The 61,053-nt window shown below is 45.5% G+C and overlaps 1 protein-coding gene across 1 annotated transcript; it reads left to right on the plus strand.

The window, feature by feature from the left end:
* Positions 1 to 11,968: 11,968 nt before the first annotated feature.
* SORD (sorbitol dehydrogenase) lies at positions 11,969 to 49,786 on the plus strand. The gene is made up of 9 exons (XM_074965954.1): positions 11,969 to 12,182; positions 18,449 to 18,482; positions 21,173 to 21,337; positions 23,548 to 23,707; positions 28,819 to 28,937; positions 29,439 to 29,504; positions 33,344 to 33,519; positions 44,782 to 44,903; positions 49,484 to 49,786. The coding sequence occupies exons 1-9, from the start codon at positions 12,120 to 12,122 to the stop codon at positions 49,647 to 49,649; spliced, it is 1,071 nt and encodes a 356-aa protein (XP_074822055.1). The 5' UTR covers positions 11,969 to 12,119; the 3' UTR covers positions 49,650 to 49,786.
* Positions 49,787 to 61,053: the final 11,267 nt, after the last annotated feature.

Below are 61,053 nucleotides of genomic sequence, written 5' to 3' on the forward strand. Positions count from 1 at the left end.
TAAAAATGATTAGGGGTATTTTTAATCTCTTGTCAGATTCCATATGAGGAGAGATTTAAAAGACTGGGACTTTTCAGCTTGGAAAAGAGACGACTAAGAGGGGATATGATAGAGGCCTATAAAATCTTGACTGGTGTGGAAAAAATAAATAAGGAAGTGTTATTTACCTTCTCCACTTAACGCAAGAACCAGGGGTCACCCAATGAAATTAATAGGCAGGAAGTTTAAAACAAACAAAAGGAAGTATTTCTTCACACAACGTACTGTCACCCGTGGAACTTTTTGCCAGGGATGTTGTGAAGGCCAAAATTATAACACGGAGGTTAGGTCCATCAATGACTATTAGCTAGGATGGGCAGGGATGCAACACCATGCTGAGTGTCCCTAGCCTCTGTTTGCCAGAAGCTGGGAGTGGACGACAGGGGATTGATCATGCAATGATTCCTTGTTCTGTTCATTCCCTCTGAAACACCTGTAATAGTTATGGTTGGAAGACAAGATACTGGGCTAGATGGACCATTGGTCTGACCCAATATGGCCATTCTTACATAAAAAATAATTATAATAATAAAAAAGGTTAGTACAGAAACTCCCCAAGATAGTGACCTCTTGAGATAGTGATGATATGGGATAATGACCTTGACAAATAATGCATTTTTAAAATCTTGGCCTACTAGGAAATGTATATTTATATAAGTTTCCCAATCACAAATCTAGCATTCTGGAGTCCCTAAAACATAGTCCAATGCTCTGGCCACTTTGTTTGTTGGGCCAATGTTCACTCTACTGCTCCGTCCCTAATCGCCCTGTGCTGTCACCTTCTGCTACCACCTGCCACTGTGACCTCTGTGAGTCGGTCTCTCAAAGGTCCACCCAGCTCTCAGTGGGGGAACCTTGCTGCTAGTGCAGGCTGGGCTGTCTCTTCCACAGAAACACTGTCCTGCAGCAGGTCTAAGCACTTAAACCTGATTATCAGTGATTTCAGCTCTAGTGGTCACTTATGAAGCCTAATCAACTCTCTCTCTAAACAGGAGAGAGGGGCAGGTCAACTAGTGCCTGTGACTCTTAGGCAGAGCCCACACCACCAAGCAAAACCCCTGTGCCCCACCCTCTCTCTCTTCACTGGGGTATGGCATCCAAACCTCCTGCTTAGGGAGTGCAGTTCAGTTGAGTGTAACCAGTGCTTAATTTGTAATGAAAGAGGTGCCGGGGCTCAAGCAAGTTTGTTACTTTCATAACTGATGTGAGAAGCCCAGAGGTCCCAGGGCTGCAAAATGTCAAGCCTAGAGGTGCTGGGGCTCAGCTCTGCCAAGCCTTAGCACAAATTAAGCACAGAGGGAAATCCCCTCATTCAGCCAGGCTAAGTACAGTTCTGCTCCCCTTTCCTCATACAATATGGAGAACAACATTTCATGACCCCCCACATTTAATACTTAAGTGATTTGTAACCCAACACCGGCCAGAATTGTTCACTTGGGCAGCACAGTTCTGTCTGCTGGATACTTAGGCCGAGTAGGTGAGTTCATGTAAATACAGTCTGGTCCTGAAGTCTTTCACTAGCTGTCAGGGGAGAGCTCATTCAGACCTTGCTTATATATAACAATTTGAAATTATTAGGTAGGCCAATATAGCCAAAACAAATGTGCTGACATTGTCATAAATAACAGCTGTGTGAGGAGGCTAGTCTTTGTTCATACTTTTCAAACCCATTATATTTCATTTTCTCATATACTGTATATGCTTTTAAAGTGTGTATTAATGTTTCAATTTCAATTCAAATTTCCAACCAATGACTAAACTGTCAACACTGCATGTAACTATGTGTGTGTGTGTGTGGGGGGGTGTTGGGGAAATTTATGGGGGGGGGAGGTCTAGGGAAATCCCTGCTCTGGGCTCCCCTTCCCCCAAGATGTACTTGGCTGAAAGTCACTGATTTCTGTGCTAACAAGTTCTATCCTACACTATGTTCCTATCGACTAATAAACCTTCTGTTTTACTGTCTGGCTGAGAGTCACATCTGACTGCAGAGTTGGGATGCAGGGCCCTCTGGCTTCCCCAGGAGCCTCACCCGGGTGGACTCGCTGCGGGGAGCACACTGTGTGGAAGAGGATGCTGAATGCTCCAAAGTCAGACCCAGGAAGGTTGAAGCTGTGTAAACTTCTTGCCCTGGAAACAGTATGCTCAGAGAGAGGAGACATGCTCCACCAGAGTCCTGACTGGCTTCATAGGGAGTAGTTCCAGAGCATCACCCCAGTGACACCCTGTTTTACAGACAGCATAGCCCTGTACTTAGATTTGGCTGAGAGACAGTAGGGCTAGGTGGATGAGAGCTTGGGTTGCCATATTAGAAGCCAAGGCTCTGTATCTTGTGTAATTGCTTTATGGGTTATGAACACTTGCTCAATGATAAAGGTGATATTAAGACCAATTGTAGGAGTGAAACTTGAATGTATGATCTTCTGAGATGGAAGATCTATTTTGTCTCTGTGTTGCATACTAACAAGAGGTGCCTGCACAAGGCTAATAAACGTTTGCTCAGGGAGCAAGCAAACTGTAGTGAGCACAATGCAAATGAGAAATGATGTGGTTCATAATTCAGCCAAATCTACAGGAATTTACATGGGACCTGTAAACCACACACCTCTCTGATCTAAGTACTAGCCCACCCTAGCAAATGACACAGTCCTGCTTCAGATCATGGAGGTGCTAGAGATCTTCAGATAAAGGCCTGAAGTATGTTTACAAAGAAAAGTGTTAGGCAACCTATATATAGGGGTTACTGCTGCTCCCCCACGGCTCTCCCTCAATGACTCTCAGCTCCCCTCCACTCAATCAGTGCTAATCATGGCCCCCCTCCCTCAGGGACCCTCACCCTCCTTCTCCCCCGGCAGTGAGAGGGACAGTGAGCGTTCCATGGGATGAATACTTGCTTTCTTGCTAAACTAAATCTTTTCACCTCAATTCCCCTCAGTGCAGAACCCTGACATTCCCCCCTGCACACAGCTCTCAACTAATGTTGAGAAGGAGTGGAGCTGCTTACAAGGTGTGGAAATTTCCTGCGCATACAATTATATATTACAGAATCATAGAAGATTAGGGTTGGAAGAGACCTCAGGAGGTCATCGAGTCCAAGCCCCTGCTCAAAGCAGGACCAACACCAACTAAATCATCCCAGCCAGGGCTTTGTCAAGCCGGGCCTTAAAAATCTCTAAGGATGGAGATTCCACCACCTCCCTAGGTAACACGTTCCAGTGCTTCACCACCCTCGTAGTGAAATAGTTTTTCCTAATATCCAACCTAGACCTCCCACACTGCAACTTGAGACCGTTGCCAGGGCCGTCCTTACCCATATGCAAAGTACGCAGCTGTGTAGGGCACCAGGAAATTTGGGGCACCAAATTTCCTGGTGTCCTGCACAGGCCCTGCTCTGGCTCTTCCCCAGGGCCCCCGTCCCTGCTCTGCCCCAGCCCTGCCGCCACTCCCCATAGCTCTGCAGTAGGGCCAGGGCTGCACTCGCCGGCAGAGGGAAGTGCAGTGACCCGGCCCCAGCCTGCTCTGCGCCGCCAGTGAGTGCTGGGGGGTGGTTCCCCACTGCCCCCCAAGCCATCCCCCCCAACAGAGGCTTGGGGTCAGGCCCCCCCCCGCTCCCTCCAACAGAGGCCTGGGTCTCCCAGGGGGGCGCTGTGTAGGGCCCCAGAATAACTAGGGATGGCCCTGACCATTGCTTCTTGTTCTGTCATCTGCCACCACTGAGAACAGCCGAGCGCCACCCTCTTTGGAACTCCCCTTCAGGTAGTTGAAGGCTGCTATCAAATCCCCCCTCACTCTTCTCTTCTGCAGACTAAACAAGTCCAGTTCCCTCAGCCTCTCCTCGTAAGTTATGTGCCCCAGCCCCCTGATCATTGTTGTTGCCCTCTGCTGGACTTTCTCCAATTTGTCCACCTCCTTTCTGTAATGGGGGGGCCCAAAACTGACACAATAATCCAGATGTGGCCTCACCAGTGCCAAGCAGAGGGGATAATCACTTTCCTCAATCTGCTGGCAATGCTCCTACTAATGCAGCCCAATATGACATTAGCCTTCTTGGCAACAAGGGCACACTGCTGACTCTTATCCAGTTTCTCATCCACTGCAATCGTCAGGTCCTTTTCTGCAGAACTGTTGCTTAGCTAGTCGGTCCACAGGCTGTAGGGGTGCATGGGATTCTTCCATCCTAAGTGCAGGACTCTGCACTTGTCCTTGCTGAACCTCATCAGATTTCTTTTGGCCCAATCCTCCAATTTATCTAGGTCACTCTGGACCCTATCCGTAGCCTCCAGCATATTTACCTCTCCCTCCAGCTTAGTGTCATTTGTGAACTTGCTGGGGGTGCAATCCATACCATCATCCAGATCATTAATAAAGATGTTGAACAAAACCCCTGGGGCACTCTGCTTGATACCGGCTGCTAATTAGACATCGAGCCATTGATCGCTACCTGTTGAGTCTGACAAACTAGCCAGCTTTCTATCCACCTTATAATCCATTCATCCAATCCATACTTTTTTAACTTGCTCCCAAAATACTGTGGGAGACCGTATCAAAAGCTTTGCTAAAATCAAGATATATCATATCCACTGCTTTCCCCATATCCACAGAGCCAGTTATCTCATCATAGAAGGCAATCAGGTTGGTCAGGCATGATTTCCACTTTTTGAATCCCTGTTGACTGTTTCTGACCACCTTCCTCTCCTCCAAGTGCTTCAAAATGGTTTCCTTGAGGACCTGCTCCATGATTTTTCCAGGGACTGAGGTGAGGCTGACCTGTCTGTAGTTCCACGAGTTCTCCTTCCCATTTTTAAAGATGGGCACTATATTTGCCTTTTTCCAATCATCCGGGACCTCCCCTGATTGCCAAGAGTTTTCAAAGCTAATGGCCAATAGCTCTGCAATCACGTGAGCCAATTTCCTCTGCACCCTTGGATGCATTAGATCTGGACCCATTGAATTGTGCATATCCAACTTTTCTAAACAGTCCTTAACCTGTTCTTTCACCACTGAGGGCTGCTCACCTCCTCTCCATACTGTGTTGCCCAGGACAGGAGTGTGGGAGCTGCCCTTGTCTGTGAAGACTGAGGCAAAAAAAGCATTGAGTACTTCAGCTTTTTCCACATCATCTGTCACTAGGTTGCCTCCCCCATTCATTAAGGGTCCCACACTTCCCCTGACCTTTTTCTTGTTGCTAACATACCTGTAGAAACCCTTCTTGTTACCCTTCACATCCCTTGCTAGCTGCAACTCCAGTTGTGTTTTGGCCTTCCTGATTACACCCCTGCATGCTTGAGCAATATTTTTATACTCCTCCCTATTGTGTAAGTAGGTTGAGAATAGGCCCCTAAATTTCTAGCTATTGTTGCCAGTTGTTGAGCTGGAACTGAGTGTTGCTTAAATGCAAGAAATTATTCTACTTCAGTCTTCCTACTCTGGTCACATGCCTGTTGAAAACTGTAAAGCATGATTTGTGCAAAGTTTGAGGAAGGTTTAATAAAACCTTCAAGAATATAATAGATTGTTCAGTCTTTTATTGTCTCCACTAAGTGTAGTTTAGTTTACAGTGGTGCTCAACCAGTGGTACCCTGGAGTACACAGAGGTCTTTCAACTCATCTAGATATTTACCTAGTTTTACAACAGGCTACATAAAAAGCACTAGCAACGTCAGTACAAAGTAAAATTTCATACAATGACTTTTTTAATCTGTTCTATATACTATACACTGAAAGGGGCACAGTAGTCTGGAAAGGTTGAGAACTACAGGCTTATTTATGTGAATAAATTGGGACCACTTTCACCATAAGAAGCACTGGATATTTTAAGAAATCCTATAAAAGAAAAAATATTAACTCTCCCAGCTTCTAAACCAAAAAATGTACAGCTGTTCATAGATATTGATGAAGGACAAAGAATAAAAAAGATGACTGGAGGTGCAATCAATACAAATGGATCCACAAAGGGAAATACCTTTTGCCAAGTGTGGGGATCCTCTGGTAAAGAAGACATATTTTTGAAGACTGATCAATACAGATGAAGTTATGTTTCACCAATACCGATATGAAATTCTTGATGGAAGTATGGAAACACAAAGTATGCATGCCCCATGGGTATATGAGAAAATATTCCTTGAGATATTATGCTTGTACAATGCCTCTGTACTGTTGAAAGCTAGAGTAGAAACATGCCTGTCTAATTTACCGGTGACAAATAACACAAGCTGATGCTTCATCTGCCCATATGACAGTGATGCCGCCCCAAAATACACAACAAAAATCAGTCCCAAATTTTTTACATGGTGTATATGAGACTTGAGCTTCATGATAGCCAGGAAGGATGTGTGTGTCAGTACTCGCTGGACCCTGCAATCTCTATAACTTTGGCTCGTCCAGGAATTATTGGGCTTTTTGAGGAGGTTGAAGCCAACTACGCTTCTTTCACATGAGACAAAATTTCAGATAAGGGACTTTTATGTCTCCCCCTCAACATTTCAACATGCCTTTTTTGAAGAACATCCAGCAATTCCTATGACTGCACTGATTCATGACAAGCTGACAACACATGTGCATGAGAAGTTCTTTTCATTTCTAGCAAAATGCATATCCCATGTCAGCAACAGGTAATGGTAAGAGACAGAGAAGCAGCTACTGTATAAGCTCTAGGGAATGCTGTGTGGAGTTATACACACACGATTTACTGCAATCATATAATCAAAGATGTGAAATTCTGGGTTTAGCTCAGAAAGGAGGGAAAGTTGACAGGAAAGTTTATGACAACAGTGTTCTTCAGCTACTAAACTATGAGAATGAAGAGGAACTTGGGGAGATGTTGGGAAAACTAAAGGTAAAATGGCGTGCATCCTCTCTCGATCATTTTGATCAGAAACTCAGAAAGGTCATTGTGTCAAAGACTGGCAGATGGCTACTGGAAGAAAGAGACATGTAAACCAGTGGAATTACAAAAAACAATCAAAGTCTGAATTCTGCTGAATAGGCTAACTAAGCGGAAGGAAGCGAACACAGACAAAATGGTGTTGGCTTTCTACCTCCTGCAAACATTCTATCTACAAAATTTTAAGAGGATGGTGTGGCATGGGAAATTATCATCTTACCCAAGCATGCAAACAGTTAAATCCAGATTATATTGAATTCTCAGTTGATTACATGCCCATAGACAAGATTGTGTCCTTTATAAAGGGGTAGCGTAACAGAACGTGTGTTTGGCTCAAAAGAGATGATCACAAATCAAAGACCATGGAAGGTCTAGCTCAGTGGGTCTCAAACTTTTTTTGCCCCACAGACCGCTTGAAAATTGCTGAGGGTCTTGGCAGACCACTTAATGATCTTTCCAAATGTTGTTAGTACCATTAGCTCACTATTGTAAAGTGCTTTGGATAAAAGTGCTATATAAAAAAAACTGAATTAACTTTTTTTGTTCTATAAATAAAAGCACACAACTCATTTTAATATCAGTAGTCTTACCTTTCTAATGTGATGGATGTGCCCTCTCCCCCCCACCGCAGCAGCCCGAGCTGCGGCTGGGAAGGAGGGCTGTCTTTCCCTGGCCACTGCAGCTCTGCACTTCCCAAATTCCCCCCACCACCTCTACTCACCCCACTGCTCCCTCCCCGCTATTCCCCCCAAGGCCACCATCTCACCTTACATATGTGTCTTCTCCAGGGTCCAATCACCTACTTGGAGCCATGCCTGCGTGGCTCCACTAATTAGGTGGGTGACCCTTCATTCTCTTGTGTGCAGCCGCCTAGGTGCACACCTAACAGGGAACTATCCGTGGACCACCTGAATGGAGCTCGTGGACCACTGGTGGTCCACGGACCAGTTTGAGAACCTCTGGTCTACCTGACCTGATAGCGAAGCAAAACTGTGTATTTCTACAATCACAGTCCAGCTGCTTCTGAATCAGAGGATTATGCACAAAGGAGTATGTGGTGAAATTATTCCCAGTTGAAACATGTTCCTGCAACACTTCTCAAACATGTTGCCACATATCGGCAGCACAAAAGTCCAGAGGTACAAGTCTAAACGCAAAAAAGGCAGAGTATGCTCTGAAAAAACTCATGATGAATGCAAGAAAAAGCAAACCCGGAAGGAAAAAAACATGACAAAAGGATGAACTCCACACACTGGCAGCATTGGATTCTCCTCTGATGAGTGAAATCAGAATTGATGCTGCAAAGAAAAACATCAAAGCAGGGGGAAAACATGAAAAGGGGACAAGTTGAGGTAAACCTGTTCCCAAGGGGAAAAGGTATGTCTTCCTTTGCACTGGACAAGTTTAATTCTGGAGCACCACCGTCTTCATGGTCTCCCGAAAGAACTAAAAACTATATAACTTCTGTGAAAATCCTCAACAGGTTATCCATCTATGAAGAGTGTTCATGTACAGAACATTTACAGTAATGTTGAAGACATGAAGTATCTCTTGAACAACTAGCTAGCTGATACTATAATCAAGGGCTTCCTGCTTACTAGTTTCCCTAGAGAATGTTACTGAAACTGATGTTAACAGTTTTCAGCCCATTTATCATTCACTCAGTTGTTACCTGGATACACTTTAAATGTGCACAAGTTTGGCATAAAACCAGACGTTACGGTGAAGGATCCCACAAATGTATACAGTTTTCACTGCATCTTAGTACTTGTTTTTCTGAAATGGGAAATTATTCTGTAACTAGATTCCAATCAAGGCCTCTCCACCAACTACATTCACATGCTACAAACAATTATAGAACCATAGATGGCTTCTAAGATCGACTGATCTGTGTGGATCATTCATGTACTGCTTGATGTTCCAGTTTGGCATGATTCACTGTGCAAATGAATTTCCATTTTCATAGCAGAATATTTACTGTTTTGCTTACCTTTGCACTTTTATTGTATTTTATTTGTTTCAGAAATGTGTAAATATCTGAATATATTAAATACATTTAAAAAACTTAATATACAGGTGCGCTTTAGATGTGTCTTATTATCAGAGTTACTGGTTCAGGTTTTTGCCCACTGATGGTGTCAAGGCCGATTCCTCACTCTGGCACTTTGAGTGCAGGAGGTGGGGGCCTGCAAGGATTCTAAAAGTTAATACTGACCACTCCAGGCTTGTATTAAACTCCCAAGGTTACAGCTTCTCTCTGACCTTGGATGGGTAGATGCTGCCACCACCCAAGTGCAAAACCCCCTTTTGGAACCTAGGAAGGCGCACTTGGGAATTCCTTCCTGTGGAGTACCCTTAAGCCCTTTCACGCCCCCCTCCCTCCGCCCCCACCCTTTCCAGGGAAGAGCTGAGAAAGAAAACAAAGAAAATCAGCTGTTGCCACCAGCTAATTAAACATCATGTGCACAAACCTCTTAGGACACAAAAATCTAATTCTGTTCTTAAAAAAAGGTAAATTTTATTAAAAACAAAAAAGAAAGAAAATACATTTGGAATTTAGGCTTTTTGCTCGATTTAAAAAAAAATTACAAGGATTAAGCATCAAGATAGCTCTCTTGAGGTCCAGCTTAAAGGTTACAAGCAAAACAAAAGCACCTGGGGTTAGCATAGAGAAGTCCACAAGCCATAAAGAAATAAAAGAGATAAACCTAATTGTGTTTTCCTAGACATTTCCTGATCTACTTACATATCTGGGGTTTCAAATGAGTAGATTCTAAGTATGATTTGATGATTTTTCATAACTGGCACAAAGCTTTTTACAGCATAGCTGCTCTGTTCCCCCTCTCCAGAGAGCAACAACAGACAGATAAAGGGGAAGTTTTTTTCCCCCCCAATTTTAAAAAGTTCTGGCCTTCCCATTGGCTCTTTTGGTCAGGTGCCCACTCCCCTCGTTTTTATCTAACGACTTTGTAATCCTTTACAGATAAAGTAAGTAGAGAACAGCTACTAACAGGGATTTTATAGCTAACTGCCTGGCTAGGTGTCCATAAAAGGTGGCTACCCCTCCCCCTGCCCTACCTTCATTTATCACAGATGGTTTAACAGATGTCAACATAAACGCTGTAAGAAACTCACCACGAATGATCTTATGTGTTTGTTCCACATGCAGACCTATTTACTTAACCCATTTCAACTTGAAAACGTACTCTTCTCAGACATGCAACCCAATATCCACCTCTCCACTGGCAGCTGCTGACACCAGTTATCTAAATTATCTAAGAAAAAATAGTTCTTGATAGCATGCATGAGGTTCTTCATGGTTCTTTGTTAAGCCATTGAGATTTCAATAGTTCTTTATAGCCATTTACCATTTCAGCTGGTTCACTGCTAGTTCTGGACAGCAATTTTTGGGATTGCAAGGGAAAAAAATCTGTTATTAAACTAAACGAGGAAGTAAGCATGTGCCAACAAAAATGTTGTTCAACTTTTGTAGCTCTACGTTTGTGTTAATGATACGGTGTTTAAAAAACAGCAACTGTTTGATCTTAACAGGCAACCAGCAATTCCAGGCCTGTGCAATAAAGATGTACGTGTGGTGATGAAGCTCCTTTATCACTTCCTTTTGTAACAAGTAGAAATAGGGCCTTGCTATATGTTTCTTGGTAAAGAAAAGGGGAAATGATGTTAAAAATCCATTCTGATTTTTAAAAAATTAGATTGCAACACAGAACCTATGAAATAAGGTTCCCTATCAAAACAAAACAAAACCCGATTTGAACTGTTTCCCGCACTAAAATATTTCATCTCTCTACCATGACACAAGACAGACATTTTTAGTCTCATTTTTTTTCAGACTATATGGAAATACTATATATACTCCTACTACAATAATAACAACAACAATAGGCTAATAATAATACATAACATTTTACTGCACAGGTGGCACAGTATTAAAAGTTAGTCTGGATTATGTTTTTACAACTATTACATTTTTCTGACACGGCTTTATATTATATAGGCCGACGCACTATCCTGGAAGAGGCTGTTACAGCGCAGTTCGGCCAGGTTTTTCAGTAGCCTTGTGTAGCTCTCACCTATTTGCATTACACGTATACTTTCCATCATCTGTGCAACTTCGGAACGGATGGTGGTTCCGGAGCCTTCCTGGTGTTCAGTGGTTCGGGGTGGGGGGAACGTATGACAGCATGCTGTTACCTGGTGGCCTCCTTACCAGGCTACTGCCCTCCACCTGGTGCTACTCGTTTTCACCCAGTTTTGGTTATTAAAATGTATTCCCATCCACGTGCCAGGGGCACTCAGATTCTTCCTCCACAATAAGAACAGGAGTACTTGTGGCACCTTAGAGACTAACAAATTTATTAGAGCATAAATTTTCGTGAGCTATAGCTCACTTGAAGTGAGCTGTAGCTCACGAAAGCTTATGCTCAAATAAAGCTCAGTGGTTTGAGCATTGGCCTGCTAAACCCAGGGTTGTGAGTTCAATCCTTGAGGGGACCATTTGGGGTCTGGGGTAAAAATTGGGGATTGGGCCTGCTTTGAGCAGGGGGTTGGACTAGATGACCGCCTGAGGTCCCTTCCAACCCTATGATTCTATGTATTGTAAATGTGTTAGTCTCTAAGGTGCCACAAGCCCTCCTGTTCCTTTTGCGGATACAGACTAACACAGCTGCGACTCTGATTCCTCCACAATGTGCCCGGGGTATGTCACACTGTGGTACAAGGAAGAGAAGCTTGACTAGCTGCCCTCTCCCCAAGAGGCCCCAGGCCTGCCCGCCCTTCGAGGCCCTGCGCTGGGTCCCAGCCACCCCCAGGCCTGCCCCGCCCCCCTTCAACGGCTGTGTCACCCTCTGGCCTTGCGCGGCTCCCTGGGGGCGGGGCAGGGGTCCTCTCTCGTGCCCCCCCCGCCCCCGGCAGTGCTGACTCCCGCCAGGCTGCCTGCGGTTTGGACTATGAGACCCGGCCGCTCCCCACCCCCCACCGGGTCCTGCCAGCCGCCGGCCCTTGGACCCAGCTAAAGTCCCTCGTGCCGCGGCTGCAGCGCACAGCGGCCGAGGCGCCGACTGTCGCTCACCCCCCGGACCCTGGGCCGCCGGGCGGCTTGTGCACCTGCGCGCGGGGAGCGGCCGTTGCTGAGGGCGGAAGCGCGGCGAGCGGCCCCGGCCCGGCTGGCTCAGGGAGGATGGCGGAGCAAGGCGCCGAGAACCTGTCGGTGGTGGTGCATCGCGCCGGGGACCTGCGCCTGGTACGGCCGCCCCGCCCCGCCCTGCGCCGCGAGAGGCGGCTGGGGGAGGGGGTCCCAGCCCTCGGGCGAGGTCACAGCCCTGAGGGGATTTTGGGGGATCACAGCCCTCAAGGGTCAAGGGATTGTGGGGGGGGTCACAGCTCTTGGGGTTCAGGGGATTGTGCGGGGGGTTACAGCTCTTGGGGGTATTCCACCCCTTGGGGTTCAGGGGAGCCTTTGGGCTTCAGGGGATTTGTGGGGGGATCACAGCTCTGGGGTTCAGGGAGTTTGTGTGAGTTTGCAGCCCCCGGTTCAGGCAGCCCAGGGCACTGCCTGGATCATAGACGTTTCAGGTGTAAAACCTAAAATTGGATATCCCCAGTCCATCCTCTCGGGGCCAGGGCAGGGTTATTCCCTAGAGGGCATTTCTGGGTTTTTGCCAGTCTGGATTTCTATGTTCCACGTGGTGAGGCTCCCAACTCTTACCTATGGAAATGTTTTCACATCTAATACATCTTTCTGGCAAGAAGCTTCTGGTATTTGGCTTAAATTCATCTTTAGTTAATTTTGTCCCATTCTTCCTACTTAGACCCCCCTGTGGCACACTAAATAATTCCTTTCCCTCAAATGTCAGCATACTCTTAGCATGTCTCCCTTACCCCTCTTCCCAGTCATTGCTTAGCTAAGCAGTTAACTCTTTTTATTTTTCCTCCAGCTCCCCGATTGTTCATATTGCTTTCTTCAGGGTTTCTGCATATTTCACCTAATGAGGTGTCAGCTCATTGATGATGCTGTTTAATAAGATTCAGCCTAACCCAGATCTACTCCAGCTATGTCCATTGCTATTAATTATTGCCTGTTGTTACTGTCCTTCAACCTGTTTTCAATGCACATGACTATTCCTGTCCAGGCCAGTTGGCATTAATATACACAGTGAATTCACGTGACACAATATCAAATGACCTACTAGAATTAAATGGAGGAAGGTTTGAAATCTTTCTGGTCCTTGACAAGGCTGTTTTGTACCTCCTCAGAAGTCAGAGGACTCAGGGCCCTCCCAGGCCAGGAGTGGAATGGAAGCTCCTTTTGCCCCTGAGTTTGGCGGGAGTGAGGATCGTAGGGCTCAGTGGGTTAGCTGGGGAGACAGGGGTTGGCACTGCTGAAGCTCTATTTGGCAGGGTAGGGGCACTCCCAAAGGAGGGCAAGAGATTGGAGAAGAGATGGCAGGGAAATGACGCTGGAGAAGTTTCACCACACTAGACTGCAGAGTGACAAACTAACCCTGCAGTCTTCTCTGTTTTACCCAGATTCTGCACAGTCCTCATGATCCAGCAAATTGCTAGCATGAGCCTCCGCTGGCAAAGTGTGGGCATCCCTGTCATACAGGTTCTGGGAAAGAAGAACATTGCTAACATCCTGTTTGTATTGCATTTGATGGTGTGTGGTGGGGAGGGCTTTGGAAGCCATACAGTTCAGTACATATTCCTGCACCAGAAGGTGCTGCTGGGACACAAGAGAAAAGATAAACAACATTTCATGGTGTACATTGAACATAGCTAACAGGTTGGAATGACAGAGTGCCAAAAATGACCCAATGAGGAATTGCATTGTGTTAAACTTGCACACTATGGGCCTGATTTTCATAAGTGCTTCAATTTGGAATCGAACTTTCTGGCTGCAGTCAGGTAAATAGACATCTGTTGTGTGTACAGGTATTTGCATTTGCAAATTTGGAAGATGTCAAATAAAGAGGCCACTTCTGAAAATCAAGGCCTGTGTCTTAATGAACTTTGATAAGCTCATTGTGAGCTTAGTCACAGAAAATAGTTTTGATCTGGCAGGTGCTTGATATTAAATACAGACTTTGGTCACCTGTTGTGGCTCAGTTTATTTTTATTGCTCCTGTGCAGCTCAAACAAAGTGAGCAGTGTTATATACAATGTGTGGCTCACAGCCATATTTGAGATAGCGGTAACATCTGCCAAAACAGTATTAAAAAGCAACACTTATAATAATGTGCATCTCATACACATATAATGTACAGTTTTCTAAATAGAAACATAGGAATTGCAGTACTAGATTACACCCAAGGTCCATCTAGTCCAGTATCCTGACTCTGACAAAGGCAGAGGAGGTGCCCACTTTGGATCACCTCATGATTTCTAATAGTTAGAGATTGGCTTAAGCCCTGAAACCTAAAAAGGTTTAATATTCCTTTCTAAATATTTGTTAGCATTAACTGTAATAAGTGGATATTCTTATTATTCATATAAATGTCCAATCGCTTTTTGAATCTCAATACATTCTTGACTTTAATGACTTCCTGTGGCAGTGAGTTCCAGAGTCTATTTTTTCTTTCTTTGTACAATCTCTTGCACAATGGGGTCCTGATCCACAACTGGGGCTCCTAGTTGCTATGGTAATACAAATAAATAATATTTATATGTTGTATTTGTATAGTATTTACATGCTTTTATCAATTTTACATTTGCCGGTTTTTAATTTAATTGAAAATCCCCTCTATCACAATCATTATCATGTCCCCTCTTATTTGTCTCCTCTCTGAGGTAACAGTCCCAATCTCTTCAGTCTTTCTCCATATGAGAGTTTTTCCAGGCCCATGGCCATGCTCTTCGTTCTTCTTTGAGCTCCCTAGTGAACAAATGGGTGCATGTTTTTTAGGATGCTCTTAGATACTCCACTTTCAGTATTGTGAGCTTCATTATCTTTTCTACATATTGCAAACTCCTATTTTCACACACAACTTTTTAAAAAAAAATAGCTGAGGTTGTAAAAATTGTGTTTCACCAGTTCACACGTTTGTTAGATGCTTTCTGTGCATGTGAATAACTCAAAAAAGGCTTTCTTTAAAAACTTCTGATTCACTTTGGCTGTGTCCTGAATGGGACAAAGTGCCTTGGACTGAAGAAATCTGGGTCAGAAATAAAGTTCTGGGCACTAAAAATTACATAGAGCAGGTTGTGCCCAGATGCATACCCCGTTGAGCTTCATTAATATCAACAGGCAGAATTTGGCCACATACTGTCCATATGCAGTGTTGATCATTTACTGCTTATTTTAACAATGAATGCCAGTGCAATGCTTGTGAGATATGCACAGGCAGGCAAGCATTTTAGTCTGGGAACACTGATGTAGTAAAATCCAATTCCATGGGCAAGTTAGTGATAGAAAGGTAAGTGAGGCATCATTTAATTCATAAAAATCTGACAGAATCATAATTTCAGTGTTGTCACGTTGTGCAGTGTAGCAGGGAGGACTCACTGCCCCGTCCCCTGGCTCCCAGCTTCAGGTCCTCTGGTTGGTGGAAATTTTGATAATGCAGGGTTGTCGGAAAAGGATTCAGTTGGGTTTCATTTGAAAGCCCTTTTTCCCCCAAACACAATGGTACCAAACATGACAAACCTAGAACACTTATGAAGATATATATTCAAAAAAATGTTTAAAAATCAATTTTTTTTAAATTACACTGTAACACAAGGATGCATTGCTTGCATAAAAAAAGACACAGATTTTTGGTAATCCTATGGAAGTTAGTCTTGACATATAGGATTGAAAAAAATTATTCATTAAGGTCATCATCAGTGTCTTTTCTGTCTAGGGCACCACTCTGCTAGACACATTGTCATACTGATCCTCCCCTGCACCACACTCACACATCACCATACAAGGCAGGCTGCTGGCCAACCATTTGCATGGTGGTGAGCATCTGGCTTTTGCACATGACCATTTGATTAGGATTGATTTAAGAATGCATTGTATTTCATGCGTAACTGGAAAAACCCATTCATGCTTGAAAGGAGAGGGTAGTTTGGGATGTGCTCAGTAATACTGGAGCCATTCCTTTGCTTGATGAGTTTATGTTCTCGATAGCAGGTAAAAAATGCACCCCTTCGTGGCAATTTTTCTCCATTTGTCTGATCCTTGGAAAACAGCCACCAATGTAGCTCTGCAAATGTTGTAATGTTGATCTCAAATAGTAAACTTGACATATGAATGCCTCCAGGGCATTTATGATCTCATCAATGACTGTCTCAGCCATTCCAAGCACCTTCAGTCCAAGGAGAGAGTCTTCGGAGGCTGAATCAAATGCCTTCCAGAAAGAAAATTTTGTCTTCCATCCTGAAAGGGTGTGAAAACCTGGAAGTGTGGCAGCTTTTAATGGTCTGGGAGATAGGAACACATCTCTGAGGGATATACGGTGATTCTGTTCCCCAGCAGCAGGCACAGAAACAGAATTTGCAGAAGTCTTGGGAATTACAAAGAAACCACTGAAAAGTGAGAGGCAGAAGTTTCATTACGCCATGTGACAATGAAATTCTTCGAGCAATTCTTTGCATGCTGTAGTGTTTTTCCTGCAATGTGTGGTTACTCATGATTTGTGCAAGTATGAGACAGTAGCTTCTTCACTGTGAGATTGGAAATGTTTATGGAGTCAATGATTTTGTATTGGACAGGTGCAATACCAACCATAACCCCGCCCCACCCACTTCTCTGTCCCCTCGCACACTGGACCTGATTCACATTTACACTTATTCACTTTTAAATCACTCTGACTGTGTTGAGGGATCTCGGTGTAAATGAGCATCAGGCCCACCATGTTTATTTGACTTTACAGTCATTAAATCACACTAATCAAATCTCATGCTTCCCCAAGCTTTATGCCCTACACTACTAAAGAGTCAAGGAAAGCAAAGACAGCAGGGTGGGTTCAAAAGCACTGCTGGGATTGAGAATCTATATTGAAGTGCAGTGCAGTGGCTCCACTAAAAAGTCAGCATTTGCCTCACAGAGATATCAGAGATACTACAATATTTCCCTAAAATGGGTGGTAAATCTGGTGTTTCTGGTGCCCTGTTGTGGTAATCTGTACATGACTGTTGGAGCTGATGCTTTGTGGACAATCATAACAAGACCATCCACTTCTTCAATCCAAAGTAATATTTGCTTATTGACTAAACATTTAAATCATCTTTGGAGAAAGGTACAGCAAAAAATAAACATAGTGAGGTGAAATCAAACCAAACACAACACAATTCTCTTCACTTAAACTTTGCTTTCCTACTGTGATAGTGATGTCAAATATTGAGTTTAGTGTTTATGGAGTTTCTAAATTGGAAATTCTTTTAGGAAAGAATATCTGCGTTCAAAGGTCCAATGCCTGGGAGTAACTGGGTGTAGGACACAATGTATGCCTTTGATAATGAAATAACTTCTAAGCAAACAGATTATACAGCTCTTATGCTAGTCCCAGTGAAGGACCAATTCAGTTTCCATTGCAGTCAATGGGAGTCTTTCATCTGGGAGTTGGGCTGGTTCCAGTCAACTTGAAAATACAATGGCAACCACCCCACTTTCATTTTTAAAGTTAAGAAGAAACTTTGCAGCAAATCTACCGAGAACTCAGAAATCCACTTTTTCTCCCCATTATACACTAGCTTCCCAATCCTGTGAACAGAGTCAGTTATAGGGGTTTGAAAGCACCGTGTTTATTTTTGTACTTGGGCATTTTGTTTAACCTCCTTGTGTAGTGAAATCTTAAGGACTTATTCTTTTTTCTTTGAATACTTGGGAGGAGCTCAGATACCACAACATTTGGGAACCAGGTAAGTATGTAAATATAGAGAGAAGAGGTAAAAGTCCTGCAAACATATAGGTTACCTTTTATTGGTGTGAAAAGTGACCCAGGGTTGTAGCTGAGCCCTTCTATATATGACAAAGTAGCTGTGTAATGCTCATTTTCCTGGGATCCTCAGGCTCCACACTGTTAAATAGCCACTGTATCCTGCTTCTTTCGTGCTCCCATTAGTTCCACTTGTGGGGGAAAAGATGGTGTTTTTGTCCTCAGCCACATGGAATTTTTGTTGTGTTTTCCCCGTGATTGGTCAATGATTCAAGTTTTATAATGCCTCATTCATATAACAATCTCAAGGGACAGCTATTTCAGCAATAATAGCATTACAAGAGAAGGGCGTGAGAATAGGCATTTAGAAAGGGACATTTAATCCTGACGGTCTTTAAAAGTTGTTGGTTTACTGTGAATATCTGGTTCAAAAGCCACTCTGGTTTCAGAAGATGAGTTTTTTGAATCATGGGGTAAGTTGCTCAACTGAAACCACAAGTCCTGTTCCATTCTAGGGAAGTTTGGTATATAAGACGTGATCCTATTACTGTAATTACTTATATACTGGAGAAAATTCTAGGGATTTCTCAGAAAGCAGCCCCAAATTTTCATGCAAACTGAATGCTTTTTGTTTGTTTCCCTATAGGAAAATCGCCCGGTCCCAGAACCAGGTCCCAATGGTAGGTCTCTAGAGTGACTGCCTGCCTTCTACCTTGTGGTTTTCTTTGAGTGTAATTTCTTCCTAAATTTTCTATTTGCCCTTCACTGATCTCCCCCTGTAAATCAACTATAGCGTCTATGATAATATATAACATTGTCCAAAAAAGGAGCATGTAGGTGGAGCAGGTCAAATCTTGCATCCATCTGAGAGGGGATGGTGGTGAAATCTGAAATGTATGTGGAGTTAGCTAAATCCCTCTCCCCATGTTTTCGGTTAACAAGATCTGGGAACAATAACAATTTATGAAAGACACAGTCCTGAGGGTCCTATTGAGAAATGATGCATAAGATTTGGAAAATTAGTTTTCTTCCTTTAGACCTACCTGAATCCACTCTGCTGAAGTGTAAGTGGATGGGACTTGCACTGGGAAGGAAGAAGGTGTAAATAAAGTTGGGCGAGAGACTAGGTCATTTTAATAACATCTGAATAACCAGCAGTGTTTGTGTGCTTCATATTACCTTCCCCTGAAAGAGAACGATATCAAAAAGGGGTGCTGAGCATTGACTTTGATGGGAGTTGGAAACGATCTGCACTTCTCAGGATTGGGCCCATAGAAACTAGAGAAGAAAAAAATAGCTAGAAACTCCATTCTGGCCTCATTCAGATAACAACCTTGTAAAATGGAAATTACATTGGGATTTTGATGACTCAGGCTACTTATCATGTGATCAGAAACACTAAACATAGTTTCCTTTTGATAATCTGATTATTTGTCTATTACCCTAACCCTGAAGTGTATGTGCTTTATTGCTGCGTTCAAATGCATAGTACCCCATTCTATCTGAATATTAGTCAAGTAGGTCGAAGTCCTGTGAATCATATTTAATCAAAGGTCTCATTTGGCACCCAGACTAGAGCTCTCCTCTTAGATTACATTTACCTTCATTTACAAGAGATGTCTTTTATTTTAAGCTCTTGGAAGTTTTAGGTCCTTATCTAGAGTGTTCAGATTTCAGTAAGTATCTCATAAATGTCGACTGTCCTATAGGATGTAATTGCAAATGTGTAACTTTTATGAAACATGTTAGTAAATGATGTGAACGGATTAGGAAGGTAAAGAAATAGAGGGAGGAAGAAGATGGAAAACCTATTGAAACCTGTCTAGTCCACCCCTGGGCTAGTGCAGGATTGTTCACTAGTGTCTTTTCTAGTTATAAACATTAGAATGAGATTTTCAAAAGCGTCTCAGCATTGGCCTAATTCTGTTCTCATTGAAATCAGTGGTAAAGATGCCGTTTACTGCACTGGGAGGAGAGTTAAGCCAATGCTGAGTGCTTTTCACAATCCTACCCTAGTAGTTTTTTTTCCTATGTTTAATAAAAACACTGCCAAAATATTTAACTTTTTTCTACAAATTATTGAAGAAAATGTTTCCTTGTCATGATTATTCTAAATTAAGCTCTACAAATCACCACGTAACCCTGAGCAACAGTGACTCCCAAGAGAGAGCAGAATTGTGACTGAAAATGTTACTTGGAGTGACATTGAGGGACTGCAGAATTGTAAGAGAGGCAAAGGAAAGGTTTAGCAGCACAGTTCTTAAGGGTGACCTGCTAAGATTTAAAAGAAATCAGGCTTGTGCTGTTTTATGCCTTTTTAATGGTATATAAAGAAAGTCTGAAAGTTGTTGTGGTTTATTTTCCTTAAAGGTTCTGTGGCAAGGGGGTTCTGTTTATTTTTTACATTAGAAGTTCAGCATGTGTGTGTGTGCTAGAAGATTCTGTGGGTAACTAGAGAGCTGATAGAATTGTGGAGTATAAAAATAAATGAGTTTTGGAAGCCCTGCTTCAGGGCTAAAGCCAACCTCTCACTGTTAAGGTTTCCCTAAAAACAGATTATCACATTACTTCCTGCTGCAGGTTTTCTGACACCTTCCTCTTAAGCGTCAAGGGGTTGGCTGCATATCAGAGATACACTTGATAGATCATGGGTCTGATTTGGTTTGGCAATTCCTGTGATATCACAAATGCCAGGGAAATGAAATTTGATTAATTGATAGGGGAAGGAATTTTTATTCAGATTGTTTAAATTCTGATTTTTCCTAACACAGCTTTAATTCAAACCCTTGCAAGCAAAGCGCTCAGTCCATATCCTGAGTCAGCCCAGGAGTCCTCCAACATAAAAGGGAATCAAAGACTTAACATGTTGCAGCTTTCTAATGAAAAACAAGTAGGGGGAAAAAACATTTTATTGAAAGAACTGAGCTCCTTTCCAGGCCTCCTGTACATATAAAGAGGCAAAAAAGGATATAGGCCCCCTTTAGTGTTCCTCTGTAGGAAACAGTAACAGCTGTGTTAGTCTGTATTCGCAAAAAGAAAAGGACTACTTGTGGCACCTTAGAGACTAACCAATTTATTTGAGCTTAAGCTTTCGTGAGCTACAGCTCACTTCATCGGATGCATACTGTGTGTATAAAAACATCTTCTGTATTTTCCACAGTATGCATGCGATGAAGTGAGCTGTAGCTCACGAAAGCTTGTGCTCAAATAAATTGGTTAGTCTCTAAGGTGCCACAAGTACTCCTTTTCTCCTCTCTGTAGGAAAGTTCCTTGTCATCTTTAAAGCCTTTGCCAAGCAGATGCCTCACCTTGCCTCAGAGGTCTTTCATGCAGTTGGTCTCTGGTTTATGACTCTTTCTTTCTTTGCCAGAGGTGCTGCTGAGGATGCATTCGGTTGGGATCTGTGGATCTGATGTCCACTACTGGCAGAACGGTAGAATTGGGGACTTTATTGTAAAGAAGCCCATGGTGCTAGGGCATGAGGCATCGGGAACCATCATCAAAGTGGGGTCATCAGTAACCCATCTGAAGCCAGGTGAGCAGTTTCCTTGAATCTTGTGGACGGTTGCCTGATATGTACTTTCTCTGTTGTGATGAGGTTGAGAGGCTGGCCTGCTAGGAAATATTAAATGTGCATTGATGAAACATTAGGAATCCTGCAAACCAGAGAAGGCTGAGCCAAAGCCTTCAGTTTGGAAGTGATAAAAAGAGGAGGAAGATGGTCCAGTGGTGTGAGTGCTAGCCTGGAACTCAGCACTCCTGGGCTCAGTCCCCTGCTATGCTAGGCTTCTTGGGCAACCTTGGGCAAGTCACTTAATCTCCTTCTGCCTCCGTTCCCCTTTTATAAAGTGGGGATAATAGCACCCACCTATCTCACAGGGGTGTTGGGAAGGTTAGTACGTTAAAGATTGTGAGATGCTGGGGTACTATGATAATGGGGGCCAGATAAGGGCTTTAGATGAAAATCTTAACTTGGATTTGAATTTCATAAATGACTCTGCCTTTATATTGGGTTAAAACTGGTGTTCAAATCCCAGTACCACCGGACTCGGGGTTCAGGAGCCAGAGCTGGGTCCCAGTGTTATGGTTTGCACCTATATCTACCTAAAATACAGCTGTTGTCCTTATCTGTTTGTTCACTGCCCTCCTCACCCCTTGCACAAATCCTCCTAACTAACCACCAGCCCTTTCAAGCCAAGTCTGGCTCTCTTTTATTTAAAATCAAACCTAGAGTAAGATGTTACAATAAAAGGAGCTCCTCTTGGGTTTTGTCTCCTGTCCCTGCTTTACTGCACAGTACATTGGACAGATTGAGATCTGTTGTGAATTGGCCAACACTGTCTCCTCACAAATGACAAGGCTCACTGCCATCCATCACTCGCTTTGGACAGCTGACTTCATGGCACTTCTTAGGAATCACTTGGTTTGACCTTTTGAAGAGTGCTGATATGATCTGAATATTGCATATATCCTGTTGTGTATTTAATGGACGCGTATTGAACATGCAATCCAAGCAAGAACATAAAGCCTTTGTAGACCATGCATGTGAGTCACTCTTGCTGCTAGTGAGCCCTTTTATTAAGCCAGTTAACTCAATATTGTAACTTCCTTTTGCTGTGTGTACGTGCTCCAGAAGTTGGGGACACCTGGCATTGATGTTTAGGTGCTGGCCTAGTAAGAAACGTGGTACATTATTTCTCATTTACATCATGATAAATCTGGGGTGACTGTTGGCTTCAGTAGAGTGACTCCAGATTTAAATAGGTGTAACTCAGAGCAGAGTTTGGCCCCAGAATTAGATCTGTGGGGCAGGGACTAAATCTTTCTCTTGTGTTCTGTGCAGTGCTGAATGCTCTGCAATTAATAAACAATAGTAATGACCATCTGCCTGGACATCCTGAGCGGGACCCCTGAGCTAGAGAGATGACCACAGCCTCACTGAGGGATTTGCCCAGTGATTAGATTTCTGGTGCTGAGTGAAAAGGGCTGGAAGCATTTTGGATGTTTTATGAGTCTCTTATACTCCCTTGTGGAGCTCCAGAAAACCTGACTGTGGAGCAGGTGAACAACTGCCCTTTTTCCACCCTGAGCTGTCCAAGGATTGATCAGGCAATGTGGAGCTCTCCCACATGGGGGAAAGGGGATTTTGTGCTCTTTGGATTTTGGAGTCTGATCTCCTGACTCCTACATGCACTTCCAGGTCTTTACCAGAAGCTCAGCCTCCCTCCCCATCATAACTGTCAGTCTGGAGAGCAAGTACAGTGATTGCCATTAAAATCCAATGTTTGCCAACAGATCCTGCATGGTGTTTCCGTTTAGTTCCTAATTGCAGGAGATCTCAGATACCACTCAGTGGTACTCCGTGACAAATGCTGGCTTTTTGATGGGAATAGGAAATCAGCCAATTTACAGTGATTAGACGGAGGGGAAGATGTAGGTAGCTCTGCATGTGACTGAGCCTGCATCCTCTTAGTGTTTGTCTGCCTCTTGCATATTATATTTTCTTCTGTAATGCTGAACACTGTGTATGGCTGGGTCCCTGGGGCTGGGTGATGAGTCCTCCGTAGCATGGCATTAGGGAAAGAGATTGAAGTGTATCAAAGGAAGTCTTTGTCTTTCAGTGGGTGTTTACAGAACAGGGTAGATCTCTCCCTTCCTTGGCATCCCTCTTGATCATTCAGATCTCCACATGCTGCTGTGCCCACACACTCCTTGTCTCACCCCACCCTCCTTTCACTCACTCAGGCGATCGAGTGGCCATTGAGCCTGGTGCTCCGCGAGACATCGATGAATTCTGCAAAATCGGACGCTACAACCTGTCTCCGACTATCTTCTTCTGTGCGACACCTCCCGATGATGGAAACCTGTGCCGATATTATGCACACAATGCCAGCTTTTGCTACAAGTCAGTCACACACGCCCCCTGCCTACAAATAACTACTCCCTGTGTGGGGTTAGCCATATTGTTCCTCCCTCTCTCCCTCAGCCATCTGCACAATGGGGATAGTAATCTAGTTACATGAAGCGCTTTTTGTTATTTCCCTAGATGCCCCTGGCATAGGTAGGGTTCAGAGGCCTGGTTGCGAAGTGTTTGGGAATGTGATCTAGACCTTAATCTGATCTCCTTTATACTGACCTTCTGTGTAATGCACTTTGAGAGCTACAGATGCTAAGTACTGTAGAAGAGCTAGGGATTATTTATTTATTTGTTTGTTTGTCTTTGTTTTTATCTCCACTCTTGACCGTGGTATCTGAGAACTTTATGACAGGAACTAGTTAGACCTTTCTCTCCTGCAGATTTCCTATGACTTTATCACTGCTTTAACCCCAAAGGGTGTCCTTTTCTTAAACCCTCTCTCTTTTTGCTCTCATTTCTACAAGGCAAGGTAAGGCCTGATGTTTTTTTGGGTTCTGCTGTTGGAAACTCCAGGAAGGGCTTTCCCTCATTCGTCAAGGAGAGCCAGCCCCTTGCTGCCCTGTAGAAAGCACTGCAAGAACTGCTAAACCTGCAATATGATTTGCTCAGTTATTAACTGAGAAGACCTAGACTGGTTCTGATTGTCCCAGGCTGCCAGTACCCCCGCTAATCCAGCCTTCGTGCAACACTGAAGACAATTTTGACCCCACTGGTGCCAAAGGTCACATGCTGGTTGTCAGAGAAACTCATTTGGGCTCCGATTCAGCAAAACATTTAAGCATATGAGCATCCATATTGCTTGATTGCACTGGGACTTAAGCACAAGCTTAATGTTAAGAATGTGCTGAAGTACTTTGCTGAATTGGAGCATTAGAAAACCTAGCAGCCCAAATTCATCCCTGCATAACTGCTCTGACTTCAGTAGAGTCATGCCAGGGATGAACTGGGTCCAGCATATCCACCCCATCGAAATACTCTGTTGGCAGTGCCATGTAGATATTTAATCTATGGAGTTTGCACCCGTTTGGAGGCTTGTGTGGAACACGGAGTTCCATGTACACTGAAGAAAGAACAAGTCTGTAAATCCAGAAATTCACTAACGCTAGGGACTAACATTCTTCTTCCATTTGTGCCTGTGCATGCTCTAGAAGTAGCATCCCTGATGTTTGCTGGGTTGTCAAAAATGGACCTTCTGCATTGGGATCATTGTCTCATAGTGACAGGACTTTGTGCTCTTACTAGAGGGCCTTGGAGCATTTTGCAAACATTAATGAATGAAGCTTCTTTGCAAGGTAGCTAAGTATGATGATCCCTCTTTTTAAATGGATTAATTGAAGCACACATTCACCCTGTGGACCAGCGACAGAGCCCCAACAGACTCTCAATACCCTGCTCTGCGCAGGGAGGGGACTAGTATCTGGCTTGGTTCCTTTTTTCAGGTTATAATAAAAATCACACTTTGCCTTTCATTAGCACCTTCCATGTGAGTATATCCAGGCACTTTGAAAGCATTTATTAATGTAACTACATGGCTCATGGCAGGTGAGCCAGAATCATTCACCTAGAAGTTATGGGCTTGGTTTTCAAAATGTGAGACTGGATGATGGACTGATTGTGTGTGTACACATGTAACTGGTTGTCACCCTGGCAGCAGGCACACAGATACCCATGTGGTGCTAACTCTCCACAGAGGTATAATAACTAGGTAGTTCTTCATGTGTCACTATCATCACTCCATACCCTAAGCACAGCTCCCCCTGGAAAGGGCTGAAGACTCCAGGAAGGCCACTAGGGACCTTGTTTCATCAATCACATTTTCCTGGGAGTTGATTAAATACCCTGGTAATGAGCAGCAATATAGAATCCTTAAAAAGATAGATTAGTGAACTCCCTCCCCCACTAGTAACTGCTCAGACAAATTACTGACATGTACACCCTTGTGCACAGTCCTGGCCTGTTTCTGTTCTGAAACCCGGCCCACAAAGTATCACTTCAGTATGCAGCATAGCACCAGTGATTGCACTGATAAAGCCCTGGGGTAGTTTTATCAGAGACCCAAATCCTTACTCAGGCAAAATTCCCCCAAAAATCAGTTGCTCAAGGATCCTGCAGGATTAGGTCCATAAAGCAATAGAGTGTAGTCTGCTTTAGCACAGTGTGATGGGTTCGGTCACAGAGACCCCGTTGGGACTGTCACCTTACGTGCTGAGGCTACCTCTGAGCCCGTCTTCCCTGCCAGGTTGGGACTTCAGAACTCTGCCTTGTTGAGCCAGTTATGCTAATCTGCTGCAACACAGACCCACACCCCCAAAGCTGCAGACTTAACTGAAAATGGCTTAGCAAGTGCTCCTGTCCCTAGCACTCAGACACCCAGCTCCCAATGGGATCCAAACCCCAAATAAATCCGTTTTATTCTGTATAAAGCTTGTACAGGATAAACTCGTAAGTTGTCTGCCCTCTATAACACTGATAGAGAGATATGCACAGCTGTTTGCTCCCCCAGGTATTAATTACTTACTCTGGGTTAATTAATAAGCAAAACGGTATTTTACTAAGTATAAAAAGTAGGATTTAAGTGGTTCCAAGTAATAACAGACAGAACAAAGTAAGTTACCAAGCAAAATAAAACAAAACATGCAAGTCTAAGCCTAATATAGTATGAAACTGAATACAGGTAAATCTCACCCTCAGAGATGTCCCAATAAGCTTCTTTCACTGACTAGACTCCTTCCTAGTCTGGACCCAATCCTTTTCAGACCAATGTTGTGGTTTATGTCCTGGGTCCAGCAATCACTCACACCCCCGTAGTTACAGTCCTTTGTCCCAGTTTCTTTCAGGCAACTCTTTGGGGAGGAGAGGCCATCTCTTGAGCCAGCTGAAGACAAAATGGAGAGGCTTCCAGGGCCTTTTATATTCTCTCTCTTGTGGGCGGAAACTCCTTTGTTCTTCTGTACAAAATCACAGCAACAAGATGGAGTTTGTAGCCAGCTGGGCAAGTCACATGTCCATGAATGATTCAGCTTTTTGCAGGCCAATGCCATTGTTTACATGTTAGTTTGAATGTTCCCAGGAAAGCTTAGATGTGGATTGTTGTCTCCCAAAGTCCATTATCAGTTAAGTATTTCTTGATTGGGCACTTACTGAGAATAGTCCTTTCTCAAGAAGCTGACCAAATGCTTCACTGAGGTTACTTAGAATAAAACACATTGAGATACAAGTACATAGCCAATATTCATAACTTCAAATACAAAAATGATACACAGATACAGACAGCATAATCATGACCAGCAAATTACAACCTTTCCATAGGCACCTTACTTGACCTCCTTTGTACAAGATTTGGTGCAACTATAGGACCTTGGTTGCAACAATGATCTATACAGTCACAGTTCCTGTCAATAACATCACACACAGGTTTATTGATTTTCTTCAGAAATCTCTCCTGCGATAAACTAGACATTTTCCTGTTTACAAACAAACAGGCCGTTTCTCATCTGGGTTTGTATTTGGTACCTAATGAAATGTCAGCATTGGAATATGAAATACAATTAATCTGAAAAGGTTTGTCCCTCCTCCTGACTCTGTCCACTAGAGTGCACTGCTGCTGTCTGGCAGAGGAGGGCTTCTTCAAACTGGGGTCCTAAACAGCTTTTGGAGACACCGTGGTGGCTAGGACTAGACCGTGCTGTTTGGGGCCTATTCTTCACTGTCAGATGAGTGTAGCTGATTGTGACAGTATTTCTGCTCTGTTAGGAGAATTTCCTTTTATTTGATGTCAGTGTTTCCTGGAAAGTCACTGTTTTGATTCATGGGGCAGCTCTCCTCTTGCAGGGGAAGGGAACTTTCATTCGTACCTGAATGAAAGATACTTTGGCTAAAACTTTCAAGCTTAGGTGCCCAGAATTACCCCTCAGAATCTATATTTAGGTCTCCTAAGTAAAAGTGCCCTGATTTACAGAGCTGCTGTGGGAGTCAGCAGTTTCTCTGGCTTTACGCTGACCCAGTTGAGATCAGAATCTGGCCCTCTGACTTCGGGCTGCCCCTCTGCTGTCTCAAAGGAGAGGCCTTGTCAGCTGTCTCTGTCCTCCACTACCCCATTTTATGGAACACTTTCCTTTCAAATACAGTTTCCAGTGCCTGTTTTGTGAGAGGTTCGGTTTGCCTACTGATTTTCTGGATGGCTGCATTGAGCAGCAGGGGGCTGGGGCTCATCTCTCTTGCAGCAGCTCAGAAGTATCTGTCTTATAGCAGAATCATTGGGTTTGTCTCCCTCTGGCCATGTGCCTTTTGTCATCATTTACTCCTGTTCCAACTGCATACAAGACACTACCACTGTGGTTTGGGGGCATTTGACTCCCTCTTTGGACCAGGTGTTAGTTACTCCGCTGACTATGGAGAGTCAGTGCCTTCGATTCTTCTTGGGAGAGTGAGTGCTAGGACCTAGTTACCAAATGTTAAACTCTTTGTATATACCAAATATTTTTATGAATCTCAAGCCAACCCACTGGTTGAAACACTTCCCACATGTCAGTGGCCAGCAATAGGGTATGATGGGGTAGTGAATAAGGGGATGTCTGATCATATGTCCCTTTGCTTTGCTTTGTGAGATGAAGTGGCCAGCTCTGCAAGCTATAGCATTTCATGAGTCTGACAGGAGTCACTTAGGGAACACTTCCCTTATTAACCTGAAGAGTGGATGATCTGCAGCACATTCCCCCTCTCCTCCAGGAAAAGAACAATGATAGAAGTTGAAGGTGCAGAAGCCTTCTTCCCTATACCCATCCACAAAGGCAGGGCAGACCTCATCCCCACAGCACATTGCTGAACATCCTCACGACTCATTGCAGCAAACACCAAGCATCATGTTTTCTAGGGTGGGTGCCTAAATTGTGCCTGCCGAAAGAGAGATTGTAGAGGCTGATGGGTACTTCGCTGCATAGTAGCCTCTTATGCAGTGCACAGGTGTGTGTTTTATTCCAATTATAAGGGCATTTTGCCAGCACAGTTTGGACACTAACCTTTGCAGATGTGGTTAGCTTCACCCCACCACCATTAAAAGCCCCTATTGTGGCGGTTGCTTGTGTCTCTGGTTCTTGCAGGCTTCCAGATAACGTCACCTTTGAAGAAGGGGCCCTCATTGAACCTCTTTCTGTGGGAATCCATGCCTGCCGAAGAGGCGGAGTCACTCTGGGATCCAAAGTCTTAATCTGTGGGGCTGGTATGGAATAACCCGCCTTGTACTTCCCACCTGTCGTGAGTGCTCTGTCACAGAGAAACACAATAGAGTGACCAGCCTGGTTTCTAGGTTCAGGATGGAGCACTGTGTGCTGACAACTCGGTCTCCATGGCCCGCATCTCTGTATTGAGGCTGAGGGTGGCCTGGGGCAGCAGTGCACTCCTTGGCCACATTTTGGCCAGCCCTGCTCCAAAATGGATTTGAAGTGCGTGTTGTGGCTAAACCGGCAGTTTGGGTGGTAGCAAGATACCTAGGAATCTGGCAGTATTCTCCTCACTGCCAGCTCCAAACCTGGAACAATAACAGTCATGCCCGCTGCCATTCTCAATGCACTGCAGCGGATCATGACATCTGCCGTAATCCCAGTACCAGTCCTCCGTGGAGCACTGCTATACCCCCAACGCAGTGAGCTTTACACTCACTTCACAGTGATCATGATTTTCCTGTATTCTGACATCTTATTTTCCTTCCCTATTGCTCAAGGACCCATTGGGCTAGTTTGCTTGCTCGTTGCCAAGATGATGGGTGCCGCCCAGGTAGTAATCACTGGTAAGATCTTCTTTTAACCCTTAAAATGCTGCCTCATTCTCACATATCCAAAAAAGGCTGCTCTTTCTGTGTGGCAGGTCACTGTACAAATTAGCAGCAGAAGTGCCTGGTGGTAAGACAAAGCTATGCTAGGTACCTATGTGAAGATCATCACCTGGTGTATGTATGTAGGTGTCTTTAGCAGACCTGTTCTTTGTCCAGTTTTTCTTTCTGCATCTTAATGACCGGTAAAGGGAGATATAAATAGGACTGTGCTTAATTAGCACAGGTTTACTGAAAAGTTCCCCAGGCCAGAGCCCCCAAATGGAAACTACTAGGAGGATACAACTGCACCCTTCACAACTAGGAGTATGGATGTTCATCAGCATTGCAATTATTGTTTCAGTCTTCAGACTGAGGCATAAAACTGATGTTCCACCTGCTCATTAAAGACACATTCTTCAAGAGTAGTGGTGCTAACCTTGGAGTTTGTGCCAAATTCCAAGCCAGGTAATTGCATTCTCCTCTCTAAATCCTCCTGCATTTCATTTGGTATCGTATTCTTTCTGATCTGAATTATTATATTATTTTGCTGTGCTCTGCTGATCAGCTGCTGCATTCCCCTGCCCTCCAGAGGTGACTGTGTTTGGGGGATGCGCTGTTTGCTCTCTATATAATTTACAGAGTGCTTTGGCACCCTTGAGGTGCTATAGAAATAAAATTTGTGCGTAGTGTGACAAATTTTGATTAGTCATCCACTGAGTTCCTTCAGATTGTGAAGCTATCGCCGAGGCCTCTGTAATTGTCCGTGACATTTGGTCCTCCCCAAGCCACCTGCGTCACAGATGCTGTTACTCAGACAGCAAGAGGCTCAGAAATGCCCACTATGGGGCAGCCTTGTTCAAATGTTTCCCGTATTATATGTGGCAAGGAGCGAGATTACCCTTCTTTGAACTTTAGGAGGCTGGCTGCCTTCAGGAAAATATTTTCCATGTTGGCGCTAAGAGGAACGCCTCTCCAACCCATTATTTGCCTAGACATGTTTTACTGCACTTCCCAGAGAAATATTTTATTTTACTTATACTTGTAAAATATTTGCCTATAAAACTCTTTATCTGCACAGCACATTTCAAATTGATCTGTTTGTGGAGATATTTGCCTATTGCGTCTATAGCAGGACATAAATAGCTGAGAGGTAGAATAAATGACGCAGACCCACGCAATGCAGTTCTGCTTGCCCCATCTCAAAAAAGATGTATAAGAATTGGAAAAAGTACAGAGAAGGTAACAAAAATGACTAGGAGTATGGAACGGCTTCTGTATGAGGGGAGATGAAAAAGACTGGGACTGTTTGGCTTGGAAAAGAGACGGCTAAGGGGGAGTATGACAGAGGTCTATACAATCATGACTGGTGCGGAGAAAGTGACTAAGGAATTGTTATTTACCCCTTCACGTAACACAAGAATCAAGGCTCACACAATGAGATGAATAGCAGGTTTAAAACAAACAAAAGGAAGTGCTTCTTCAAACAATGCACAGTCAACCTGTTGAACTCATTGCCAGGGGTTGTTGTGAATGCCAAAAATATATCTGGGTCCAAAAAATAATTAGATGAGTTCATGGAGGATAGGTCCATCAGTGTCTGTTAGCCAGTTTGGTCAGGAATTCAACCCTACACTCTGGGTGTCCCTAGCCTGGGTGTCCCTAGCAGACTGCCAGAAGCTGCAGCTGGATGACTGGGGATGGATCAATCAATAATTGCCCTGTTCTGTTCATTCCCTCTTAAGCATCTGGCGCTGACCACTATTGGAAGACAGGATACTGGAGTAAATGGGTCATAGGTCTGACCCAGTATGGCCGTTCTTATGACTGGTACTTGCAGGTGGAGGGAGCCAGACACCCAGGCTTACTATGGAGGCAAGTCTCCTAGCTGCTCCCCATCAATAAGGAATGGACCTCTAAGTGCTGCCAGATCCTGCCCTGGTTATTAAATGGGTCATTGTCCCTCTGCTTCAGAGCCTTTCCCCAGCTCTCCTGCTCTTCGGATGAGGCCAAGGATTTTGATGGGGATATCCCCCAGGCCTGTCCTCTCCTTGATGGGGAGGTACACCTCCCCTTTCAAAGGGCTGAAAAGAGCAAACTTATTCTTCAGCAACTGTGCAATAGCCCAATAAAAATAATGCTAAAAAAGAGGAGGAGGCAATCTAGGGGATACAGGTGGCCTCTCCCCGATTTCCTTTCCACATCCTCGTAGGTGGATCTTTGGAATCCAACCATGAAACTGGTGTCACAGCAAAATCAGGAAGAGGGATTCCCTCCTTTCCTCCCCCCAGGCTTGGCTGCCTGACTTCATGTGCAGAGAGGATGTCCACGGTCATCTGCACCTTAGCAAATAGCCCGCAATGATTTATTACACACGGGAACAAAAAGGTTTCACCACTGTCCTGCATCTGGCAGCCATGCATGGATACTGTCCACCTTTTCAGAGCGGATTTCTTCCCCAAAGACCCAGAGAACACGAAGCTAAAGGAAACCCTTAGAAGAGATTTGGAAACTTTCCTAACAGTTCTGTGGACTTCCCTCCCCACCACCTGTTTCTCAACCATGTTACAGTGTGCTGGCCTCAAAGGGATAGACCCCCTCAGGTTAAGAAGAATTCCAATATGCCTTAATGCCAGGCTCCTAGCAATGCTCTGGTCTCCATGCATTTGCTGCCAAAGTGATGGTATTGAATTCACTAGCAAGTCAAGTTATGGTTAGGCAGCTGGTAGACTGTGATCACTGCGTATTACGCTTCTTCATAATTTTCTCGCTGTTACTTTGTGCTCCTTATGTAAATAAGGAAGTGTTATTTACTCCTTCTCATAACACACGAACTAGGAGTCATCAAATGAAATTAATAGGCAGCCAGTTTAAAACACACAAAAGGAAGTATTTCATGACACAACGCCCAGTCAATCTGTGGAACTCCTTGCCGGAGGATGTTGTGAAGCCCAAGACTATAAAGGGGTTAAAAAAAATCTAGATAAATTCATGGAGGATAGGTCCATCGATGGCTATTAGCCAGGATGAGCAGAGATGGTATCCCTAGCCTCTGTTTGCCAGAAGCTGAGAATGGGTGACAGGGAATGGATCACTTGATGATTACCTGTTCTGTTTATTCCCTCTGGGGCACCTGGCATTGGCCACTGTCAGAGGACAGGATACTGGGCTAGATGGACCTTTGATCTTACCCAGTATGGCCTTTCTTATGTTCTTACATTTTCTCCCATCTGCTTACCCTCTCCACCAACTGTCTCTTGTCTCACAGGTTGATTTTAAGCTCTTTGGGGCAAGGACCCCCTCTTTTATCCATAGTTGTACAGCACCCAGCACAGAGGGGCCAGGGCTTCTAGGCAGTCTGCTAATTCGGTACAAATCATGAATAACCATGGGGATAATGTTACATCTGTAGAGAACCCCATTGTTGTCAGGTGCCTGCAGCTGCACCTTTGCTACATGCCCTGGTCAGAATGACTTGTCTGTGGGCTTTAGAGTATTAAGACCTCAGCATCTTTGAAAGAGGCAACTTTATCTGTGGCCAGAGTCCCATTGGCATCTCTTGTGCCTTTAAGTTGCTTGTCACACGTCTTTCCCCACCAGCCCAGAGAGGAGAGCTGATCTCCTACCCGATCCGTGCGCCATCAGGCTGGGGGAGTTCTGAACCAGACTTTTCCACCCAATGTGCCTGCATTGTGTGCGTGCAATGTGTCCATGCCCCACTGGGCATGCTTGCTGCAGGGCCTCTCTGTGTGACATCTTTTCTTGCACGACGTTTGTCAGCCAGCTGCAGTTCTGTGATTTATTTCTTCCTTCCCCAGATTTATCTGCCTCCCGCCTGGAAAAAGCCAAAGAGATTGGGGCAGATTCCACCATTCAGATAAAGAAAGAGACCCCAAAGGACATGGCCTGCATGGTGCAAGATTTGCTTAACTGTATGCCTGACATAACCGTGGAGTGCTCCGGGGCAGAGGCCAGCATCCAAACTGGCATTTACGTGAGTTCCTCCTTCCCCTATCTAAGATCCAGGGTGGATAAAAATCAATGATTTTAAAAAAAATAAAATAAAAAAATCGGATTTTTTAAATTTAAATTGGATTTTTTTTATAAAATGCTTTTTGAGGAAAATCCTCTCTAAAGATAGTTTTAATTAAGATACATTATAGCTCAAAGATATCTCATCATGGTAGAGGGATTATAAATTCTAATTCTATAGCATGAGACAATATATTCATGTAATGTTTAAGAAAAATTTTGTAAATGAGTTCCAATAGTTCACCGATTAGAGACCCAATCTTATGGGGTTCCAGGGGCTTCTGTATAGATTATTTAGGTTAATCTTTCTATCTACCCAAAGGGACTCAGTGCTCAGTCTAGAAGATACCATCAGAGATGCTTAGTTTTGCAGTTCTTAAACTGTGGATTTGTGTCTCTAGAGATAACATGCTTGTTAACAGCAAAAATGTTTTTAAATAAATAAATAATATATAGAGGTGTGAAATAACAGATCTCAACCCTGTTGTCGCTCTGCAAATTTGTGTACACGGAGTCAATCCCTTACCTCTCTCTAAAAGTGCAAAGTTTCAAAAAGTTAAATGAATAGAAGATTGTTGGGGGTGGAATAGATCTGGACAAGGAGAAGAAGTCTGGAAATAAATGTGAGAAGGGAGGGACAGGCATAGAAACAAAAGTGAAACTGTTTGAGCAGCATATTCCAGAAGTCTAGAGGTCTTTCTGAGTGTAACCTTCATTGATTTGAGATCTACCATATCCAGTGATGAGCTGCCAAAATCTTAACAAACGGTTCCCTCCTCACCCCACGAGGGGGTTGTTGCCCACCCCCGCTCCCCGGGACTCCTGCCCCATCCAACCCCCCGTGTTCCTTGTTTCAGTCACATCATGTATGTCACATAACCACAGTATATCACCTGTAGCAAAAAAGGAAAAAAAAATCTCCATCATCCAGAAACAACTAGAGATAAGTTTGTAATAAGAACCAGCACATTACAAAAAGAGGTAATTGATTAAAAAATTGCCCCGTTTGTTTATGCAACAAACTCTTCTTTCTGTACGATTGAGAACCCACACTTCATTAACATGGTTCAGTCATTAAGACCAGGATACAGTCCACCCAACAGAGCAGATGCCGCAGGCAAATTGCTGGATAAAATGTATGAAAGAGAAATTGAGCAGTGTGCAAAAGGTCTAGAGGGTAAAATTGTTAACCTGAGTCTTGATGGGTGGAGCAGTGTCCACAATGATCCTGTTGTATGTGCTTGTGTGACAACAGAAGAAGGGAATGTCTTCCTTACAGAAACAATTAATACATCAGGAAATGCACACACAGCAGAATACTTACAAGAAGTAGCAGTAAAAGCTATAACAAACTGTGAAAAAAAATTCAAGTGTCTAGTACGCAGCTTGGTCACAGACAATGCTGCAAATGTATCCAAGATGAGAAGAAATTAGTTAGAAGAGAGTGAAGAGAGTCCCAAGCTAATAACATATGGTTGCAGTGCTCATTTGATGCACCACCTAGCCAAAGACTTCAGTGTTCCAGAAATAAAGGCTAATGTTGTTGAAATTGCAAAATACTTCTGTAACAACCACTTTCCAGCAGCTGCTCTGAAAAAAGTGGGAGGAACCAAGCTAACTCTCCCCCAAGGCGTTCGATGGAACTCAGGAGTGGACTGTTTTGAGCACTATATCAAGAACTGGCCTAAACTGATGACAGTTTGTGAACAAAATCATGAAAAAATAGATGGCACTGTCACAGCCAAAGTGCTCAACGTTGGGCTTAAGAGAAATGTTGAACACATGCTGAGTACCCTGAAGCCTATTTCTGTAGCCTTGAACAAAATGCAGGGAAACAGCTGTTTTATTGCTGATGCTGCTGAAATTTGAAATGGAACTGAGAGAGATCTTAAAAAGATGACAGAGTTAAATTACAAGCATTAAAAAAACAAATGGGACAAGCACTGTCTCCAGCTCATTTTCTTGCAAATATTCTCAATACTCAGTATCAGGGTCAAACCTTAACTGCTGAAGAGGAGGAGTTGGCTATGACACGGACATCCAGCAATCATCCCTCCATAATACCAACTATAATAAACTTCAGAGCTAAGGGTGAACCATTCAAGAAAGTTTGCTGATGATGTTTTAAAGAAAGTCACACCAGTGAACTGGTGGAAGTCACTTAAGCACTTGGATTCAGGGACTGTTGAAGTGATAATCTCACTTTTAACAGCAGTAGCTTCTTCTGTTGGCATAGAAAGAATATTTTCTTCCTTTGGACTAATTTATTCCAAATTGAGAAATCATTTGGGACCTGAAAAAGCAGGAAAGTTTGTTTTTCTTTTCCAGATTATGAACAAACAGGAAAACTAAGGTGAAGAGGACAGAGTTAGCTGCAGAAGCCAATATTTTAAGTTTCTCATGTTGACCTGGCTGACGTAGTCGATTTAATTTTGGGTTTTTTTTAAAAAATATATTTCATTTAACTATTTTAGTTAACAAAAACAAACCTGATTTTAAAAAACTTAATGTTTAACTACATTCACAAATTCATATGCTTGTTTTGTTAAAATATTATATGTTTGCTGTTGAAGAAAAAAATCCAGAATATACAACGTTGTTGTTTTAGTTAAATAAAACAATTTAAATGTCTGTCTGGTGAAGTTCTCCTCCTAATACAGCGTGGCAAGAAAATCCTCCAAATATTAATGATTAACCTGTTGAATTGGAGATAGTTCACCTCCCAATGACTTCATAAATATCTGCTTCAATTACCTTTGGTAAATGAAATAACCAAACAATTACTCATCTTATGATATAGCTGTAAAACGAATCTGAAAAGTTTCCAAAATAAATCACTTTAAAAATGTATAGTGTGTATCTTCTAAAAACGAAACCTGCATCTATCTCTGAGTTGTGAAGAATATGTATTAAGGTTATAACAACCAACAAGAATGCACTTTTATGTAGAAATCCATGATTAAATCGAGTCTTCCTGATGTGATTTAAATCAATTTGATTTAAATCAAATCCACCCTGCCAAGATCAATGCCAGCATTTGCTTCTCTCCTTTCAGGTTGATCATTGGAGTGACTAAAAATAAAATGAGAGGTGAAACTGTGTGAGAGACCCACTTTACTGGCCAGACTCCTCTACCAGCAGGGCAGAGTCAATGGATGACAATGGAGATTTCAGTCTTTTGCTGCCACACAGCCGCTTGTTCAGGCTGACAGCGGGCTGCACCCACCATAGTCTCCCTGAGGCCACATGGATAAATTTACCTTGTGGTGGATCTGTGTCAGAGCCAAGGCTTGCCAAGGAGCTGTCAGTCCTCTGTGCCACCTTAAGCAGAGTTAGTGGTAGATAGCATATGTGCATTTACTTTTCTCTAACTTCAGTGGGACTTGTGTGTGTGTGTGTATCTCAGGGCAGAACTTAGTTGAATGTGCATATGCAGAAATAATAATATTGCTCTGCTCCCCTGCAGGAGAAATGAGTTCTATGCTATGGGGTAGCCATGCCCTCCCCATGCTATCAGGGACTGGGAATGTTCTTCTCCTCTGTGCAGGGGAGATTGGCCTAAATATTCCAAACCCGCTATGATTTTTGAGTGCCTAACTTTAAAGAAGCCTGAATTTCACAGGGCAGGTGCTCAATAATTTCTGCAAATTGGGTCCTTTTAGAACTATACTTTCCCTAGACTATACTTTCTCTGACTACATAGGACCTGAGTTGTATTTCCAGGGATGGTCTCTGGCTTACTGTGCAGTACTCTGCTCTGAGGTGTGGCGTAGAGAGGCTGCTGAGTTCTTTATGCATTGTGTCCTCTCCTTGCTCCTTCACCTCTCCTGTTTGTAGATGTCAATGTTGGCCATTGATTGAGGCAAGCAGCTCCCCTTCCCTTGCAGCCTCACCTTTGGAGAAGGCAAGCAAAGAGTCAGCAGCATACAGCGTGCAAGAGAGAGAGGGTTGTGTAAGCCCAAGGGAATGTGTTGTGTTGGCTCCTAATTGGCCATGGTCTCCTGTGGGTAATGGTGATTGGCAGAACTGCATGATGTTGTGTTTTCCCATCCTCCTCCTGCTTTGCTGACTTCTACAGTATTTCCTTCAATGGCTCTTCATCTCCCCACTCCCTTATCTGTTAGCATCCCCCAATTTGTCATGTGTCCCCTCTTCATCTTTCATATACTCTCCTCACTGCTTCCTGCGTTTCCTCCCACTCATGACTTGCCCCCACTTCTGCCAGGCCTGGAACTGTCTCCCAGATTTTGTCCACTGAGCACCTTCTCTCTTACCCCAGATCTCACCTTCAGACCCACCTTTCCCAGGACTGTCCTGCTATCCAGTGTGCACACTGTCCCTTGGCTTGTGTATATATGCATTGTTTGCCTTGTGAGCTTTTCTGGGCAACTTGCTTCATGATTTGTACCCTAGCTGTGCTGTTGGAAGAACTGAAATGAAGCCAAGTAAGTGAAAATGCAGGCTGAATCACAGGGCCATATCCCCTACTGTGCATTCTGCTAGGATGTAGAATGGTTCAGACAGACCACAGGGTAATTTATTCTAGGGAACAGCTCTGACTTGATGGGCCTTTTCCATCTCTAGCTTCTCAATCACTGGTCCCATCTTCCCCTCAGTCTTTGTGCAGAATTCTCATTGCTATCCATGAGATTGCCATAGCAAGGCTAGTATTTGTGTCTATGATTATGGGACTGATCATTGACCAGATGTCTTCTGGTTATAAGGAATAGTCAGCATGGATTTGACAAGAACTAATCAAGCCAAACCAACCTAATTTCCTTCTTTGACAGGGTTACTCGCCTAATGCTGCGGGGAAGCAGTAGATCTGATATATCTTGATTTTAGTAATGCTTTTGACTAGTTTTGTCAATTAATTGCAGTTAACTCACGCAATTAACTAAAAAAAATTAATTGCGATTAATCGCATTTTTAATCGCACCGTTAATAGAATATCAATTGAAATTTACTAAATATTTTGGTTGTTTTTCTACATTTTCATATCTATTGTATTCTGTGTTGTAATTGAAATCAAAGTGTATATTATTTTTTATTACAAATATTTGCCCTGTAAAAACGATAAACAAAAGAAATAGTATTTTTCGATTCGCCTCATACAAGTGCAGTAGCGCAGCGGTTCTCAAACTGTTGGTTGGGACTCCAGAGTGCGTTGCAACCCCATTTTACTGGGGTCACCAGGGCTGGCTTAGACTTTCTGAAGCCTAGGGCTGAATCCGAAGCCCGGGGCTGAATCCAAAGCCCAAGGACTTCAGCCCTGAGTGCTGGGGCTCAGATTACAGGCCCCCTGCCTGGGGCTGGAGGCTTTGGCTTTGGCCCCCCACCTGGGGTGGTGGGGCTTGGGTGGGCTCAAGCTTTGGTTCCTCCTCCTGGGGTCATGTAGTAGTTGATTTGCAGATCTGACAAAACGCAAAGAAGGTACCAAAGTGAGATTTCTAAAAATAGGTACTGCACGCGACCCAAGGTTTAAGAATCTGAAGTGCCTTCCAAAATCTGAGAGGGACGAGGTGTGGAGCATGCTTTTAGAAGTCTTAAAAGAGCAACACTCTGATGCAGAAACTACAGAACCTGAACCACCAAAATCTTCTGCTGGGGGCATCTGACTCAGATAATGAAAATGAACATGCGTCAATCTGCGCTGCTTTGGATTGTTAACGAGCGGAACCCGTCATCAGCATGGACGCATGTCTCCGGGAATGGTGGTTGAAGCATGAAGGTACATATGAGTCTTTAGCACATCTAGCAAGGAAATATCTTGCGACGCCAGCTACAGCAGTGCCATGAGAACACCTGTTCTCACTTTTGGGTGACGTAAACAAGAACCGGGCAGCATTATCTCCTGCAAATGTAAACAAACGTGTTTGTCTGAGCGATTGGCTGAACAAGAAGTAGGACTGAGTGGATTTGCAGGCTCTAAAATTTTACATTGTTTTATTTTTGAATGCAGGTTTTTTTGTACATAATTCTACATTTGCCAGTTCAACTTTCATGATAAAGAGATTGCCCTACAGTACTTGTATCAGGTGAATTGAAAAATACTATTTCATTTGTTCTTTTACAGTGCAAATACTTGTAATCAAAAATAAATATAAAGTGAGCACTGTACACTTTGTATTCTGTGTTGTAATTGAAATGAATATTTTTGAAAATGTAGAAAACATTCAAAAATATTTAAATAAATGGTATTCTATTATTGTTTAATCTTGCGATTAATAATGATGTTTTTAATTGTGCGATTAATAATGATGATGTTTTTAATTGCGCAGTTAATCACAATTAATTTTTTTAATCGCTTGACGGCCCTACTTTTGACACAGTCCCACTTCACATTCTCAGAGCCAAACTACAGAAATATGGTCTAGATGAAATGACTATAAAGATGGGTGCACAAATGGTTGAAAGACTGTGCTCAAAAAGTAGTTAACAATGGTTTGCTGTTAGACTGGGAGGCCTATCTAGAGTGGTTCTGCAGAGGTTAGCCCTGGGTTCGGTACTCGTCAATATTTTCATTAATAACTTGAATAATGGAGCAGAGAGCATGCTTATAAAATTTGTGGATGACTCCAAGCTGGGATGGGTTGCACGTAATTTGAAGGACAGGCTTAGAATTCAAAACAACCTTGACAAATAGGAGAGTTGGTCTGAAATCATCAAGATGAAATTCAGTAAAGGCAAGTGCAAAGTACTAAACTTAGAAAGGAAAAATCAAATGCACCATTACAACATGGGGAATAATTGGTTAGGTGGTAGCACTGATGAAAAGGAGATGGGGGTTGGAGTGAATCATAAATCATGAGCCAGCAATGTGATGAAGTTGCAAAAAAGGCTATCATTCTGGGGTGTATTAACAGGAGTGTCATAGGTAACACATGGGACGGAATTGTTCTGCTCTACTCAGCTCTGGTGAGGCCTCAGCTGAAGTGTTGTGTCCAATTCTGGGTGCTGCACTTTAGGAAAGATGTGGACAAACTGGAGAGAGTCCAGAGAACAACAAACATGATAAAACATTTAGAAAGCCTAATGTATGAGGAAAATTTATAAAAACTGGACATGTTTAGTCTTGAGAAAAGACTGAGGAGGGACCCGATAATGGTCTTCAGATATGTTAAGGGCTGTTATAAAGAGGACTGTGATCAATTGCTCTCCATGTCCGTTGAGGGCAGGACAAGAAGTAATCAGCTTAGTCTACAGCAAGGGAGATTTAGGTTAGATATTAGGAAAAACTTTCTAACTCTAAGGGTAGTTAAGTTCTGGAACAGGCTTCCAAGAGAGTTTGTGGAATCCCCGTCATTGGAAGTTTTTAAGAACCAGTAGGACAGCCACCTGTCAGGAATAGTCTAGGTTTACTTGGTCTCGCCTGAGTGCAGGGGGCTAGACTGGATGACCTCTTGAGGTCCCTTCCAACCCTACATTTCTGTCATTCAATGATTTGTGACTATGCCGCTTCCTCTGACCCAATCTGCAGAGGGAGGTGAAAGGTGTCAGCTGTCACTTCTCACTGGGGGTAGGGGGGTTCGTCCATAGAAGAAGCAGAGGGTGTAATGTTCGCTGTTTAGCTGGGTGACAAGCGTGACACAAAAATAACTCCCTTTCTGAGGTGCTGAATGGGTGCCATGGGAAGTAAATGTGCTAGTAAGGGATTGAGAACAGCCACTTTCCCTTCCTTGCAGAGCTGTCTAAGTGCAGTGTTGGAGCCTTTCATCATGGGCAGACAAACCCCAGCCATATCTGAAAATCAAATGTTAGTCTATGCTGTGATAAAGGGGAGCAAGTCCAATCCAACACCCACAGCATGCCCTGTAACTAACCCATTAGGACTGTGCTATCTGAGAGCCTTCAGGGTTCACAAAAACCTCCTGCAAATATTTTTTTCTTGTAGGTGAGAATCAAAGTTTGACCCATGCTGTCCTGGACTAGATTATCTCATGAGCTCTCCCTCTGATGTAATATTAATGTACTATGAGTCTATATTTACTGCGGAAAACATTACCAATGTTTACACTGACCCTACTGATTTTGCAATCAGGGTCACGACAATTGCTAAGATAAATAAAGACCTATTTGCACACGTTTTCTGTGACTAACCAAGGTGAGTGACGCTTAGAGGAGGTAGTGCCCAGAAGCACTGGGATTCTGAAACGAGCTGCACTACAGATAGCTCCTGTATCGGGAGCGCTGCAAGAGAACCCAGCCAAACCTCTGCTGGCATGACTGAAACGCCAGCCCCAGGAAACAACAGACGCACAGTGGCCTTGTGGGGAATTTCACAGTGAGGGAGATATTGAGGCCTGTCCTATGCAGCATCATTAACAACCTCAGGGCTGAACTGTGTCATGTAGTATAGCTCAGTGTTGGGGCACTGCAGAGCAGCTGTGCCCCAGCCACAGCTCAGGGAGGCAGAATTACCCTGCTGCAGCTGCTGCTGTGCCAGTCCTGCCCTGGGGTCTTGTCGTGTCAGGCACTGCAGCGGTCTGGTGTTTGTATGGGCTGTAAAGGGGGAGTAGGCTCCTTGACCCATTCCCCTCACTGTTCAGTGGCCTTGTGAGAATAGCAGATGACAGGGGTCATTTGGCAGAGCCCCAGTATCTCCAACTCTGCAGCCTAGTAACAACTGAGCCACATCTGCAAGCAGTGGGATTTTGGCGTCTCTTGCACTTTGTGTCATGGGGGAATGTGACCTAGCCTCATGTCTGAGATTAGACACTGATTCCCACTCTGCTTTGGCAACATCATCTTTTCCTGGGAATCTCCACTGGCAACAATGTCACTTTTCTGCCTCCTCCTCCCGGCTCAGGTCTGTCTCCTTCATGGCCCCAAGTAGTGCTTTTTGGGGGGTTGTTGGAGCATAGTGATTCCACGGAGGTGGATGATCATCTGCCAGGTGGGTAGAGATCCCACATTGGTTCCTCCTTGTGCAGACCTAGTCCCATTCATTCCACCTCTCATACAATTGCTATAACATCATTGTGACTGTATTGAACTCATGGCCTAAGAAGACTTCAGACATTGGAAAATTATGGTCTGGATTTTCAGCATCATCAGAATCCTGGAGCTAGGGCCCTTTCTCTAGGTGTCTGTAGATCTCTGGCCGCCAGAGCAGTATCAAAGAGCTGGGATGTCCTTAGTTACGGTGAGGCAGGGTCCCTGGTACGAGCCAGTCCCTGGGATAAGCATGCACACGCCTATCTCTGTGCTCCACAGCTCCCACTCGCTGTAGTTTGGAGCACAGTGGAACCTGTCAGCAGTCACATACACCTATGCAAATTACAGCACTTGTGACCAAGTAGTGTTTTCTTCAGAAAACTTCTTAATCCCAGGCTTGACAGAGAACCGATCCTTCTTGGGTCAGGTGCCAAGAGCCAGGAATATATCCCAGGTGGGTTATTGAAGTCCCATTGAGAACATCAGTAAGTTGTATGTGCTATGGAGCAACGGACAGTGTTATTTAGAGATCCAAAACAATGCGATGGTACACAGCACAGTTTCAGGCATAATAAATACATCAGTAGATGTGCAGGTATTATTAGACATTCTGAGCACTCCTGCCGTGGCATTATTTTATTATCAACCTTAGTGTTTTGACAGCATAGTGTTGTGGCAGGGCAGGACTGTGTGGACTGTGACTCAGAAGGGCTGAGTTCTAATCCCACTCCTGACACTGCAGTGCTATGTGGCCTTGAACCCTGCCTATTCCCCTTTCTGTCCAGCTTGTCTCTTTTGATTGTAATTTCTGGGGCAGGGACTCAGGGACTGCCTCTTGCAATGAAGCCCCGATCTTGCTTGGGGCCTCTAGATGCTACTGTTACACAAATAATTAATAAGAGTAATTGGGACAGTTCGTTTCTTAGGCCTTGTCTACACAGGGTTTCAGCCACTCGTGGAGCAGCCCAGTGCTTAGCCCCAGTGTAGAGGTGATTATATCAGTACAGTGCAGGTTCACCAGTTCACCTTACCCTTAGGCTCTGCCCCAGTGCCTTTCTCCCTGCCCCTTGGCAGTTAGGCTGAACTAGCAGAGATTCCCCTGCCAGGGGTCCTCAGGACCCCTACATGGAGCTCAGCAGAAAAAACAATTGAGCTCCACACAGTGTATTGTCTTTTCCTGGTAAGCTCTGCAGGGCTTGAGGGGGAGCAATGTGCTCCTCCACAGCCCACTCACTGTTCCCTCTGTCCTGCCCACTCTCTGCCCCCTCCTTGTGAGTGGACAAAGAGCTGTGGAGTTCCCCCTTGGGACTTAAGGGTAGGAACTTAGAATGGGACACCTCCATGCACAGGATGATGGGGAAGAGGATCTGGGTGGTTTTACTGGAAACTGGCTGAAACATCAAAAGCACCTATGGGTATGTCTACACTTGGAGCTGGGAGTGTGCTTCCCATCTGAAGGAGGCATACGCGTGCAAGCTGTCATCAAGCTAGTGTGCTAAAGATAGAATGTAGCTGTGGCAGTGTGAGCTGCACGATGGGCCAGCTGCCCCAAGGACAAGCCTGTAAATGCTTTAGGGCAGCAGTTCTCAAACTGTGGGGTAGGCCTTCCAAGGGAGGTGCGGGAATATGTCAAGGGAGGCGTGAACTGTTTGCCTTTTTTTTTAAGAGCTCTGGCTGTCATCCCTGGTGGGTGGGCTCATGCAGAAAGGCTGTGCACACCAGGGAAGCGGGGAGAAAGGGGACAGCCAGAGTCCCACCACTTAGGTTTAGGTTCTCCTCACCTGGCCCAACCCTCACCGGGAGGCAGCCCAGTCTCAGGTTCTCCTTCCCCCCACTTCCCCAATCCCTCACTTGGAGGCAGCAGGGTTCTGCGTGTCAACCGCAGGGTGGCAGAAGCAGTACAGAAGTAAGGGTGGTAATGGGGCACTAAGTCTGCTGTGAAAAGGATATTGACAAATACCACTTTTCACATTGCCACCCTTACTTCTGTGCTGCTGCTAGCATGGCGGTGCCTTCAGAGCTGGGCACCCAGCAAGCAACCGCTGCTCTCCACTCTGCCTGGGTATATGCACTGGGGGGAGCGGGGTGGCGTAAATGACTACAGACACACAGAAGGGGGAACCCGATCAAAAAAGTTTGACAACCACTGCTTTAGGGTATCGGCTCCTTTTATAGCCTGCTGAGAAGACTGGCAGCAGTGACCATTTTTGCTATATACACAGAAACTTGTCACCTTCCACAGGCAGGCAGCATTTGCATTTATTTTGTTTCTGTTATTCCTCCTCAGGCCACTCGCTCGGGCGGGACCCTAGTTCTGGTGGGGCTGGGGCCAGAGATGGTCCACGTCCCCATCGTGAATGCTGCTGTGCGGGAGGTGGATATCAAGGGGATATTTCGCTATTGCAATACGTGAGTATTGATCAGGGTGCACTGGCATGCCAACAGACTACTCCATTGTCCATGAAGGAATTAATTCCTCCACAAGGAAGGAAGAAATGGAAGACCCTGTAATGTCCCCCCTCTAATCGCTCCTTCTCAGGACAATGTAAATGTCCCTGTTGCAGAGCGGGGTCCCTGTCAGACCATCAGCCGCACTCCTCCTGCATCATGCATCGTGGAGACTGGCTGGCTTTCCAAGTGACACTGCAACATTTTAGGAAAACTGGCAAATGTGTGCAATGCAAACCTGCTCCCACTTCAACACAGGAATGGTGGGGATGGGTGAGGAGGTGGGAGCCAGGCAATGGGTGAGGTGGGGGAATAGGCAATGGGGGTTGGATGGGAAGATGGGGGCCAGGAGATGGGTAAGGAGTTGGAGGATGGGTAGGGAGGTGGGGCTGGAGGCTAGATGGGGGCCAGCAGATGGGGGATGAGGTGGGAGCTGGATGATAGGGAATCAGTGAGGGATGGGTGAGGAGGGGGTTGTGTGGAGAGGTCGGGGCTGGGAGATGTATGGGGAAGTGGCCAGTGCATGGGCAGTGGGAGCTGGGCGATAGAGAATCAGTGAGGAGGTGGTGGCCAAGGGATCGGTGGGGAGGTGGGCAATGTGGGATAGACAGGGATGGGTGGGGAGCTGGACACTGGGAGATAGGGGATGAATGGGCATGTTGAGGTGGGTAGATGAGGGCCAGAAGTTGGGTGAATAGGTGGGGAGATGGTGTGGTGGTGAGGAAATGGGGGATGGGCAATGGAGGATTGGTGGCAGGTGTCCGTGAGGCAATCTCTGTAATAAGATATGGTCTGTGTTGGGAAGAAGTTTGAGAGCTCTGCCTTAACGCAGATAGACACAAGTCTCATTATTGGCTACAAAATTATCGAACCCTCTGAAAATCCTGTCGTGTGTGTTTTGATCTCTTGTGGCAGTGAGATATGAACCTGGATTTAACAACCAATCCTGCAGATCCAGAGGGTAAAAATAAGATCCTACTTGTTTTTGTCCTATAACTAGGGCCCTACCAAATTCATGGTCCATTTTGGTCAATTTCACAGTCATAGGATTTTAAAAATAATAAATTTCATGGTTTCAGATATTTAAATCGGAAATTTCACCGTATTATAGTCCTGGGGGTCCTAACCCAACAAGGGGTGGTGGGAAGGGGGGTTGCAAGGCTAGTGCCAGGAGATCATGGTATTACCACCTTTACTTCTGTGCTACTGCCTTCAGAGCTGGGCAGCTGGAGGCAGCTGCTGGCCAGGTGCCCAGCTCTGAAGGCAGCACCACCGCCAGCAGCAATGCAGAAGTAAGGGTGGCAATATCAAACATGCCACCTTCACTTCTGCACTGCTGCTGGCAGCAGTGCAGCCTTCAGAGCTGGACTACCAGACAGCAGACGTGGAGCTTCCTGCAGCCAGGGGACGTTCCCAGAGATGAGTCTGACATGGTCTCAGGAGTGGACCGTGCAGAGGAAAAGGAAGTCCTGTCCATCACCAGCCTGTCCAGGACTAGCCGCTGGAGCCCAGTGCACAGTAGGAGCCCCCAGCTGGGGTGCCCTCAGCCTTGTCCCTTCCTGGCTCCACACCCAGCACTTGGGAGTTAAAGGGGCCTTGGGCTGACACCGTGTGTGGAGGGGAGGGGGGTGGATCACGGCACCCCCTTTGACCACGAGGCCTTGGGTGGTTGTCCACTCGACCACCTATAAAGCCAGTCCTGACCCCACCAAAAATTGATGACCCCCCTAACATGCTACCCTCACTTCTGTGCTGCTGCTGGTGGTGACACTGCCTTCAGAGCTCAGCTCCCGGTCAGCAGCTGCTGCTCTCTGGCCACCCAACTGTGTGAAATCTGATCTCCCCTGCAATAGCCAGATTTCACGGGGGAGATCAGATTTCATGGTCCATGACGCATTTTTCATGGCTGTGAATTTGGTAGGCCCTTACCTATAACAAGCTTGATCCAGTCTTGCTAGTTTGGTGTTTTTTCCCTTAGTCTAGGCTATAGTTTCCCAGCTCTGATCTCTGAGGGTTTGTTCATGGAATTGTCATGTGATTTATGGCAATTTAATTCTGAAAGAATGGCTGAATAAAGAAGACACAGATTTAGACCTCATCTATGCAGTTTTAGGTGCTGTCTATGCTGTAGAAACAGCCATGTTGACGGATGTAGGTCAGTCTCGCAGTGTAGATGGGACTGAGCTGTGCTTTACCCTGTCCCTGGAGCAGGCGAAAACCTTGGTCTTGCTGGTGTGGCAGAGCTGGGTTTAATTTAGATTTAGGTTTGTGTAGATCTTTGGTCTCCAAGTCCATCCTTTTCTTTAGTAGGGACTGATCTCCAGAGATGGTTTCCTATTCTTTATTCTTAGCTACAGCCAGGCTTCCCTGGTAAGCCTGGGGATCTGTTTAATGAGAAGGTTTGTTTCTGTGTTGGTTTTGTTAGATCCCTTCATATCTCTGTCAAATTCTAGCTTTTGCCCAGGCGGAGTTTGAGCTGTAAGCCAATACAAGTGCAATACAACCTGTGGAAGCTACTCTGTGAATTTCCGTACTCCTCTTACCACCAAAGGGGTCAGTAGTGGCCCGCACAAGCAGCTATCTGTGGATACACACCGCTGGCTCCTTAAGTGCATTGAACTCTAAGTGAACCATTTGAGCTAAAAACACAATAGAGATGCCAGAGGTCTCGATTTTACCTAGTAACCAACATGCATAACCAAGGAGGCAGAGCGATAAAGGACCAGCGAGCAGCACAGATTTTTTTTTTCAGACTTCATTTTGCTGTGATTTGAATACACAGTAAAAAGAAAAGGAGTACTAGTGGCACCTTAAAGACTAACCAATTTATTTGAGCATAAGCTTTCGTGAGCTACAGCTCACTTCATTGGATGCATTCAGTGGAAAATACAGTGAGGAGATTTATATACACACAGAACATGAAAAAATGGATGTTATCATACATATTGTAAGGAGAGTGATCACTTAAGATGAGCTATTATCAGCAGGAGAGCGGGGGGGAGAAAACCTTTTGTAGTGATAATCAAGGTGGGCCATTGCCAGCAGTTAATAGGAACGTCTGAGGAACAGTGGGGGGTGGGGGGGAATAAACATGGGGAAATAGTTTCACTTTGTGTAATGACCCATCCACTCCCAGTCTCTATTCAAGCCTAAGTTAATTGTATCCAGTTTGCAAATTAATTCCAATTCAGCAGTCTCTCGTTGGAGTCTGTTTTTGAAGTCTTTTTGTTGTAATATTGCCACCTTTAGGTCTGTAATCGAGTGACCAGAGAGATTGAAGTGTTCTCCGACTGGTTTATGAATGTTATAATTCTTGACATCTGATTTGTGTCCATTTATTCTTTTACGTAGAGACTGTCCAATTTGGCCAATGTACATGGCAGAGGGGCATTGCTGGCATATGATGGCATATATCACATTGGTAGATGTGCAGGTGAACGAGCCTCTGATAGTGTGGCTGATGTGATTAGGCCCTATGATGTTGTCCCCTGAATAGATATGGGGACACAGCTGGCAACGGGCTTTGTTGCAAGGATAGGTTCCTGGGTTAGTGGTTCTGTTGTGTGGTGTGTGGTTGCTGGTGAGTATTTGCTTCAGGTTGGGGGGCTGTCTGTAGGCAAGGACTGGCCTGTCTCCCAAGGTTTGTGAGAGTGATGGGTCGTCCTTCAGGATAGGTTGTAGATCCTTGATGATGCATTGGAGAGGTTTTAGTTGGGGGCTGAAGGTGATGGCTAGTGGTGTTCTGTTGTTATCTTTTTTGGGTCTGTCCTGTAGTAGGTGACTTCTGGGTACTCTTCTGGCTCTGTCTGGTAATAGCTCATCTTAAGTGATCACTCTCCTTACAGTGTGTATGATAACACCTATTTTTTCATGTTCTGTGTGTATATAAATCTCCTCATTGTATTTTCCATTGAATGCATCCGATGAAGTGAGCTGTAGCTCATGAAAGCTTATGCTCAAATAAATTGGTTAGTCTCTAAGGTGCCACTAGTACTCCTTTTCTTTTTGCGAATACAGACTAACACGGCTGCTACTCTGAAACTTGAATACACAGTAACTCCCAATGCTTGTCACTTATTTTGCTGGAGCAGACCACAGCTAGCTGTCCCATGCGAACAGCATGCATAACCATTGGCTCAGTATTACTATACTCACTTCAGAGTCATTGCTTTATACACAAAACCTCATAAACCCTTGGCCAATGCAAGCTCAGTGCTTCCAAACAGACAAAGACTATGGTGGTGTTTTATAGCAAGCAGAGAATCCTAGGACGTAAACGAGCTGCACGCAGAGGGGTCAGTTGAGGCTCCTTTATGGGAATGACATGCAGGACTGGGTTCTAAAGAAATCGCTTCTCGCCTGTTTAGCAATAACTGAGGAAGGCCCCTTCAGACCTGTCATTTCCTGTTTCTGAACATTGTAAGAATGCTGTCTCATATCTGGACAGTTCATGTGCAATTACGCAGATCTGCTGGTCAATATACAAATTCCCCAGACCTAGAGGACTACCCTTTTCTTTCGCTGTTTGTGCTCCCTTCCAGGTGGCCCATGGCGATTTCTATGCTTGCATCCAAGAGAGTGGACATCAAGCCTTTGGTTACACACCGCTTCCCTTTGGAAAAAGCGCTGGAGGCCTTTGAGACAACCAAGAAGGGCTTGGGGGTGAAAGTTATGCTGAAGTGTGACCCCAGTGACCAGAATCCCTGAAGAATGGCACTGCACTCCTCCCCCATTATACTGCCTGTCTTAAAGACGAAGAATGGGCTCTATAGCGAGATGGAAACTGTAATTATAAGTTTATAAGTAGTACGTAGTGTTTGGGGAATAAAGTTATGGTCACCTGTTGTGCGGACAGTGCATTGAAGGAGAAGAGATTATGGGTTAAGGATATTTACAGCCTTATAGCTGCTTAAATGGGGAACTACTATTTGGGAACCAAATTTGGGCCAAAATCCTCCCCTCAGATCTGTACACGAGATCTCGGCTCAGTCTTCTTCCCCTATGAATGCAGCTCACTGAGGATCTGAGAGGAGAACTTTTCTCCTGGAGAGGACCTGTTAGTATTCACCTCTTCACTAATAGACTATACATTCTGAAAACCGTAGATCTCTCTAAGTTGCGTATCAGATAGAGGGCTTCACCCTGCCCACTTGCATTGAAGAACCACCTATGTCACAGCCTGGATTTGAACATGCTGAAGCACTGAATAAGAGTTTCACACACTTGACTCCTGTTAATGGCAATGAAAATTGTGCAGAATAGTGTGTCTGGGCCTCTATTCAAGACTGGGACAGTACTCTCCTGGGCCAAGATTTGTTCTAAGGCGGTGTTGGGGCTGTTCGGTGCTGTCAGACCTGTGTACAATCCCCTGCAAAGCACAGTTGTGGAATACTAATACTTGAATACTCTGTCTGTCTCAGGGCTTTACAAACATGGAATGAAGTCTTGGCATTTCATCTCTGTGGGATGTTCTTTGACAAAGGCAAAGCAGCTCTTACCTCCTCTGTGCTGGAGCAGGTGGGGGCCCCCGGAGCCTGCTACAGCAGCTTTGAGGAGTGCAGTGTCTTGTGCCCTTGCTGCGATGGCCCATAACAACAGCACAGAAGTCCTGAGGCAATCCTGGACTTGGCCTGTCCAATCCTGTGCCCATCCTGGAACATCTCCCAGGGCTGGCTGCCAGGAAGAGAGTGCAGGGCAGAGCAGGCAGAATTGAGCCTGTGGCTCCCATAGAGGGTCTCTTGTACCAAGAGAATTCCCAGATGGGGCCTTATGGCCCTTTTGTACTGGCAACATGGAGTGAATTTCTGGTAACTTCAGGGAAGAAGTCAGCAGGCAGCCCTGCTCGCTGATTGGTGCTTCTCTCAGCCCTGCCCATTCTCCAGCATAGAGGAGGTAAGAGCTGCTTTGCTTTTGTCCTTGTGCTGGCCAGATGATAGGGAGGTTAGCCATCCCTAGGAAGTCAATTGTGGTGGAGGGATGCTTTAGAGATGCCACACCTTCTGCACACACTGCAGGCAGTCTTTGGTTCCTGGGACCTGCTGCCAGCTAGGGAGCAGAGACAAAGATGCCCAACACAGGGCAGTCACAGGCTGCAGCCAGAGAGTAGCAGGGAGTTCTGTTACCGTATTTCTGAACATGGTTTCCATTCCTAATAAATTTTACCGAGGGACAATGCTGCTCATCAGTGAGATACCACATAGTACCAGCGGTAGAAGGTCCAGCATGCTGTGAGATCCTGCGAGAGAAGCCATTGAAACAGTTGCTGCAGATTAGCAGGAGCAGGCAACCATATCCTAAGTGTAGGTCCTACCAAATTCAGGGTCCACTTTGGTCAATTTCATGGCCATGGGATTTTAAAAATTGTAAATTTCATGATTTTAGATATTTAAATCTGAAACTGCACAGTGTTGTAACTGGGGGGATCCCAGCCAAAAATGAGGCCAGAGGAGGGTTGCAAGGCTATTGTGTGTGTGTGGGGGGGGGGTGTCAAGGTATTACCACCCCCACTTCTCTGCTGCTGCTGCCTTCAGAGCTGGGCTCCCAGCCAGCAGCCACAGAGCCTCCTGCAGCCAGGGAAAGTTCCTGGAGGTGGGTCTGACCCAGCCCTGGAAGTGGCTCCTGCAGGGGAAGAGGAAGAGGAGTAGTCAAAGGTCTCAAACAGCTTGAGGTAATGAACTTGCTTCACTGAAGGTGGGAAAAACACCTGACTGGAGAAGGCAGGTGTTATCTTCACCATGTCCGGTTGATACCCTCTATCAGCCAGCCTCAATTCCATGGAATGCATGTGAAAAATCAGTCAACAACTGTAGCTCTGGCCCAAGCCCCACTGGGCCTGCGTCCACGAAATCTTATTAGTTAAATAATCAGAAAACCCTTCCAGTAAAAACACTCCACTCTGCTTCTGCACTTCAACTGCAGCTCACCTCTCTTTAGCCCCATTGTCTGGAGGAGTGCAGAGTGCTGCTCAAAGTATGTCACTCACAACTGAAGTGCAGCTACCTCTGGGGTGGCAAGGAGGAGAGTGTTCCCTCTGGAGCCTATGTGGAGGGCATAATGTGAAATGTGATCTCTAGTCATAGCAGCATGGACTGTGGGGAGGAATCGGGACTCCAGCGCTATGTGGAGTGCAAGGCATGAGATATTGATACACCTGGTTTTGTGGCTGGGGAGTGTGATTAGCCTGTAGATCGAAGAGGGGTCAGTGGTCTCTGTAACCCGTGAAGGTTGGGTCTGAATAATGTGTTGCTGGCCCAGAGGTGGCTTGCTGGCCCAGAGGTGGCTGACAGGCAGGCAGAAGAGACAAAATTAAGAGGCTGATGGAATCTTAATTCTAAATTTCCTGCTAGAATTTGATTTAATTCATGACAGCGTTTCAGTGATTCATAGATGTTAAAGCCAGAAGGGCTGTTATGATCTAGTCTGGCCTCCTGCATAACCAGGGTACATCATCCCACCCACAGAGTTCTGCATGCAGCCCAATAGCTTGTGGTCGAGTTGGAGCCATCTCTGGGTTAAAATGAGGTCCATCCTTAATTAGTGCTGTGTATGGTGACAATGATTCATTCGTTAAGTATAGTGGGATGGCAAGTACTCACAATGAATGAAAAACCTTCTCATCCTTCCCCTGGCCTACAACTTCCGTGCAACCCATCCCACACCGGAGACAGACACCAGTGAAAAGCCTGGCTGAACTCACAGGCCCTGCAAGGCTGCTGGATCCCCTGCAGATAGCCACGACATTTCAAGTGGCTAAAGCGGGGTGCCATGCCACTCAAGTTTGGCCTGTCCACCCTTCCATAGATGGAGGGGCAGCCAGGCCATACCTGTATGCTGCTGTGACCCCAACTGCCAGATTGCAAAGCTACTCCATTTGGGGTTCTTCTCAAATGGGGCGGTCTGGACAAACTACCTCTTGTGCCCCGCAGGTGGCCCTGAGCTGCTCCACCCTGCCCTGAGGAAAGTTACATTTCTTTGAACTTGGAGGATAGCAGGCCAGCTTCACCAGCTAGATCGTTTTGTTCACTCTGTTATTCGTTGCAGACATGACCAGTGCCAGGTTTACAATGGCACCAGTGGCACTATGGAGCTGGCCTTCTCCGCTTGCACTGCACCCCCACATCCTGCTGACTCCCCTGTTGACCACTTGCTGCTCCCAGCCTGCCTGCCAGTTGGCTGAGGGCTCCTCTCCATCCACGTCCCCATCCCCCTGCTTCTTTTTGCCCCCGGCCGGACCCCAGTGCACCTCCAGTTCCGGGAAGTCTCTGCTTCCCCACACCTGTCTCTCCGGCGCTGAACCGCCTGGGGCCGATGCAGAAGCCTGGCCAGTCTCAGATCTCAGTTGGGGGGGGGGGGTAATGACAGTGGGGGGAAGGAGGGGGCTTGGCTGGGCCTCTCCAGGCAAGCAGGTCCTCAGAGAGCCCATCCAAGGCAGGCCCTGGCCTGGCTGATCGCGCCACTCCCAAGGGGACGGAGTGATTCCCCACCCCGGGAACAGCCCTGGCTGCACTGCCAGCTCAGCCTGGCAGACAGTCGCCTCCCAGCAGGGCTGGTGAGTGTGGCCAGAGGCAGGGCGTGGGGGAGTGGGTCTCTTAGGGGTCTGGGGGGGGTGCTGGGCTGTGAGGGGGGTGGGGAAGATGTGTGTGTTGGGGCACTAGGGAGTGGGGGTTCTGGGCAGTTGTGGTGGGGCTGTTGGCAGGAGGGCACTGGGCATTTGTGGGGGGGTCTGAGGTGGGTGCTGGGCATAGTGGGTCCAGGGGGGCTCTGGCCATAGGGAGTCAGAGGGTGTTGGGCTGGGGGGTGTGGTGCAACATGGGCCCGCCCCCTGAGGGGAAGTGGCATGCTGCCAGCACAGGGCCAGGCAGGCCACTATGTGTCTGGCAACTGCTGGTTTGTAAATAGTGCCCTCGCACTGGACTGGGCGGAGTAGGGCTGCCCCTGCTATGCCATGCCCCATTGCCCCTCGCTGGCCCCTTGCTCTGGAGACTGACTTCCCCTCGCCATGCTTCCATGGGGCTGTCATAAATATAAAGGGAAGGGTAAACCCCTTTAAAATCCCTCCTAGCCAGAGGAAAAATCCTCTCACCTGTAAAGGGTTAAGAAGCTAAAGGTAACCTTGCTGGCACCTGACCAAAATGACCAATGAGGAGACAAGATACTTTCAAAAGCTGGGAGGAGGGAGAAAAACAAAGGGTCTGTGTCTGTCTGTGTGATGCTTTTGCCAGAGACAGAACAGGAATGGAGTCTTAGAACTCAGTGAGTAATCTAGCTAGGTATGTGTTAGATTATGATTTCTTTAAATGGCTGAGAAAATAGCTGTGCTGAATAGAATGAATATTCCTGTCTGTGTGTCTTTTTTGTAACTTAAGGTTTTGCCTAGAGGGATTCTCTATGTTTTGAATCTAATTACCCTGTAAGGTATTCACCATCCTGATTTTACAGAGGAGATTCTTTTCTTTTTACTTCTATTAAAAGTCTTCTTGTAGGAAACTGAATGCTTTTTCATTGTTCTAAGATCCAAGGGTTTGGGTCTGTGGTCACCTATGCAAATTGGTGAGGATTTTTACCAAACCTTCCCCAGGACGGGGGGTGCAAGGGTTGGGAGGATTTTGGGGGGAAAGATGTGTCCAAATTCCATTTTTTCAGGAACCCAGCTAAAGTTTGGTGGTGGCAGTGGAAATCCAAGGGCAAAGGGTAAAATTAATTTGTACCTTGGGGAAATTTTAACCTAAGCTGGTAAAAGTAAGCTTAGGAGGTTTTCATGCAGGTCCCCACATCTGTACCCTAGAGTTCAGAGTGGGGAAGGAACCTTGACATGGTGGCAGCATGGTGGGATTAACCTGAAATCATTTTGAGATCAATTTGAGATTTTTTTGAACCAGAAATACAGATTTTAAAACGGAAATTTTTTTTTCCTTTGGGGCTGCTGGAAAGGAGGTCCAACTGAAAGCAGCTAGTTTTTTCTCTGCTTTGGGGCCAGAGCAGAGACAAAAGGGGATTATCTTTGTGAATTGCAGGTTTTCTTTGCCTGGAGGCAGAGTAGTTAACCTCCTGCAGGGAAATTCACAGTCTTCACAAACCTGAGGTTTTTTTTTCCCCTAAAAGTAAATAGGGGGGTGTTAGGGTTTATTTATTTATTTATTGGATTTTTCTGTAGGCTGACAATCACTATCAGAGAATAGGTATCCTATTCCAGCACAGCAAAATTTTACAAGCCAAGTTTTGTTTGTTTTATTTCTAAACCTTTGGTGTAAAGTTAGTTAAAAACAGAGAGGTTAGGATGACAGACTCCATGACTCAACAAAAGCTGGAATTAGCCAGATTTGAGGCTGCTGAAAAACAAAAGGAACATGAAAGACAGATACAGGAGGGAGATGGAGGCAAAGGACAAAGAAAGGGAGGCAGCGAAAGAGGCAGAACAACACCAAGCGGCTGCTCACAGGAGAGCTATGGAAGCAAGGGACAAAGAAATGGAGGAGAAGGAAAAAGAGAGGAAGCATGTGGAGGAGATGGAGAAGATAAAGGCTCAGCAGAATATACCAACAAACCCTAGCAATCCTTCTCCAGGTACCACTTCCCATCCCAGAAAGTTCCCCACCTACAAGGCAGGCGATGATACTGAGGCCTTCTTAGGGTATGTCTACACTACGAAATTAGGTCGAATTTATAGAAGTCGGTTTTTTAGAAATTGGTTTTATATATTCGAGTGTGTGTGTCCCCACAGAAAATGCTCTAAGTGCATTAAGTGCATTAACTTGGCGGAGTGCTTCCACAGTACCGAGGCAAGCTTCGACTTCCGGAGTGTTGCACTGTGGGTAGCTATCCCACAGTTCCCGCAGTCTCCGCTGCCCATTGGAATTCTGGGTTGAGATCCCAATGCCTGATGGGGCTAAAACATTGTCGTGGGTGGTTCTGGGTACATATCATCAGGCCCCCGTTCCCTCCCTCCCTCCCTCCGTGAAAGCAGCAGCAGACAATCGTTTCATGCCTTTTTTCTTGAGTTACCTGTGCAGACGCCATACCACAGCAAGCATGGAGCCTGCTCAGGTAACCGTCACTGTATGTCTCCTGGGTGCTGGCAGATGTGGTACTGCATTGCTACACAGCAGCAGCAACCCATTGCCTTGTGGCAGCAGACGGTACAATGGGACTGGTAGCCGTCATCATCGTGTCCGAGGTGCTCCTGGCCACGTTGGCCAGGAGCGCCTGGGCAGACATGGGTGCAGGGACTACATTAGAAGTGACTTGACCAGGTCATTCTCTTTAGTCCTGCAGTCAGTCCTATTGAACCATCTTATGGTGAGCAGGCAGGCGATATGGATTGCTAGCAGTCCTACTGTACCATCTTCTGCCGGGCAGGCAAGAGATGAGGATGGCTAGCAGTCCTATTGTACCATCTTCTGCTGAGCAGCCATGAGATGTGGATGGCTTGCAGTCCTTCTGCACCGTCTGCTGCCAGCCAAAGATGTAAAAGATAGATGGAGTGGATCAAAACAAGAAATAGACCAGCTTTGTTTTGTACTCATTTGCTTTCCCCCCCTCCCGTCTAGGGGACTCCTTCCTCTAGGTCACACTGCAGTCACTCACAGAGAAGGTGCAGCGAGGTAAATCTAGCCATGTATCGATCAGAGGCCAGACCAACCTGCTTGTTCCAATAAGAACAATAACTTAGGTGCACCATTTCTTATTGGAACCCCCCGTGAAGTCCTGCCTGAAATACTCCTTGATGTAAAGCCACCCCCTTTGTTGATTTTAATTCCCTGTAAGCCAACCCTGTAAGCCATGTCATCAGTCGCCCCTCCCTCCATCAGAGCAATGGCAGACAATCGTTCCGTGCCTTTTTTCTTTGCGGACGCCATAGCAAGGCAAGCATGGAGGCCACTCAGCTCACTTTGGCAATTAGGAGCACATTAAACACCACACGCATTATCCAGCAGTATATGCAGCACCAGAACCTGGCAGAGCGATACCGGGCGAGGAGGCGACATCAGCGCGGTCACGTGAGTGATCAGGACATGGACACAGATTTCTCTCAAAGCATGGGCCCTGCCAATGCATGCATCATGGTGCTAATGGAGCAGGTTCATGCTGTGGAATGCCAATTCTGGGCTCGGGAAACAAGCACAGACTGGTGGGACCGCATAGTGTTGTAGGTCTGGGACGATTCCCAGTGGCTGCGAAAGTTTTGCATGCGTAAGGGCACTTTCATGGAACTTTGTGACTTGCTTTCCCCTGCCCTGAAGTGCATGAATACCAAGATGAGAGCAGCCCTCACAGTTGAGAAGCGAGTGGTGATAGCCCTGTGGGAGCTTGCAATGCCAGACAGCTACTGGTCAGTTGGGAATCAATTTGGAGTGGGCAAATCTACTGTGAGGGCTGCTGTGATGCAAGTAGCCCACGCAATCAAAGATCTGCTGATATCAAGGGTAGTGACCCTGGGAAATATGCAGGTCATAGTGGATGGCTTTGCTGCAATGGGATTCCCTAACTGTGGTGGGGCCATAGATGGAACCCATATCCCTATCTTGGCACCGGAGCACCAAGCCGGCGAGTACATAAACCGCAAGGGGTACTTTTCAATAGTGCTGCAAGCTCTGGTGGATCACAAGGGACGTTTCACCAACATCAATGTGGGATGGCTGGGAAAGGTACATGACGCTCGCATCTTCAGGAACTCTGGTCTGTTTCAGAAGCTGCAGGAAGGGACTTTATTCCCAGACCAGAAAATAACTGTTGGGGATGTTGAAATGCCTATAGTTATCCTTGGGGACCCAGCCTACCCCTTAATGCCATGGCTCATGAAGCCGTACACAGGCAGCCTGGACAGTAGTCAGGAGTTGCTCAACTACAGGCTGAGCAAGTGCAGAATGGTGGTAGAATGTGCATTTGGACGTTTAAAGGCGCGCTGGCGCAGTTTACTGACTCGCTTAGACCTCAGCGAAACCAATATTCCCACTGTTATTACTGCTTGCTGTGCGCTCCACAATATCTGTGAGAGTAAGGGGGAGACATTTATGGCGGGCTGGGAGGTTGAGGCAAATCGCCTGGCTGCTGGTTATGCACAGCCAGACACCAGAGCGGTTAGAAGAGCACAGGAGGGTGCGGTACGCATCAGAGAAGCTTTGAAAACCAGTTTCATGACTGGCCAGGCTACGGTGTGAAAGTTCTGTTTGTTTCTCCTTGATGAAAACCCCCACCCCTTGGTTCACTCTACTTCCCTGTAAGCTAACCACGCTCCCCTCCTCCCTTCGATCACCGCTTGCAGAGGCAATAAACTCATTGTTGCTTCACATTCATCATTCTTTATTCATTCATCACACAAATAGGGGGATGACTACCAAGGTAGCCCAGGAAGGGTGGTGGAGGAGGGAAGGAAAATGCCACACAGCACTTTAAAAGTTTACAACTTTAAAATTTATTGAATGCCAGCCTTCTGTTTTTTGGGCAATCCTCTGTGGTGGAGTGGCTGGTTGGCCGGAGGCCCCCCCACCGTGTTCTTGGGCGTCTAGGTGTGGAGGCTATGGAACTTGAGGAGGAGGGCGGTTGGTTACACAGGGGCTGTAGTGGCAGTCTGTACTCCAGCTGCCTTTGCTGCAGCTCAACCATACACTGGAGCATACTGGTTTGGTCCTCCAGCAGCCTCAGCATTGAATCCTGCCTCCTCTCATCACGCTGCCACCACATTTGAGCTTCAGACCTCTCTTCAGCCCACCACTTACTCTCTTCAGCCTGCCATCTCTCCTCCTGGTCATTTTGTGCTTTCCTGCACTCTGACATTATTTGCCTCCACGCATTTGTCTGTGCTCTGTCAGTGTGGGAGGACAGCATGAGCTCAGAGAACATTTCATCACGAGTGCTTTTTTTTTTTCTTTCTAATCTTCACTAGCCTCTGGAAAGGAGAAGAGCCTGTGATGATTGAAACACATGCAGCTGGTGGAGGAAAAAAAAAAGGGACAGCAGTATTTAAAAAGACACATTTTATAAACAATGGCTACACTCTTTCAGGGTAAACCTTGCTGTTAACATTACATACATAACACATGTGCTTTCGTTACAAGGTCGCATTTTGCCTCCCCCCACTGCGTGGCTACCCCCTCTCCCCTCCCCGTGGCTAACAGTGGGGAACATTTCTGTTCAGCCACAGGCAAACAGCCCAGCAGGAACGGGCACCTCTGAGTGTCCCCTGAAGAAAAGCACCCTATTTCAACTAGGTGACCATGAATGATATCTTACTCTCCTGAGGATAACAAAGAGAGATAAAGAACGGATGTTGTTTGAACGCCAGCAAACATACACTGCAATGCTTTGTTGTACAATGATTCCCAAGTACGTATTACTGGCCTGGAGTTGTAAAGTGTCCTACCATGGAGGACGCAATAAGGCTGCCCTCCCCAGAAACCTTTTGCAAAGGCTTTGGGAGTACATCCAGGAGAGCCGCAAATGCCAGGGCAAATTAATCCTTTCACATGCTTGCTTTTAAACCATGTATAGTATTTTAAAAGGTACACTCACCGGAGGTCCCTTCTCCGCCTGCCGGGTCCAGGAGGCAGCCTTGGGTGGGTTTGGGGGGTACTGGCTCCAGGTCCAGGGTGAGAAACAGTTCCTGGCTGTCAGGAAAACCGGTTTCTCCGCTTGCTTGCTGTGAGCTATCTACAACCTCATCATCATCATCATCTTCTTCATCCCCAAAACCTGCTTCCGTGTTGCCTCCATCTCCATTGAAGGAGTCAAACAACACGGCTGGGGTAATGGTGGCTGAACCCCCTAAAATGGCACGCAGCTCATCATAGAAGCAGCATGTTTGGGGCTCTGACCCAGAGCGGCCGTTCGCCTCTCTGGTTTTCTGGTAGGCTTGCCTCAGCTCCTTAAGTTTCACGCGGCACTGCTTCGGGTCCCTGTTATGGCCTCTGTCCTTCATGCCCTGGGAGATTTTGACAAAGGTTTTGGCATTTCGAAAACTGGAACGGAGTTCTGATAGCACGGATTCCTCTCCCCATACAGTGATCAGATCCCATACCTCCCATTCAGTCCATGCTGAAGTTCTTTTGCGATTCTGGGACTCCATCATGGTCACCTCTGCTGATGAGCTCTTCATGGTCACCTGCAGCGTGACACGCTGGCCAAACAGGAAATGAGATTCAAAAGTTCGCAGTTCTTTTCCTGTCTACCTGGCCAGTGCATCTGAATTGAGAGTGCTGTCCAGAGCGGTCAAAATGGAGCACTCTGGTATAGCTCCCGGAGGCCAATACCGTCGAATTGTGTCTACAGTACCCCAAATTCGACCTGGCAAGGCCGATTTAAGCGCTAATCCACTTGTCAGGGGTGGAGTAAGGAAATCGATTTTAAGAGCCCTTTAAGTCGAAATAAAGGGCTTCATCATGTGGACGGGTGCAGGTTTACATTGATTTAACGCTGCTAAATTCGACCTAAAGTCCTAGTATAGACCAGGGCTTAGAAAACTTCGAAAGGGCCTGCCTTGGGTACAGCATCTCTACCAACCAATACATGGTAGAGCTGAGTCCGCAGCTCAGTGGACCCTTAGCTGAGGTGGCGGCTGAAATGCCTAAAGAACACATGAACAAGTATGAACTGTTTAAATCCAAGGCAAGAGTCAGAATGGGGATAACACCCGAGCATTCTCATTGGAGGTTCAGAGCCCTAAGGTGGAAACCAGACGTGTCATTTACCCGACATGCCTACCACATTGTGAAGCATTGGGATGCCTGGATATCAGGAGCAAGTGTTGAATCTCCAGTAAATTTGCCCTTCCTAATGCAAATCCATTACCCTCTGATCCCACTGAGAGTTACCAAAAGAAACTACAGCATTTGCTCAAGAAACTCCCTGAAAAAGCACAAGATCAAATCTGCACAGACACACCCCTGGAACCCCGACCTGGGATATTCTATCTACTACCCAAGATCCATAAACCTGGAAACCCTGGGCGCCCCATCATCTCAGGCATTGGCACCCTGACAGCAGGATTGTCTGGGTATGTAGACTCCCTCCTCAGGCCCTACGCTACCAGCACTCCCAGCTACCTTCGAGACACCACTGACTTCCTGAGGAAACTACAATCCATCGGTGATCTTCCTGATAACACCATCCTGGCCAC

This window comes from Natator depressus, chromosome 10, assembly GCF_965152275.1.
Source record: "Natator depressus isolate rNatDep1 chromosome 10, rNatDep2.hap1, whole genome shotgun sequence".
Lineage (NCBI taxonomy): Eukaryota > Metazoa > Chordata > Testudines > Cheloniidae > Natator > Natator depressus.

Excerpts from the sequence above, each read along its gene's own strand:
- SORD (XM_074965954.1), top strand. The coding sequence starts at position 12,120 with ATGGCGGAGCAAGGCGCCGAGAACCTGTCGGTGGTGGTGCATCGCGCC. Across the intron at positions 18,483-21,172 it reads CCCAGAACCAGGTCCCAATG|AGGTGCTGCTGAGGATGCAT; the intron begins GTAGGTCTCTAG and ends TTTCTTTGCCAG. Across the intron at positions 33,520-44,781 it reads GCATCCAAACTGGCATTTAC|GCCACTCGCTCGGGCGGGAC; the intron begins GTGAGTTCCTCC and ends ATTCCTCCTCAG.